General features: G+C 34.4%; 2 protein-coding genes and 2 long non-coding RNA genes across 55 annotated transcripts; 3 read left to right on the forward strand and 1 right to left on the reverse strand.

The window, feature by feature from the left end:
- Positions 1 to 12,127: 12,127 nt before the first annotated feature.
- LOC149987355 (uncharacterized) lies at positions 12,128 to 15,547 on the reverse strand. Of its 12 annotated transcripts, none has more exons than XR_016498736.1 (4): positions 15,339 to 15,546; positions 13,812 to 14,055; positions 13,105 to 13,226; positions 12,128 to 12,288 (listed from the first exon to the last, which is right to left on the reverse strand). It is a non-coding gene; the product is annotated as an uncharacterized LOC149987355 (long non-coding RNA). The 12 variants fall into 12 exon arrangements; XR_016498735.1 differs by having other exon boundaries at positions 14,547 to 15,546; XR_016498734.1 differs by having other exon boundaries at positions 14,250 to 15,546.
- Positions 15,548 to 16,827: 1,280 nt separating this feature from the next.
- On the forward strand, positions 16,828 to 22,042 carry LOC112272631 (uncharacterized). 4 transcript variants are annotated; one of them, XR_002966756.3, is made up of 7 exons: positions 16,846 to 17,070; positions 17,697 to 17,791; positions 18,258 to 18,977; positions 19,181 to 20,000; positions 20,206 to 20,813; positions 20,947 to 21,168; positions 21,452 to 22,042. XR_002966756.3 is itself a non-coding variant. In XM_024500582.3 (6 exons), the coding sequence occupies exons 2-6, from the start codon at positions 17,749 to 17,751 to the stop codon at positions 21,042 to 21,044; spliced, it is 2,289 nt and encodes a 762-aa protein (XP_024356350.1). In that variant the 5' UTR covers positions 16,828 to 17,179; positions 17,697 to 17,748; the 3' UTR covers positions 21,045 to 21,414. The 4 variants fall into 4 exon arrangements, 3 of the variants coding, with proteins under 3 accessions (XP_024356350.1, XP_024356349.1, XP_024356352.1); XM_024500582.3 differs by lacking the exon at positions 21,452 to 22,042 and having other exon boundaries at positions 16,828 to 17,179; positions 20,947 to 21,414; XM_024500581.3 differs by lacking the exon at positions 21,452 to 22,042 and having other exon boundaries at positions 16,828 to 17,070; positions 20,947 to 21,414.
- Positions 22,043 to 29,753: 7,711 nt separating this feature from the next.
- On the forward strand, positions 29,754 to 33,583 carry LOC141044491 (uncharacterized). 3 transcript variants are annotated; one of them, XR_016498693.1, is made up of 4 exons: positions 29,754 to 30,149; positions 30,664 to 31,712; positions 31,822 to 31,929; positions 32,142 to 33,571. It is a non-coding gene; the product is annotated as an uncharacterized LOC141044491 (long non-coding RNA). The 3 variants fall into 3 exon arrangements; XR_016498692.1 differs by lacking the exon at positions 29,754 to 30,149 and having other exon boundaries at positions 30,166 to 31,712; positions 32,134 to 33,583; XR_012216056.2 differs by lacking the exon at positions 29,754 to 30,149 and having other exon boundaries at positions 30,167 to 31,712; positions 32,142 to 33,583.
- A 238-nt stretch (positions 33,584 to 33,821) lies between these two features.
- Positions 33,822 to 43,391, forward strand: LOC112296135 (RNA-binding protein BRN1). 36 transcript variants are annotated; one of them, XR_016498467.1, is made up of 15 exons: positions 34,447 to 34,652; positions 35,562 to 35,735; positions 36,824 to 36,906; positions 37,071 to 37,122; positions 37,408 to 37,533; positions 37,986 to 38,065; positions 38,273 to 38,455; positions 38,648 to 38,924; positions 39,286 to 39,429; positions 39,832 to 40,092; positions 41,338 to 41,459; positions 41,797 to 42,102; positions 42,360 to 42,416; positions 42,676 to 42,842; positions 43,219 to 43,391. XR_016498467.1 is itself a non-coding variant. In XM_090244579.1 (11 exons), the coding sequence occupies exons 2-11, from the start codon at positions 35,691 to 35,693 to the stop codon at positions 39,957 to 39,959; spliced, it is 1,227 nt and encodes a 408-aa protein (XP_090100705.1). In that variant the 5' UTR covers positions 33,824 to 33,973; positions 35,562 to 35,690; the 3' UTR covers positions 39,960 to 40,215. The 36 variants fall into 36 exon arrangements, 6 of the variants coding, with proteins under 6 accessions (XP_090100703.1, XP_090100705.1, XP_090100701.1 ...); XR_016498481.1 differs by lacking the exon at positions 42,360 to 42,416 and having other exon boundaries at positions 41,797 to 41,892; positions 41,996 to 42,102; XR_016498484.1 differs by lacking the exon at positions 42,360 to 42,416 and having other exon boundaries at positions 41,797 to 41,849; positions 41,996 to 42,102.
- Positions 43,392 to 72,089: the final 28,698 nt, after the last annotated feature.

Raw genomic sequence — 72,089 nt, forward strand, 5'->3', positions numbered from 1 at the left:
TTGTGAAAAACCTATAGAAGAATATAAGATCTAAGTCTTCATTTACAAGCAAATTATTTATTATAGGTAAAAAAAAAAAATAAGGATGTCTATAATCTAAGCTACTTATATTCTATTGTGTTTGTCGTAGAAGTTAAATATGTAAAATTATAAGTGTTATATATTTAAACATCAAAAATTATGTTAATCTATACAAAGTACTAGATAGCTATTAATAAAAGATAGAACAACTATAAGATTATAATAGCAAAGAAATTTTATGCTGATATTTATTTAAAGTCCTAAAATCATTATATATTTTTATCGCATACAAGCTTTTTTTTTCAACAAAATTATTTATTCTATGGATCTATGTTTATAATTAATAATGGATTCACAAGCCTTAAATAACTTCAATGCTACAACTAACTCTACTTTGTTTATAGCATAAGACTTCTCAAGTTTTTCAGATACTTAATTATTTTCTTTTTAAAATTGGTTCTTTTTATAAAGAATTCTATTTTGGTTCTTCTAAGTATATTTTTTCTATTATTGGTTTAAATTCATATATCTTATTTGATTAGCTTTATATTATAAAAATTGATTATATTCTTTTAAAAATTGATTTTAAAAAATCTAACAAAAAAACTCGAATGTATTTTTTTATATAATATGAACAATATGGATAGAATTTTTTTTATTTGTATCCAAACTAGCTTAAATTTATATGTGTGTGTGTATATATGTATATATATATATATATATATATATATATATATATATATATTAAATATCATAAAATAACTCTTTTTTATTCTTTTAAATAAAATATCAATTATATGATTAAATAAATTTATAACTAAAATTTTCTTAAGTCTCTTATGCTTAAAGTTGCTACAGATAAATTGTGAGTTCCACAAATTGTAGGAAGAGAGGTGCATAATTCCCATATGGGTTGTAGCACATTGGATATAGATAGGAAGATAAGACTAAGGCCTCAAGGCCTCTTTAGACAACCATTATACACTACTTATGAGCCTTAGTGAGGCTTGAACTCTTGATTTCTTAAGCAAGTTATCCTTGAGGTAAAAATTATTCACTTAATTTTTTTATTACTTACATTCTATTTTTAATCTATCATAACTTATTCATAGTAATTTGGAATTATATGATTTTTATGTCATTAGAAAGATAAAAAAATTATCTATCTAAAAATATAATTTTTACTTTTTAATTTTAATTTTTTTTATATAAAAATCTAATAAATAGACTATGACTTAGTTTTAGATATTGTAATTACTTGATTTCATTTCTTTCACTTGTATTGTGGTTGTTCCTCTTGGTTTTTGTCAATTACTTACTTCACTTTATACCACCAATTACAAGCAACTCTTAATTGAGGCCATCTTGTAATTGGGATTGAGGAGTGAAATTTACACTCACATAAATATTAATAGAAACTAGCATCTTCTAAATCTTTTTATAATTCTTTTTATTGTTATTTTTTTTACGTAAAAAATCAAATAATTTTGATATTATACATATAATTTAATGAAGAAAAAATATCAAATATATCCCTAAAATATGTTGAAATATTAAGAATATTTCTATATTCTTGATAATAGCAAATTTATTCCTCGCTTTTGTGTTAATATTAATTCTACCCTTCAACCTAATAGGCTATCAAAATTATTCTTTTTAAGTACAATTGGGCCAAAACTTAGTGTCGCAAAGAATCCGATATATCATAGTCCAACTAAAACTCTCAATACTTATAATCAACACTATAAGAAGGACTTCATGAAAGCATCACTAATCCAATATAGAATGATCTTTTGATATATTATTACTAAACCTCATAGACTACTTTCAAGCTATAAAAAATCATGGAAATTTATCATCTGTATTATAAATTTTACTACTAAATTGTTAATATTTTTTAGAGTGAAAAGTTCAAAATATGTTGCATTATATTAATACTACAATAGAAATGCTAAAAATCTCTCAATTTAGATTGTTTTTTGATCAATACAGCATATATTTTTTATTTCTTTTTTGGTAAAATACATGTAGTCTACTTGTTGGAATTATAAATATATATTGATTAGTAACTTTAGTATTTTCACACTACCTACCCACTTCTAATGTACATGAAAGTTTTTAGAAATGAAAAAAATTAAAGCAAGATTATAGAACTTAATCCACTCTTATTCTCTTAGCATTGCATCTTCTACAATTGTAAAGATAGTGAGAGATTATAAGATAGTATAGATAGTGTAGAATTATAAAATTGGATGATTCTTAAAAAATTACATAAGCATAGTATGAAGTGGCTATAGGGCCTTTAGAGCAAGTATTATACTAAAAAAATAATTTGATGGATATTTAAAAAATAACTTACATTGAACAATCTTACAATTAAAAATTGTCACAATTGTACAAGATTAATATGATTTAAAATTGTGATCCTGAAGAACTCCAAGAGCCATAGATCATGATGCAAGCATTATTATAGGCTGAAACTAGAAGTTATGGCCATTGAAAGACCACTAAAATGACAAAGATGTATAATCTTGACATTATTCTTTTTAGTTTAATCAAATGGAGTTGCATAAAGAACTTTTATATCCAACTCATTTATTGTTGGATTTATAGAGAATCCAAGACTTCAAAATAAGATAGAATCATGATCTTCTTTAATTCTAAAATCATTACAGAGTTTCTCAAATTGTTAGCTGCAATAAGGGAGTGATTACTCCTAAGCAAGGTAATTGAATACTTGATGAATTCAATTGCAACGGCCTTATAAAACTCACCAAAATCACTTTGTCAACTTTTTGAATTGTTTCTAAACTTATTTAACTAGATGCTAAGAATTAGTCATGATCAAAGTCCACATAGTCAAAATTTCTAGTGGCATCAAGTCTACCATTGTAACTTTCAACTTTAGAGGCAATCAAAATGAAAGCATTATGATGGTACAATCCAAATGACTTGGGAGTTAGCTTTAGATTATTAACAAACTTAATATGAAATCCATAAACTCCAACTTTGAACAATGTTGTATTTTGTGAAGTGTATTTGAAAATGTATTAGACACTTGGCTATAGAAGATAAAATAAAATTTGCAACAAATAAGTCTTAAAAATTCTAATATAATCCTAAAAAAACTTTTATTAAATCTTAATAATTTTAATTAATCTTTAGTCAAATTAAAAAGAAATTAAAAAAGAAATATTAAAAAAATTATAAATTAACCTTAAAGAAATATATATAATAAAAAAATTCTAAAAAAATATTAAAAAATCTTTAAAAAAAATATTAAATATAGAAATCTTAAATAAATCTTAATAAAATCTTAATATAATCCTTAAAAATCCTAATATATTCCTAAATAAATCTTAATAAAATCCTAAATCAATCTTATCAAAATTTTAATCAAATCCTAATCAAATCTTAAATCAATTATAAAAAAAATCTTAAATCAATCTTAAGTAAATTCTAAACCAAATCTAAATCAATCCTAATTAAATCCTAAAAAAATCCTAATTAAATCCTAAAGAGATCCTAAACAAATTTTAAACAAACCTAAAAAAAACTCAAAGTAAATTCTAATGAATTCCTATACTTATTTAAAATTTTAATAAATACTAATCAAACAATTGATCTCAACTCAAATTTCATCCATGTTTCGATCTATAAGCAATAAATAAGCATACAAAATTTGAAAAAAATCAAACTCACCATTCAAAAAAAAATCATAAACCTCTCAAATGTAAGCCACCTTCCTTCTTCAACTTAGATGTTGATCTTTCAACAAAAATTTATCTTGTTGAATCATTCAATTGCTTCAAAAATTGTCTAGTGTGTAGTTATTTATGTCCAAATTTCTCTCGCCAATTTTTGCTTCAATTAAACTAGAATTTTTTTTAAGATTGTAAAAATCCTCACTAATCGTATATTTCAAATATCCAAGATCTTAATTCATTAAAACTCTCATATCCTTCAATTTGACTTTTTGATTGATATCAAATTTTTCAAATATAATGATAACAAGCATAATAAAAAACTTCCAAAATGTCACTTGTAAATGTGCTATGACACTTACACAATATTTAAAATTGTAATCCTCTTTTTATTTCTCAAAATCCAAAACCACTAAATACATCTCTTACTTTGAAAAGCCTTCAAAAAATCAATACGTCTCCAAATCACATGAAACTAACTCTCAAAAAACCTCTCATTAGTCTACTATCAAACCATGTTCTTTAATTAACTAAGGAATTTTGGAATCACCATAGGTGTGTAGTTTTAAGCCTCAGGGTCTGATATTGACCTTAGTTCACAATTGATCCTCTCTGAGTATTAATTCTTAGTATTTTGGAATAATTTTTGTTAAAATATATTTTTGACTTCCTATTAAAGATACCTATATAATTTATTTTCTTAATCTACTTTTTTTTGCCTTATTGGTGGTCTTACAAAGTAAGTAGAAGTCTCTTTAATAAAAAGACAGCATTAACACTTATTTATTTTTACTACCTCCTTGTCTATTATCTATATTTTAAAGATAATTTTCTAAAATATTTTCATTTAAGCTCCTCTATAATATAATATTTCATTTCCTCATTCACCTAATAGCCGTGTTACAATAAAATAGTAACTGGAAGTAGGTGGAGTGTAAGGATTTGATTACAAGGGCATCAACAAGGACAAGAATGTGCTAATTGGTGGAGTTTTTGATTTGAAGCTAGTATAGAAGATGGACAACATAGAGCAAAAGAATAAGAACAAAAATAGCGTCATCATTCAATTGGCTGTACAATAGTCTATACTGCATGAGGAGATCTACTATGTCAAAAAGGGTCCATAGATTTCTCCAATTGCACTTTAAAAAAAAAAAAAAAAAAAAAAAAAAAGATAGCTAATTAGGTTGAAGGATAGAATTGATATCCCTATTCTATCCTTCAACCTAATTAGCAAATAGCTATTATTTGCTATTATCAAGAATATATGGATATTCTTGATATTTCAACATATTTTAAGGGTACATTTGATATTTACTATTTAATGAATCCACTACTACTTTTGTAAAACATGCCATCAACTAATGTCAACTAAAAAAACTAATAATATTAGAAAAAGCTAGTATCACTAAAAGCTTTTTTAAAAAATAACATAGATACTAATAGAAAAGATATTTTTACAAAAAAATGGACAAAATTTTTGTAAAGTAACTTTTGATTAGTTGAAATTTCTACTTTGGTAGAAATAATGTCATCAACGACAACTGTACAAATTAATATGATTTAAATATACTCCACCACAGTCCCAAAAATTATCAAAGCTGAGAAATCCATAAGCGCAACAACGTTATCCCAACTTTTGTAGAGCTTGAGGAACTTGTGATACCATGAAAATCTTCATAAATGAACTCATTTTACTCGATGATGCTTTAATTGGTTAAAGTTAAAAGACTGCCAAAAGATCATTTTCTCATCAAATACAAAAAGAAAATAAAAGTGTAGCTATGAACGACATGAAAAACCATATTATCAAACCTCACATCTTTCAAGTTCTTAAGATTCATGTATCCCTCAAGTTCCTCAAAATGAACTTCTCAACATCTCGTATGATTAGAATCAACGGCTCCTTTGAACTTCCGTCGTCAGAACCTGTATCAAAATTTTAAGTAAGCAAGCATGGTTTCAGATCGAATAAATACCCACCATCGCTTTACCAGGACTTCAGAGCTACCATACCTCGATAAGGCACCACCAGCGAAGATTGCAATGAAGCTCCGAAAGCGCTCCGCCGTCAGTGTGTAGCTTTTTTGCAGCGGATCAAAGATCGGTTGCAACTAAATCTAGTATAGTTCTATTTCTCCTTTGCCATGAAACAGTGTCTGTGTGTTCAACTCTTCCAAAGTAGGTTAGTGTTCCAAAGGTGATTAGGGCGGCAAGAGACCCTCTTTGTTTTTTAAGGATTTAGGGTTTAACAAGTGATCATTCATGTTATCACAATAAGTCAGGCTACGTATGCGGAGTCATTGACAGCCAGAATGGGGCATGCCCCGGTCCAACCTTCCGATTCGGCAAGGTGCATGGAGAGAAAAACCTAATCGACCCCGAGTTAGTTGCGGCAGTGACTAGCATGGGGCAACATGCAAAATTCCATCCTACTGTCTCGTCGCCTGGAGAGAGCTTGCCCACTGGTTTTACAAGGAGTAGCACATGCTTTCTGCTGTGTACCACTGTGCCCTCAGTACAAGTGGATCATTGTGGCATACTTCGTTGGAGGGAAGCAATCGCACGTGGAATTACGACTGTGGATTGGGAAACTGAGGACGACGGTAAGGGTAGAAGTCGAGCTGGGCCGTAACCTAAGTACAGGTTTTTTTTCAAATCGTTTGCAACCGTATTGCAGAGACACAGAAGGTCATCACCCTTACCCTTCATCGATCCAGATGGGGCACGTGTATTCTGCAAACGTGGTCGGCAGGATTTGATTCCAACTACCTTGAGGATCATGCGATCCTACCGAGGGGACGCTCAAAGGGATCCTTCGCGAGTTCCTAAAAGTGGCTCCTCAGATTGCGGCTGGTTTAGGTGCTTTGCTTGGGAGTGACAACAGGAACTCAGTCGCCACCAACCAACGTTTTAGTGTAGCCTTACAAGCTGGTGAAGGTTGGCATATGCTCCTCTCGGTCACCAACACAAGCAACGATAAGGAAACTATCATTATCGTGGATTATCGCAACCTTTCGATTCGCTGTCGCTTTTGCCCTAGGAATACATGGACAACTCAAAAACATGGATTGAGCTCCCACAATGACGGAGAGCCCAATTAAAGAGCGAGCTGTCGTCAACATTGGGAGGGGGGGGGGGGGTCACCACTCCCTTCGAGCTGCTGGACAGTGCCCCAATGAGTCAACTCAAGGCCTCGAACGAAGTATTTCAGTCGAAGTCCAGCAAGAGAGTAATGCAAGGGAAAGTCAGCAGGCTCTCATACTGACCCCACCTTCGAGTATTGGTAGGACATGCGATGTGGTGGCAGACGACAGACACAACATACTTATGTCTGACAAAGAATTGATGCCTCCACCGACGCTGCCTAGGAGAGATTCGATAGCTGGGATGATTCTTGACCAACTTGTAGCCAACTGCCCTGACATTAATCTAAATGGTGACGCAACACAGTCTCAGTCTTTCCCGTCAGCGAGCCAAGGGGAATCGTCTTCGGGTTTTTGCCAAGAATCCGCACCTGTGTTGAAGGGAGCCCAAGAGAAGGCTCTTGCCCCGCCACCCCTTGGTCATCTACTGTTTCTGTCTAAGGTCCTCCAATGGACCTTCACGCACAATTTTATGAGTGGCTTCGGGAGCGGAATCTGATCGAGACTAATGGAGGGTTCCTAACGCCTCAACCTTGGAAGTTCACAGAATTCCAGTTGTCCCGAAGGCAAGATATCAACGAAATCGCCCGCAGACATAGGGTGTCGATATTACAAGGGCGCCGCACCCCTACCAAGGGGGGTCCGGCTGCAAGCCCTCATGTAGCTGAACTATTCCCCTCTCTCCCCCCCCCCCCCCCCCAACCCACCCGTATGAAGATTACAATCATCTCTCTTAATGTTCAGGGTTTGAACGATATCAACAAGATCGGCTTAGCAAGGAACTACATTCGGCCCCTTCTTGCGAACTCAGAGATTTTGTGTTTCTAAGAGCACAAGCTGCGTGGGACTTGGTTGCTCTCATTAAAAATACACAATTTGGTCCCAAGCGGAGTTTTTCTGCCGCGAGGTGGCAATTGGCTTTGATCACAGTATGTACGACGTAGGAGCGGGGTGCGGGGGCGTTTGTCTTTGGGTGTCTCCTAAGATCAATCACCTAATCGACTCGTCGGATCACTCTCGATGCGGTAGAGCATAGCCGGTGCGGCTGAAAGGCACCCCCAGGGGTGACCTGACTGTTATTAAACTATACGCATTCACGGCGTTTAAGGACCATTGTGAGCTATGAAAAGAGTTGCTCTTTATGCTTCTCCAAGACTGCTGATGGATGCCGGTTGGCGATTGAAATTTTGTCGAGCATCGAAAGGACAAATTGGCCTTAGGCGGCAAGTTGATCTCCAACAAAGGGAAACGCATCTCTCATTCCTTCAAGGCGGCACTGAGTATAGAAGAATCCTTCAAATCAATAAATGGAGTTCGTTTTACGAGGGACGATGAGAAGAAGGATTCAGCCAGGGTGCTTGCCTGGTTGGATTGGTGCTATGTGTTTTTGCAAGTAGGTGCCGGACCTTCACCAGTGACTGATTATCATATTCGTGGAGATTGTGTGCTGGCCGACAACTTGCCGGTGCAATGCTCCATCCCGTTGCAAGCGGCGAGACAGCGACCCTCAACTATTAAAATGACCGCCGCCTTCCTTTATAATGAGGAGGTCCGCATGCAGATAGAGCAAATTTGGGCATCGCATCCAAACCTCGGATTTACTGGGAAACTTAGAAGAGTAGTCAAATTTTACATGAGGTTCTACGTTCGTAAGGCAAAGGAGTACAACCATAAGGACACAGAGCTCCGGCAAACACTAGCTAGACTCATCGCTGCCCTCCATGGCGACCCACATGACCCTGGAATTTAAGGTGAGTTAACATTGTAGCGGATTGTCTCCAAGTCTTAGAGCAGCATAAAGCGGTCAGAAGGTTAGAAGCAGAGTGCGATGGAAGCGGGTGGGGGACTCTTGTTCCAAGGAGGTTTTCTGCGCGAGTAGAGCTCACTCAAGGGCTTCAGCAATAACAGAGCTCGAGGATGAAGCAGAGGTGGTCCAAACAGATGAGGGGAAATGAGAGGAAATATGTACCAAGTTTCATCAAAACTTATACGCGGCTTCCTCGTGCTCTGAAGCTAAGGCGAGGGCAGCCTTTCAGTCCCTGGAGACGGTGACTTCTAGACTCTCACCCAGCATGACATCCAGTCAGCAAAGTTCGATCAAGATGGCAGAACTAGACGAGGCCCTGGCAGACATGGCACTGGGCAAAGCACCAGGGCCGGACTGAGTATTAGCTGAATTTTATGTTAAATTTTGGTCCTTGATCAAAGAAGACTTTCTGGAAATAATCACGCCAGAAGTGGCGAGTAACCACCTCTCCCAGGGGTGACTAAAGGACGGATATCACTTCTGTACAAGGGGGATGGCAGGGGGCGCCTCACTTTTGAACGTCGCGTATAAACTGTTTGCCAAGGTGCTTCAGCTTGTCTTGATGGAGATTATCTCGTTTGATCAATGTGCTTTCTTCCCATTGAGGTTCATTCTTGATAATATTCTGTTAACCCACAAGATGTTGGAGTGGGCAGCCTACTCAAAACATCCATTGATCTTCCTTAAGCTTGAATTTTTAAAGGCTTACGACATGGTGGATTGGGGATTCCTATTTTCAACCATGGCAAAACTTGGTATTCCTCTTGAATTCATCGACATGACCAAATTGCTCTTCCATGATGCCACAGCTTCAGTAAAGGTTAATGGTGTACTCTGTGCTCCTTTTGGAATTACTAGGGGGTGCGACAAGGGCTCTCTAGTCCCCTATTTATTCCAGTTGATAGCAGAAGTTCTCAACAGCATGGTCAAAAAAGGGGTCGAAGAAGGTTGTGTTAAGGGCATCTGCCTTCCAATGGAGGGTAGGCAGCAAGTCATAGGACAGTATGCTGATGACACGTCCTTCACCCTCCTAAGAGAAGAAGAATCAACCTGTGAATTACTCTACATCTTAGAGACTTTCTGTCTTGGCTCAGGTTTGACACTAAATTGGAGGAAGAGCTGTGGTTATTGGCAGGACTCCTCCAGTAGGCCCTCATGGACGGACCACTTGGGTGTGACATGGGTGGAAGAAGGGGACGTTAGCAAACTGCTTGGAACTTCTTTTGGATTAGCTCTGACAGTAAGAGAAGTCAATGAATTTCTGCATGACATAATAGATAAAAAGCTGGAGTATTGGAGCACAGCTGAAACCAACATAATAAGGCGAGGAGTCATAGTAAATAGTGTGCTACTCTCGTCCATTCTGTGTCAATGGCAGCCCTGTCTTGGTCATTTTACCTCGGCACGTTGTCAAACAAAACGGGGTTCTAAAGTCTGGAATCAAGTCGGATCTGCGTGGCGAGGCATGGTGTCTGACCGTGATGCGGTTTCTCCTCGACTGCCAGAAGAGATCAGGAGTGAGTCGCTTTGGTGGTCGCCAACTCTTCCTTTTATAGGGCCTAGCTTTTCGAAACTTAGAGCCTCTCGTTTACATGGAGTCGGTCTAAAATTTATCAAAGATGCGAGGATCGGTACCCGATTTCTCACTGTAGCGGAAGCAAAAACTACGTATGGGTTGTAGTCCACCGAACATGGTGCATGGGCAGCTGCTATCCGTGATATGGAGGTCTTATGGAGCGCAATACTGGCTGCTTTGACGAACTATCTGGCTGGACCTAGAGACTGGGTGGGTTACTTCCCTCTGTGCCCGCCCGCACTCCCGAGTCGGGTCTAGCTTGTCTCCCCAGGGACCAGCAAATTTAGCCTCTGCAACAGTAGAGGTGCTGGGTTCCTCGTTTCGTCAGCGTCGTTTTCAGTCTTACACGCCTCTTGATGTTTACATCTGCTACTTCCATCTTCCTTAGAGAGAGCCACATTCCATGATCTGGAGGATCCTCCGCAGAGTAAGAATCGTATAAGTCGTGCGTAGCCTGAGACGTAAGCCCCTATGGTTGTTCTACGGGAGCCTGGACACATTGGAGTGGGACCCTAAAAAGTTTTAGTGGCCACAAACTAGTGGTCCGATGTCGTTCATGAGGTATACCACGCGCCTTGGCAGGAACCTCCTTCGTGCCAGGTAACAGATCCCCAATCCTTTCGTAGCAAAATGGCAAGGAGTACTCCCGCTAGATTACCGACTCAATTGGAATGCTGTTTGACTTAAAGAAAGAACGAGCCAAGAGTCCGGACTGCTTTGGCTTACATGGCACAGAGTAGTGGCGGTTAATGCTTAGAGAGGCATGATCAACAATGCGCTAGACATTAGGTGCTTGGTCTGCCCCCAAAGCGCTGACGAGTCGATGCTACACCGATTCTGGGAGTGCCTCTCGGTCCAGCGCGCGTGGCAATGGAGAATTCACGTACTTAACGCTTTGTGCATCGGCACCAACGCACAGGGGCCGTGGCGCCCCTTGTCATGACGCCAAGGCATCTTCTCCTAACGCCTTCCTCGCCGCTTCTCCCAATTCTATAATGTTTGGGTGCAGATCCGCATAGTTGTGTTGTGCACTCTTTGGATCGAGAAGAATAACGCCACTTTTAACACAATTCTATGGCAGGGTTCTAAGGTCATTCAACGCGTTTGGCAAAGCATATTGGATTACGGAAGAGTGGAGTGGTTCAAGGTGCAGGCGGCCCGGAAAAAGGACATAGCCCACGGTAACATGTTACAGAGGAGGTTTGAAAGGCGTTGGTGTCGACACGGACTTTTTGCGGTAATGCAAAGGAATCAGCCGTGCTGGACTCTCACCGGCCCTAAAGCCAACTTTGTGTTTCAACCCCCGTAGAAGTAGACCCGCTCCCCTGGTTGGTGGGTACGCCCAGGGTGGAAGTGGTAGAATCCAGAATAGGCTATCATTCATACTTACGGTCAAGGAAGCCAGCATCATAAATTGTGTCAGAGTACGTATTTTGTTTGCCGACTTTTTCATGTATTTTACTTTTCGGGTCAGTTCCTAGGCTGTATTCAGCTGGGAGTGGTCTTGTATACTATTTCTGGAAATGAAGTTTTTTCGTTTGTTTCAAACAAACAAACACACACACACACACAAAAAAAAAAAAAAAAAAAAAAAAAAAAAGAACCATCATAGTCCTACGCAGCTCTATTGCAGACAGGTCGAAGAGACCACTTCGTCATAAACACAATCAATACTTGATACTGACGTCGCTTTATAGACACTCAAAATATAACGTCATCAGCAAAGAGCACTGCGGAATCAAGAGGCGCTGCAAGCATACAAGTATATACAAACCAAGAACGTAAGGGGAGTGATTTGCATGAAGAAACTGTTCTTTATGTATTGGTAGTGCAAATGCATATACAACTGTTTATCTACTACGACATCAAAACATGTTAGAAGATGCACACTAATCAGTGCTGATAAATTAACGGTGGATAGAATAACGTAAAGAAGCTGACAGAAGGTACACTGTACCAGGTCATGCTTTCCCCGAGATCACGTAACTCAAAAAGCATCAGATTCTCTACATCTTCTCCGGGAGGCTCCGGCCACTGCATGACAGATATGTTGAGAGTTGTCAGGCGGGCACCATTTACAATCCTATAACTGCACTAAAATGCTCCTTATTACACTTGCATTCCCTCTACATTTCCCCAAAACACATCTACTAAGAAGTTTTCAGTTTGAGGCAGCGATCATAAGCTATGTTCTTAACTACGCTGGAATGAGTAAGTGGCTGTTGTAACACAGTATTCTAAAGCTGATAATGATAAAATAATCAGTAAACACAAGATCTTTAGAATTGTATGCAACAGTGTGCTTCCATGAGATCAGGGTTACCACTATAAGGGATAAAAATTACGGAGTGCCTGCTGCTTGTTTGAGATCACCATTTGCACCATCCAATATCTGAATTGCAGGAGCATCTTTAGAGTGGTGGTTTATAGCTGCGAAATCTTCGGATACCTTCTCCGAACTAGAAGAAATTGCTTCACTAACCTACGAGAATCAGAGGTGATAATCTGGAGTCCCCAAAACTGAATACGGTCTACACTTCAATCCCTAAAACATTCAATTCATCCAGCCCTGCAAACAGCCCTACTAACAAGACCTTTTCAAAGGAGCTAAAGGTTTCAGAAAGTATGAATCCTCTTCATTCCTTGCCTCAGCTAAGCCCTTGTTGCTTTCTTCTCTGTGACGTTTTGAGCTCCACAAATCAAGTCAGGACATTCGTAATAAATTCTGAAAACCAATCCATAAGATAGTCTGCACCAAAAATGTCTTAAAACCCTCCCTTCTTGCGGTTCTGCTCTACTCCGCTAGAACTTCTTTTGTTTTGAAATGGAAAGAGTGAAGAGTGTGCTTACACAGGGATCAGAGGGCGAGAATTGCACCTCCAAGGAGGCACGCGTACTGTCAAACACATGAAGGTTGAATTGCAAATGCTGTGCCAACCCCTCTACTAACTTCTCTCGGTAAATGTCTGAACCTGAAATCGTATCACACTGGCATGAAATTTTCTCTTTTCGTCACCACAAAAAGATGAGAAGATCAAAACTCACCATCAATTTGTTTGCTGCAGTTCGAAGATTTACTTAAGAGGAGTTCGAGCCAAAAGGATGGACCTTTTCAATCCATGAAAGAATGAACCACTCTAATGTCGTGAGAGAAAAGCAAGGCTCTGCAATGCTGTGAGTGATTAAGAATATGAGCAAACGGTTCTGTTCCTGTAGGAGCTTTCATTTCGAAGCTTTTCAAGGGAATGGAAAGTTCACCATTAACGAAGACAACTCACTTAGGGGACCAGTTAATAAGATTCGTGGGCTCACACTCCTAAATTCATTTGTGAACTTAGAGAATTCTGATCTCTTAAGAAAGAACTTTTTTCAGAAAAAGCGTATACATACAGGACGAGTAAGGGAAAGCGTTGCATTGAGGGCTTCCTTTCATATGCAAGAGCTTATTCATCCCGGACCAAGAGACATCTTAAAAGCTATGAAGATTTTTCAGTAACCCGCACCTTACGAGAAAAAACTCTGCAAGTCGGGATTTTAGAAAAGGACAGAGCGCTTACTTAAGAAAATAAGGGAAGTCATCAAGAGAAACATCTATGTCCCTCCAGTCCAAGAAGCACCGTCGTATAGAATCCCTGTAAGCCTCATCTTCCTTAGATTTACTTAACAGTCTCTTGAGGTTATCAGAGTTAAAGCGATTACGATGATCCCATGGATCCTTCTTCCTCTTGCACCTCAAAGCAGTGAAAGCCGAATCAAATGCATATGGAAAAGCACTGGCTGGTACTGTGGTCGCTGTTCCAGCTGCAACACCAGCGGCAACGATCAGTGCAACCCATACTATCCGATGAAATTACTACTACCCTCCATGCTTTAGTCCTGCACCACTTGTACTGAGATAATCATCGACAACAAAGCGATTTTATCAACACAAGTTAATTGCGAGGTAGGTTACTTTTGGACTGCTTATGAGATGAAGAAATATATAGTTATATTACCTGAAAATAGAATATACAGGAAAAGCTAAGTCAATAAAGCATGTTCGTCTCAACGCTCATGCCTGAAGTCTTTGCTTATAATCTTCGCTCTACTTCACTCAACATCATCTTCTTCATGCGAGAGATATGACAGATATGTGATTGCAACTCTTAGACACCTTGGTATCATACTGAATTCCGATAGGTAGACCTTTATTGCATACTTCAGTCTAACATTAAACGTCACAAAATCTTGTAAAGGCTGATAACTGCAATTAAGACTTTATCCGACAGCTTGGAGTTGGTGTTCCCACTTACGATCCTACTCCATTCTCTGGACGATCCTGCCCTTGGGTTAAAAGAGAGTAAGCGTACAAATCCAACATCTAATGACAACCAAACAGGGTCACTGTTGATGTTTTGGTCAGTGCACAAAGAAGTCTATTAAATGGCTCAACTTGTTTATTTCAAAAAGCTCTAATTGACTGAAGCTGGGACAATTAGAGAAAGCTCGTCGGATTTCTTCAACAAGGAGCTCAACCATAATCATCTCAGCACTTCTGCAAATAATTTACAAACTAGAAAGATAAAAATAACAATGAGATTTTATAACACTGATATCATACACTTTAAATAGCACCCGGAACAACATCATCCCCAGTTGCTACACAGGCAGCAAGGCCGCCAGGGTTGGAAACGAACACTGAAATGCCAATTAATGACACATGGGGCCATAAGCTGAGGCATACCAGTGAAAGTGAAAAAGCAAAGAATAGAACAAAGACACAGCAACAGAGACACTCTTTCTAAAACTCAACACTGTCCCAGTAACCAACCCACTCCAACAAATTGCGATCGTAAGGAAACCTAACAAAGAGTCCGCTAAATCAAAGCCCTCAGTCAAACCAATCAATGCTCCAAATCAGAGCAAGACTGGCCCACAATCACCTACTCAACCAATCCAATTCTGACCAGCAATGCCTGCATTGATCCAGCAACTTGCTTCGACGCAGCAATTTCATGAATCGAGAACCGTCCGACACAAAAATCCTTCACGGAGACTCGCCGAAACATAGCCAAAAGCAACTATACTAAGACCGAATTGTTCACCTCGTTCTGTAAACAGAGCAACCAACAACTGCTCTTCTGCTTTTCATACGAGAGCAGATCAGCATCCCTTCTCCCACCCGCTGCCACTGTAGGAAATCTCCATTTCAAACTAGTGCAAGAGGAATCCCCCTCGCGTGCATGTGCTGTGCAACGCAGAGCCGGTCCCCGAAACCTTCAGAAATCGTTTGCAGACATGACGCAAATGCCGTGGACATATCTGCGACGTCGGCGGAGTTGCAGACCGAACGTCGATTCCGACGAAACCGGTGACGAAAAACGTCCAAACGACGTTGACCAATCTCTCGACGAACTTCGTCGACGAAATATCGAGTTTCTGCTATTCTTCGTCGCTATGGACGTCGTTCTACTGATGGGATTATTGGGCGGGTGAGAGCAACAATAGTTAAAGAAATAAATAAATAAAACATACGACGCTGATTGCCTTTAGGCACCCTTGAGATCTTTTCGTAGCATAGAAATATGTGTAAACCTTCATCGGGGGCATAAATTCATTTGAAGTGAGATTTTTATTCATCGCTTGTTTGTTGAGATAGGTTTTAAGTGGACATCACAACCAGTCTTCTTGATGTCGTTTTGTGAATGTGAGTCTTTACAATTTCGTTGGCCACTCTAACATTTTTCTATGTGTATATATATATATATATATATGAAGAATGTTAAATAGACCCAGACTTTTACTAAATCAACCCACTCATGATGAAGAATATGATAATCATGATGAATGTGATTGATTTTCATTGGTTGTGAATATAGTAGTGGAGAGATGAATCTAAAGGTCATTTATGCTTTTCATGACAACTAAGTCAATTTTTTAAAAACCCAAGTCTATTTAACATTCTCCACATGTATAAGTATATATACTTATGTATTTCAAAAATCTAGATTTTGCGAATTATTTTCAGATCAAAGTTTAAAGAAATTTAACTTAGTGAGAAATGCAAATATTACACATGTTTGCAATGACATTGTTGATCAAAGCCCGTAAATATAAAATTTAAAAATCATGATTTGAAAAAACTTTTATACACACTCACATATACATATATGCACACACATTTTGGGCTTTGCTGTAAATTCTCAAAAAAAAACCAAATATCCTCATTGTTATTGGTAATTTAACAAAGATCTTTGTAAATACAACAAAAAAAAGGGGCAGTTTTGTTATGCATGGAATATATTTTTTTTTCAACACCATGTAAATAATAATAATAATAATAATAATAATAATAAAAACATAATAAAACTAATGGCCACGGTAGATTTATTTCAAATAAAGCGCAATAAAATAACAAATAATCGAGAATGAAGGCGAAATCTAACCTTGAAGGCCGTTTAAAAAGTGGAGCAGCGAGAGAGAATCGGTTCCCATGGGATGGGGAACAAAGGTCCTGTTCACACGAGCATGCGGCGAGGAAGCAAGGCCTGGTCGCGGGAAGGGGCGAGAAGAGGGCGAAGTGAGGCAACCGCGGAGCGAGGCAGCGACGGAGACGACGACGAGGACGAGAAGGCGATGGTGGGATCTGCAGCAGCAGCAGCAGCAGCAGAACGCCGCAGTAGCGCCATCTCTGGACTCGTGACATCAATTCTGATAGTCCAGGTTCCACTCCTCGTCTCGGTTCTCACCAATCTTCGATGCCATCATCTTCACGCACCCGAATTCCGCCAGCATCTCACGCCCGTCCCCTCGCTCCATTCTCCACGCCATCGTTACGTGAGTCTTTTACTTCTTCTTCGTCATCGTCGTCGTCTTCGCCACACCCGTGTCTCGTTTCCCAATCGTCTTCCCTATGCGTCATGGATTATATGTGGTCGCTGGCTCGGTGCGTAACACAGTTCCTTGCTTGCACGATTGCTGCTTACCCATTTGCGTGCTTTTTGGTCACGACGCGATGGATGGTGTCGGTGGGGTGCTGTTAAATTGTTTGGATTCTGGGTTGTGCGTGTTTTGTGTGGTAATGGTCTCTGTCGTTCTTGTGATTTTGGGTTCCAGCTGACCTGCAGGGTTTGAGAGTGTTGGGAGTGGGGAAGGAAGCTGCGCCGGCTTGGTTTCCCCGGGTTAGGTCAACGGACTACGGAAGTTCCGCCATGTTTGTGTGGAAATGTCCGTCTTTATGTGGAGATACTTTAGGGTGTGCTGGTTTGTGGACTGGAATGGATGATTCTTGTTGATCAATTCTGTATTGGTCTATTGCCTGTTTGTTTGTTGACATGAGGACTTCTTGTGGGGTTTTCTTGCGGACTTGTGGGTTTCTTTTTTGTGGTGTGTGTGTGTGTGTGTGGATGGTGATTTGGAATTGCTGTAAGGGAGCTGAGCAGGGAGTGACACCAAGTTTGCAGGAAATGGTGGCGTCAGTGTGGGGAGGTGGATCGTTAAGCAGAGAGGTCCTTCATGAATCTCTGCAAGCGAATAAGAGGCCTTCCTTCCCGACTTGGTATATTTCTGTCTCCATCTGTCACTAGGTTATTTGCATCGTTTATTGTGAATAATTTCGAGGTATGCATGCATGCATTTAAAAATGATGCTATGAATTTGGCTAACGATAGCAACATGTGTCAGTGCGGTCTCTGCAGATTTTGTGATCCTTAAGTTAATGTAAGGGTGGCCGTTGTGTCAGGTTGCGCAGCGTAGGAGAGTTTGTTAATCGTGATGTAGCGTTCTTTGTTGTATTGATGCTGCTTAACTTCTTTAAGCATCAAAGTTCTTCTATGGTAACACCTGAGAGTAATGAAGTCGGGAGTACAGTTTGCTTCTGTGTAGTGAACGCTGGATGAAAAGGGATGAGTGTGTACATGGTCTTCGTATAATGTGACCTTTTAGAATTGAATGTTTGTATTTTTTAAATACAACCGTAGCAGCCATGAATGAGATTAATGCTGATGGCTAAATCTTGTGTACAGATTATGATTGCCGGCGGGGTGGAAGTTTTTGTGGGATAAACAATGAAACCTGTGTGCACAATTTATTAATATATTTGCCGATCTATAAGCAGTTTGATACGGATACGCATCTTTGGGACAGTGTTCCTGGTATGCGTGGAGAGGACAAAGCAACTGATCCGCTGCCAATGTCGGCGGCTAGGAGAAAGAGGCAAATTTTGGAGAGCGGTGGAGGCGCACGGAAGAAGGTCGCGAGCAGTCCCAACCGCGAGAAGCCTTACAGTTTAAGGAGCTTCTTGAAACCAATGGGCAGAGGTACAGAGGCGGATATATCCCCCGAGTTCGATTCTGGAGATGAAGTTGCAACACAACTTGTCGAGGTAAAATGCAGTGAAAAGACGGGCACTCTCGTACTGGATGATACTGCTGATGAATACGATCCCGCTTGCCCGAAGCGCAAGAGGTCTATACGATTGAGGGTTCAAAACCAAGTTAATCCTACAAAAGAGCAGTCAATCAAGGCAAATATGGGGAGCTGCAGCAAAAGAAGGAGAGCCGATGAACTGAATAATACTGGGCAGGCCGACAGAGAGCCATCAGTTATTCTTGCATGGAAGCACTGGTGCATGTATGAAGATGATGGTGAAGAAGTCGACGTATTGGTTAACAAGCGGGATGAGCGCCGGAGATTGGAAAGACAAAATGAACTTCCACGTCAGGTGCACACGCTGGATGACGCAGGTAATAGCATGTTGCAGCCTTAAGATACAGTGTTCTGTGCTTTCTCTTTCATTTGTTTACCTTATTATATTTAGTGTTGAATCTAAGGAGGGAAATGATCACCAGAGACTCCAGCTAAAATGTTCAATTTTTATTACATGGTTATTTTAAGGTTTTTTTCAGTTTCTTTTAAGCTTACAGTGTTTTTCGTGTTTTTGCAACAGCTGACAGCATTAAAATTGAAGCTCTAGATAATGTGATGTCTTCAAATAACGACGCTGTAATTGCGGCAGGGCGTGCTAGAGAAGTAAAAGATGTGACTCAAACGTCTTCGGAGCTACCTTTAGTCACGGAAAGTGGTGCCTCGCACGTGGACAAGAGGGAGGCGGTTCCGGGAGACCTTCGATCTTTGACCGGAAGTGAAGACCGACCTGTGCAGACCAGAAGTGGAGAGGGACCAGAAGGAAGTAACACGCCCGCTGGAATAGATAGCAAGCTTAGGATGTCGCCTGGCAGAAAAGGAACTAGTGACAGCGACATTGAAATTGCAAGTAGATCCTTTCCTACTAGTGTCAATCTGGATGTGAGTGACAGGCATGTTGGCAATACGAGGATCCACTCCAGGGCTGGAAGCACTCAAGCTCTCACAATCGGAGACCAAACAGACCCGTCTTTCTTTTCTGCTCAAGAAGACTCCATGGTCCTGGACACTATTGCTGAAGGTGTTACCACAAATTCTGTCGCTGAAAGAACATCTCATGAATCGATTTCTCAATCGACCCTCAATGATATTTGCATGAAACCAAAGGCGCACGGAGTAGACAAAAAGAAAGGCATTCATCAAAGCGGTACATCACATTGTGGCAGATATGCAGATGACGTGGTAGTAGACCTTGATGAGCAAGAAGACGGAACAGATGGCGTGGAACCTGTAGTTAAGCAGCTTGGTGTTGGTGATTCAGCAGGATTTAGGGTCCCTGACAGTGTTCCAGAGAGCTCTAATCAACCGCGCGGCAGTTATCCAACGGTTCAATACCGTGACACGTATGTTTTCCTGACCAACATACTTCAGTAATGAGTTCCTGTTATTCATTAAATGCATGTTAGCTTCTTTCTTGTTGTTTCGGTGCATTATTGTCAACTCTTGAGACAGAAGGTTAGGATCTCAACCTGCCATTCGTCTCTTTTTCATGTTGAGTTTCTGGTGTATTCTGTTGACATGTAGTTGTATGTGGGCTGGCTTTTGCAGAAGTGAGCAGGATTGGGGTCAGTCAAGTGGATCAGCAGTGCCTGTTGTTGCAATCTTCCTAGATCATGAAGTGTTTGAGGAGCAGGGTGAAAGTATAGGTGAGCTGAATGAACTTGCTCACAGGAGAGGAAAGCAGAAAGTGATCGAATTGAGTGACGAAGAAGAAGACAGTAATAGAGTGAGTATCGAGCGACGGGTGTTTTCTGGACAACACAGTTATCATGGACTTGAAGGCCGGGCTAGATCTAACGGAGATGGTGGTGCCACGACTAGTGGAGCAGAGATAAGCAGTGTTGATGTAGCAGGGAGATTTGCAGGTGCTGGACGCCAATTCCCGTTGCCAGAGCATCCCAGACTTGTGGATTATGATGACATCGATGGGGGTACTGTGGAAAGTAATGCTCCATTCCAAGCCAGCGTTGGGTTAAACGCTGATTTTGAGGGGCAAGCGAAAACCTACTACAGACGCCGAGGCCGTAATCAAGGCAAAGCCATTGCAGGAGAAGACAGCGGTGAAGAAGTTCGGAGGCCAACCACAAGGCGAGATGGGGAATCCAGTGATGTGGACAGTCATGAAGGACAGTTGGGTGGAGAAGTGCGACGTGAAGGTATTACTTAACCAACCTTGTTTGTGATCCTTTGAAATTTTGAATTCACCAATCGCCTTGCATGTTCGTAGTTTTGCATATCTTCAAAAGCAGATTTCTTACCCTTGTGTGTGGCTCTGTGATGCAATTGCAGCATCCCTCTATTGCCCTGTCTGCTATGAAGAGCTTGAACCAGATATTTCAAATGAAGGAATCAACGATCACATCGACAAATGCCTTAGCCGGTTTTAGACTATATATTGTGCTTTCGTTCCACGCTTGGTCGCATAGGCTTTCTGACAGAAGATACTACTCATCGAGTCTCCTGAAGTTGAAGCACTCGATTTTATATCAGCGGCATTGGCTGGAGGAAAAGGTTTGCATATTGGCCCATGTACATGTCCAGTTCTTGTGAATGCATCACCCTCCTCAGCCATGTCCCTCTTTTCTGCGCAACTTCTGTAGAGTGCTTTTAGATATTACGATCCTTGATCTGACGGGTGGTTTGTGCGAATACCCGTCATTGTAGTGTTTCGGCTTCTGCTTTTGTCCAACTACTTGACGCAACCATTAAACATTCCATGGATTTGTTCAAATGACTGATTTTCAGAATTTTGCAAGACTTCGCTGCTCACTTTTGGGTCTTCACTGTTGAACAGGTCATTTTGCATATTCATATATGCAAATGCTTGCACCTGCAAAACCCCAATTCAATTATCCAAACCTACAGGAGTCTATTGATTCACATAAAGAAGGATTTAGTGGGCGGAACTCATGTTAGTCTCTGCAGTTGAGCCTTCTTGATGGATAATTTGTAGGAACCTGTGACAAGTAGTTTGAAAGGCTGTTTTCACTGACCACAACGATGTCTGCATCAACTCATCTCTACGTCAGTGTAAGAAGCTTGTGTTCTAGACTTGCTGCAACTTTTCAGCAACTCAAAAGTTGCCATCTAGGGTTCAAAACCACTTTTAAGGTAATGAGTGGGTTCCAGGTGGAGGGAGAGCAAGAGAGAATATAAAGAGCTCCCCAAAATCAGGTTTTCTGATCCAGTTTTTCCCTTTTCTTTTGATAACACACGGCTTGCTTCCAAAATAAGTGCAATCAGCATTTAAACGGATGTGCATTGGAAAAGAAAGGAAATTGTGTAGTCCGATACCAATAGACGAAAAAGCACTACTGTACATTAAATTGGTGTTACGTCAACTACAATTATTAAAGTATTCATAGAATTATATTACTTCAAGAAATATTACCTATTCTTTAGTTGAAACGTGTAAGCTTTTCTTCTGATTATGACTATTTAAGCTCTAAAATTATATTATTTATAAAATATCATAGAGCTTGTTTGAATGAATTTAGTAAGTTGGTCACCTATTATAAGCTTAAAAGATTTCTAATCTAGGTTCCATATATTATTATAATTTTCTTTAAAAAAATTAATAATAATTTAGATTCTAAATAATATCTGTTTTTTTTATTTAAGTTAAAAATTTTGTAATTTGATCTAAAACCTCCCTTGTAAAAGTATGTAAAAATAGACTTCAACTAAAACAAACATTGTATTTATTTTTAAATTAATTATAAACAGTGAACTCCAATAAAATAAAATAAAATAATATTTTAATTATATACTAATTACACTATGTTCTATATTGTTATTTGACTAAAGTAAAAACTTTTTTATATATATATTGGGCATATTATGTGAATTTAGGACATACTTCTTAAAAGATAGTATTCAATTTTTAATTCCTACTTTAGTCATACAATTATGTTGCTTTGCTACAATTTAAAACATAATGGAGAGTGTTGGGCAACAAGTATCATGGATCAAATATGTCAAGTGGGTGTTTCAAACACAACATATAGTTTAGCATGGTCTACAAATTATAGATTGCAAAGAAAAGGGCAAAGTTAACACACTCCACCGTTTGTCATGCATCTTCTTTCTATAAGGTCAACATAATCTAATGTTTATATTGTATCTTTTTTAGACAAGTTCTTGTAGATGAGGAAAATAAGTCAATATACAAGTATTATTGAACAAAGAATATAATGATGTGGTTGCCACCATGTAGAGCCAAAATGTACTATAAACATTCCCTAGGGCAAGTCATAGTTTTATTGTACATTATCAATTCGAAGCAAAAAAATGTTCTTTGAAGAGAAGAAAAAATTATCTTTAAATGTGTTTTTTGTATTCAAGTAAGTAAGTAAAAGTAAAATAAGTTACATAGTAAAAGGTATTATCTTAAATAAGTTGCTAATGGTCAAAAGATTGACTCTTGATATATGGAAATGGCATCCTATGGATATAGGATAAGATTAAGAAGCAAGAGTCAAAATCAAAAGGATAAAGTATGAACTAGGAAATATCCAAAGATTAGGTAAAAGTAATTAGTATTTGGCATAAGATACCCTTGTGGTTAGTAAGATGCCAAAGGATCCAAAGACCATAGGATACCTTCAAGGTATGTTAAATCCCAAAGATCCTACGACCTAGGATCATGTGCATAAAAGTCAAAGAATAGAAGTTGTCTTGTAGGGCAGCAACTACAACCTATAAGTATTGGGTGTTGGAAGTGAGAGACATCTTATTCCATACTTTGTTTATGTGCAACCTTGTTGATGCTAAATATTGTGACTTTAAATTTCTATTTCTTTAATAGGTTATAAGCCCACTCATCTTTAGTTGTGAGTATTGAAGTTCTTTGAAGTCTTTGTTTTTATGACGAGTAGATCTTATGGTTTTTCTTGATGTTAGGATTTGATATCTTCTAAATCTCTTTTTATATCTAGTTGTTGATGTAATTGTGCTCTTACTTGTTGTTAAGTGCATTCATGGTCTTAGAGATTGTTATATACTTTAAGATGTTATTTTAGAATACTATTGGTGTGTTTCTTTGCTAATCTACCTTATTAATATACTAATATTGAACTTTCATGTGCTCAAGTTCTTAATAGATCTTCTTAAAGTGAAAAGATTTATTATGAGATATTAGAGATGATAAAAGAGTGGTAAAACTTCTACCATTGGAAGAAAAAAATTGAGCTTTTATTAGCTTCATTGGACCTTTGGGACATTATTGATGAAAGTGAAGAGCCTTCTAGTGATGATATTGATGTCAACGTGAAAAGAGTACAAATGACATGAAAGGAAGGCTTTTGGTATGATTGTAACAAATATTGATATCAATTTTTCACATGTAATTGCTTGCAATGGATTAGTGGAAGCATGAAAGATTCTTTGCAATATCTATGAGAGTAGAAACCTTACTAATATTCTATGGACAAGAAAGAAGTTCTTAACGAAAAAGATGGAAGAAGGAGATGACCTCATGGCTCATGTCAACAACATAAAAGCACTTGCAAACCAACTAGCAGTTGTGACACATCAGTTGATGGTAGAAAAATTGTGTTGATATTGCTTATGAGTCTTTTTGAGTCCTACAACTATCTCATTATGGCATTGGAGTCTATCAACATGAAGGAGCTTATCATGAATTATCTCATATCAAGACTTATACATGAAATAATCAAGAAGAAAGAAAAGGAGTTTGAAAGTAATGATTTGGCTCTATTCTCAAGAGAAGGCAAAGGTAGTTTTCTATGCCAAAATAATAATTCAAAAAACAACATAAAGAATTACTATATTTGTTAAAAAATCATCTCATTTTGCTAAAAATTACTACAAGGCTAAGAGAGGAGATAAAAAAAATACAAATAATGCTAGTAATAGTTTTGGTAGAGATGATTATGCTCTCTTGGCAAGTGAAAGAGCCTCCATGGCTGCCATATCTAAGTGGATTATAGATTTCAGTGCTACTAAGCACATGACACTATACAAATATTCATTTGACACTTATAAAGCAATTCTAGCAACAAAAATATAGTTGAGAGATAATGGCATGGTGCAAGCCATTGGAATTGGCTTCATTGTCGTGGAATTGTAATAAAGGATGAAATCAAGAAGATCAGATTGAAGGAAGTCTTAGATGTGCCAAAGATGAAAAAGAACCTTCTTTCTGTAAGCAAACTTGTATCATATAATTGTAAAGTTCAATTTGACATAAATGGATGTTTTGTAAAGACATTGAGTGGACAATATATTGCCAAAGGCCTTAGAGATGGTAAACTTTACTTCATCAATTATAATAAGATGAATGGAATAGAAGTGGTGGCATATACTGATTTTCCACAAAATCAAGAAAAATTTGACATTTGGCATCAATGACTTAGTCATTTGAATGCCAAAAACATAAAAGAGCTCGTATCTATGGTATGTGGCTTAGATCTTGGTCAATTCAACCACAATGCTATGATACTTACTTGTGAAGGTTAAATCCAAGGCAAACAACAAAGTACTTCATTTTCAAGTCGAATTGCGATACATGCAAGCAAATTAATGGAGATGGTTCATTCTGATGTTTGTGGACCAATGAAAATACCATCAATTAGAGGAGCAAGGTAATTTTTTATATTTATTGATGATTTCTCAAGAAAGGTATAGATATACAATATTAAAGCCAAGAGTGAATGTTTTTCAAGATTTAAAGAATTCAAGGCACTTGTGGAGAAGCAATGTGAGTGCAAGATAAAAACTTTATCCACGGACAATGGAAGTGAATACAAATCAAAGTATTTTGATGAATTTTTGAGAAATCAAGGCATTACAAGATAAACCTCTACTCCTTACACTCTACAACAAAATTAAGTTGCTGAAAGAGTAAATCGCACCATTGTGGAAATTGCAAGGAGTATGCTTCATGCACAAAATCTTGAGCATGAATATTAGATAGAAGCAATGGTAAATACAATGTATACAAGGAACAGATGTCCAATAAGTACACTCATATCAATGACTCCATAAAAAGCTTGGAGTGCCAAGAAACCTTGTATTTCACACATTAGGATCTTTGGATGCATTACTTATGTAAAGAAACCAGATTGTATGAGGTCCAAACTTGATACAAAAGGAAAAAAATGTATATTTGTTGGGTATTGTGAATATATCAAAGCATATGGACTTATGTGTTTAGAAACCAAGAAAATCATTAAAAGTCATGATGTAGAGTTTTTGGAGTACAAGAGTGCTTGTGAGCACTTGGAGATGTGTCCAAGTAGAAGTACTTGTGTGTTTGTAGATACATCTTTAAATCCAATAATGAAAGAAGAAAAATATGATGATAATGAAGATGGTAGAATCTCAAATCAAGATGAAGAATCAAAGAAGGTAGATCATGAGCTACCTACAATTACTAAAATCAGCAATGAAGACAATCAAGTTGTTAAAGATAATGATAGTAATGAGGAGTATCAACTTTTAAGTATGAAGAGACAAGTTTTAATAGAAAAGAAGATTGTAAGAGCTATTGGAGTACATGAAGATGAATCTTCATCAAGTGAAAGGAGATATCCTTTAAGAGATCAAAAACAACTTGGTTCACGGTGGAAGAACCACATCTTTTCTCAAGTAAGTGAAGAATATGTCAATGTTGCACTTCTTGCTGATCCATTGACTTTGTAAAATGCAATGAAGTCCACAGATGCTATGAAGTGGGAGAATGCTATGGAAGAAGAGTATAAATCACTCATGAAAAATGGAACATGAGAATTGACTCTCAACTTCCACCAAATCGATCTTCAATTGGTTATAAGTGGGTGTTTAAAATCAAAAAGGATATAATAGATAATGTTATGAGATACAAGGCTAGATTGGTTGTGAAATGATACTTACAAGTTGTTGGAGTTGATTTCAATGAGACATTTATTCCCTTGGCCAAATTCACTACTATTAGAACCATTTTGGTAATTGGGGTAGCAATGGACTTGGAGATACATCAAATGGATGTGAAGGCGGCTTTCTTGAATAAAAAGTTGAGAGAAGAAGACATCTACATAGATCAACCTCAAGGATTTGTTGAAGATGGCAAACAAGACGTTATTTATAAGTTGAAGAAATCTTTGTATGGAGTCAAGTAATCTCCAAAGGCATGGTACCAACATATTGATACATTTTTTGTAAATGAAGGGTTTATAAGGAGTGAAGCTGATTATTCTTTGTATGTGATACAATCAAATCAATTCATAATGATTTTTATCATCTATGTTGATGATTTGATCATCTCAACTAATGTTATGAAGATGATGGATTGGTTCAAGGCAAAATTAGAAAAAGAGTATGAAATGAGTAATTTGAAAGAGCTTCTCTATTCTTTAGGAGTGGAGTTTGTGAGAGATCATGCTAAGAAGACCATTACAATGAGTCAAAGTAAGTACATTGAAGAAGTGTTGAAACGATTCAACATGGAGGAGTGTAAGCCTATTGGAACACCTTTGAAAGTCAATTTGAAGTTGATGAAACTCACGGAAGAAGAGTTTGTTGAAGTTGAAGGACAAATGCAAGATATTCCATATAAGATAACAGTGGACTGACTAATATATGCAATGGTTGATACAAGGGTGGATCTTGTATATACAGTGAGTATTGTGAGCTAATACATATTAAAGGCTGGACCAATCTATTAGACAACCATTAAAAGGATCATGAGGTACTTAAAAGGTACTTTGAACTTCAAATTATGTCTTGGAGGTGATAACATTACTATGCATGGTTATTGTAATGCGGATTGGGTTGGAGATGCAAATGATAGAAGATCAACGATGGAATATGTATTCTTTGTTGGATTGGGAGCAATTTCATAGAATTACAAAAAACAATCAACAATTGGAAAGTCAACAATGGAGGTGGAGTACATGACAGCAAGCCATGGTGCAATGGAGGTAATATAGTTAAGACAACTTTTCGAGGACATTAGAGCAGTACAAATGGAAGCAACTCCAATGAAGTGTGATAATTAAAGATGTCTTGTTTTTGCAAAGAATCCAAAGCATCATTCGAGAACCAAGAACATTGACATTCAACATCACTTTATACGAGAGAAGATTGAAATGAAAGTAATTGACAAAAAGTATCGTGCAATAAAAGACATGCTTGCCGATTTGTTGACAAAGGCATTAGTAAAGGATAGACATCACATATTGACAAAGGCTTTAGAATTAAAAGTCCCTTGATCAATAGCAAAGTAAGAGTGTTCAAGTAAGTAAGTAAAAATAGAACAAGTTATGTAATAAAAGATATTACCTTAAGTAAGTTGATAATGGTCAAAAGATTGACTCTTGATATATGGAAACAACATCCTTTGGATATAGGACGAGGTTAAGGACAAAGAGTCAAAATCAAGAGGATAAAGTATGAACTAGAGAATATCCAAAGATTAGGTAAGAGTAACTAAGTATTTGGCATAGGATATCCTTGTAGTTGGTAACATGCCAAAGGATCCAAGGACCATAAGATACCTTCGAGATACATTAAATGCCAAAGAATCCTACGACCTAGGATCATGTGCATAAAAATCAAAGAATAGAAGTTGTCTTGTAAGGTAGTAACCACAACCTATAAATATTGGGTTTTGGAAGTGAGAGACATCTTTTTCCATACTTTATTTGTATGCAACCTTGTTGATGCTATGTGTTGTGACTTCAAAGTTCTATCTCTTCAATATTTTGTGCATACACTAAGTTTCACTTTATTACTGATACTCTAATTATCAACATTATAATTGTAGATTTGTCTATCATTCCAAATACAATATTGAAGATGATGACTTTGAGCCAATTTTAAAAAAAAATGCCTTGAAGTTGTTCAAGTTGGATGACTTTGTCTTAAAGTATTTAATTAGAATTGATAAACTTCTTTTCTTTTAGTTGTACATTGATCATATATCAATTGGCTTATTATTTTGTTATATGGTTGCAATAATCAACCATCATTGCAATTGTACAAAGAATGTTAAGTTGATTGGATTAAGAAATCATATGACCATATTGTTTGTGTGAATTCTAGTTGCTAGAAATCTTCAATTCATTGCCAACATTCTACCAAATCCATTGGTCTAGACATTTTTTTATTGCAGATGATGGCACAAAGCACCACAATGTGTCTTTCTCTAATATTTACATTTGTATTATTGACAATAGCATACAACACAATGTGTTGAAAACTTGAATATACTATATTAAATTTTAGGATGATATATTTTATTTTTTTTTACTTAAAGAATTTCTTACAAAAGAAAATAAAGTCTAACCAAAGAGGCTATTTTTTTTTATTTTTATTTTTTCATAATTTTTTAAAGTATTCCAATATCATTATAATTTTTGTAAAATCTTCTTGAAACCTCTCTTTCAAAAACTTTGATAAGAATTACTTGAAATTCTAGATTATAAATAGTTAGAATTCTAATTTTTATTTTAAATAAAGCTAAAACTAAATCTTTTGTAAATTTTATAAAAAAAAAATTAAAGCTATATATATATATATATATATATATATATATATATATATTGGATTAATTTTTTTTGTAACTTAACATAGCTCCACAAAGTTTTTAATTTAATGGAAATTTATTTTTTTATTTGTAGATGTTTTCTATTGTAAATTTTAAGCTTTAAAATAATTCTTTCAATATTTCCTATTAAAAAAATAATTTTTTCATTGAAAATAATATAAATGTGCATTCTCCTTTAATAAATTTCAAAAGACTTAAAGATTCTAGATGGTTTTAAGAAATTCATATCATAATGGGATATATATATATATATATATATATATATATATATAATCAAACATATTCAAGAAACTAATTGAATTTTTTAAATGCATATATATATATATATATATATATATATGTCCATACATCATTTTATGAGATATCTAGGTTTTATTTTCAGTAATAATAGTAATAAAAATAACCATCAAAAAATTAATTTAAGGACAAAATTCTGCTACTCTGAATAATTTTTAAATTTTTTTACAAAGTACAACTTATAATCTGACTGAATTTTGTCAAATCGAAAAAAACATAGTAAAAAAACACTACATACTGAATACTGAACTTCATCAGAAATCACTCACTGTGATGTGAAGAAATTTACAGGAGAAAAGCAGAAATTATACTCACAACGTGTAGAGACATAAACTGATGTTGATTCCGGTTGCTCTTGTTTGTTTGTGTCATGCTGGTGATGGTGAAGAATCCTTCACCGCCATTAAGCTTTGCTGAGCTTGATCAGCAGTGCTTTCTCTTCTCTTCAAGTGTTTTTGCCCCTTTGAGTGTTTTCAGCTCATCATTTCACATGCTAATTCTAACTGTGGGTGGCTTGTTGCGGGGATGGTATGCAGTGCCATGGAGGTCACGAGATGTTGTTTGCAGTCGTGACTCATGGATGTTTCGCTCTATATGTACCGCTCTTGTGATCACCACATGAGATGAAGAATTTGCAGAGTGGCGTGTAAGTTGTTTTCTTTATTCTTTTTATGTTTATTGCAATCCAAATTGTGTGGTGAATGAATGGTGGTGGGTATCAGTTGCTGAACCATGAGAGAGATTCAGCGCCGTTGTGTTGTTAGCATGGATGATGGTAACATCGGGGGTCTGAGACTGGACTTCGACTGCGAACAATCACGCTTTGTAGGTCTACGGTCCCTAAGCAACGGAAAAGAGCGAGATTCTGACATGAGGGTGACATACTTTCTGGGTCCAGGATCAAAAGCGAATTGGAAGCTGTAGGAATGTTTGCAGTTTTTGTACGAACGTTGCTTTTTAACAATATCTTCCAGTAGATGAGTTCATAGAAGTTTCGACCTTATTTGTTGGTATACTTGCCGTTGGGAGATCTGGAATGGTAGGATTGGCACTTGGGTCACTCAAAAGTGAAGAGCACTTCTTAGGGATGGCTTTTTGTGAATCACCTTTCGATGAGTCAGTAAACACGTGAGGGTTTCTGTGTGTACTCTCTCTTTCAGAAGGTTTCGTCATCGCCGAGCTCTTGAGCGGTACAGTACCCCATCCGCTGAGTCAGTGTGTCACCATCATCATCTTATATCCGGGCGTGAACATTCTTCTGTCAAGATTGCTGTAGTTATTGATGGTACAATGAGGGTGTACTGTTCAACTCGATTCAACCTGCAAGTGAGGTGAAGTCGGACGATCTTAGGGCTCGCCTGCGAGTGCGGATTGTACTGTTGTTCCGAAGACGAAATTAAGGATAGAGGATGCGCTGCACTTTACGAACACCTAATACTTGTTTCTGATGATTGCATCTGCACAGCGCGGGCGTAGCCTGAATTTAGGGTTAGTACAAAACCCAAGGGAGCTCTGCATGGGGAAGCTTCGGAATCTATTCGCAATGTTTTGTTCTACGTGTTTCTGCCTACGTCAGCCCTGTGCTTGTGAACCAAGTCACTGTTAAATTGCGGTGCAGTGGGATTGCCAACTCGTCCGATACCCAAGCCATATTCATCGTCTACTTACGGTGCACTTCTCTCTAGCAGAGGCTATACTTTGACGTAATATATTATTCGATTTCACTCTTGTTAGCTCTTGCCAGATCCTCACAACTTTCATGAACATAATCTCCAGTTCATCCACAAGGTACTGTTCTCTTCTGAATTAGTATATTTAGACCAGGTCCGTAGACTATGTCGAATATAGAACTGTTACTCTCTTGACATTGCCCTGTCTTCTGATAAGTGTGATGTGTATGTTGTATTTTGGTTGGGTATATGCTCGTAAAATTGGGTTGAGCTCACTGCTGGAATATATCAAATTGGGGCCCTGATTGCTTTGACATAGAATCATTTGTTAACGGACGCCCTATTGTGCCATGCCCAAGGCAACTCTTGGGAACTGCTGTAAAAATTTTGTCGGCCCTTTTTGAGTTTTACCGAAACAACAGATAAAACTCTACTATTATCTTTATTTATTTTCATCAAGTCCAACTCCAAGTGACTTATTCAGAGATGTTGTGCTTGATGAGAACACGAGTTAACCACCTCTCACCTCGTTTGTCCAAGTATGAGTCTATCCTCATGTTTTCTTTACTCCTTACTAAGTTCAACTCCACTTGCTGATCGCTTGTGTTATTTTCTAACCGACTGGTTTACATCGTCTGAATTGACAAGATGGATTTCAATTCTTTTGAGCTGCTTTCAAGTCCACTTTTCAAGTTCAAACAATGAAATAGAAGAAAATAAGAAGTCTTCAAACAAAGATTCGCTGTTTTCAGTTGTGTGAGTGATAACCGCACTCCTACAATTTTTCCTTCATGTGCCCTGGCAATTGGACCTATCTGTGAATCTGGTGTACAGGATTCAATCCTGTCACTGACTATGTAGCGTTTCCTGGTGCCATTATGGGAGCATTGTGGTGCCCACCACAGAGTTGCACTGAACTCTCAAACCATCTAATGACGTGCATTGACTCACACCATGTAGTCCTGCAGACAAGGTGCAGGAATCTAGTCTCCCCTGCAAGTATCGTAATTCAACACATCAGACAAACTTCGGTGAAGCTGGGGCATGCTGGTATCGAATCAAGCTTGTGGAATAGTGTGGCAAAAGCACGGCAGGACTGTTTGAAACTTTGTAATATATATATATATATATATATATAAACTTTTTTTTCTTCTCTTTACTGAATAAAATAAAATATTGAATGTGTATATAAAGAATTATAAACACAAGTAAGGTTAATTCAGACATGTGTTTTGGTTTGTTTGTTTGTTTTTTTGTTTTTTTGTTTTTTTGTTTTCCTTAAATCAACTTTTCTCTATTAGAAGTAGAACCAAATGGCCAATATTGTATACTTGCTTATTTGTTGTTGTGTATTTATTAATTTATTTGTCTCATCATTAAAAGTATTCTTGAAAATACTAAAAGAAACACCATTTTTAGTAAGTATCCTCTGATGTATGATTATTTTCTAATAGTTTGTAGAATATGAGGGCATTTGAAGTATATATCAAATACGTTTCTTTAGAAAGATAAAAATTTTTAAGCTCTTGAGAGTCAGATGATGAGTTGTTGTATTATATCAGCTGTGTATGTATTTTACTAAATCTTTTTTTGCACGTAATCGGAGTTTTTTTTTATAGCATGTTTGCTCAAGGTCAGAACAAAAGTAATCTGTATTTGAAATTCTAATTTCTTTTGTGGTCTTTATTCGATTGTTTTTGTTCTGATTAGTGAGTGATGAAGGTGGATTGTAAACCAAATGTCATTATTTTATTTTATTTGACAACTCTTACATTTTCTTTGGTGGTGAAAAGTATTGTATTTTTCCTTAATTCTAAAACGTATGAGATATGAATAATGTGCTATTTTAGAAACATAAATACATACTATATATATTATTTTCATTAATTTATTTGTTGCTTCTTCACTTTAATATTGAAAAAATAAAATTGATAAAATGTACTATAAAACGGCTCAAGTTTTTTATATCACTTAAACATTTGTGTTAAATTTTGCTAATGCATTGGACCATACACTCAATTTTGAAACAAAACAAACGGCATTATTCATAATTTGAATACATAATGTAGTTGCTTAACAGTTTGGGAGGTTTCTCAAATTTAGTCCTATTAAAGAAATAAATAGTATTAACCTTTTAATGTTTTGATTAAAAATACATTTACTTTTTGTTGTTTACATTTTTATTATTCATCTATTTACGTATGTTTCTTCTTTCCTGGAGCTTATTTACGTACAAATACATACATACACACGTACAAATTAGCTAAAATGTATTATTTTTTGTGCTCAAAGACACTTGTTTTCAACAACGGCATAAATAATCAATTTTTTGATTTGTGCTTAGATAATTATTCGTTGAGGGAAAAAAATAAAAGAAAATAAAAGAAAAGAAAAAACTCATTCGCCCCGACATAGCATACGAAGTGCAAAATATGTTGATATGGAAAAACACAGCTTTATAAATTCGGGCAAGGGGGGGGGGTAGTGGGAGCACAGAGGGGAAGGGGGGATGCGGTGATAAGTGCTACGGGGGAGCCCTAAGGCCGCGGGGCCAGGCCCCATGTAGTAGCCTGACAAGTCCAGCTGGGCAGCATCGGCTTAGCTGTCCCCTCCTCCGCTGGCTCACCAACCGCACAAACCCATCGCGTTCCCCAGATCCACTCTCCGCGTTCCGGGGAATGTCGCGGTGCGGAGGAGCGCGAGACGGAGTCAGCGAAGCCCTAAATCCTGTCGGGCTTGTTCGACACTATTTCCAGTTGCCGTAGAGCTCGAAGGATCGGAGGAGGAGGAGCGAGAGGGAGTGAGCTCCGCCCTTTCCTCATCTCGTTCTCGCGGGCCCACCTTAAGTGGCACTGCACGTAGTGCTCCCGATTGGTTCTCATTCATAACTGCTGCGTTAGCTTTACTGTTGCCGATTCTGCCTTTTTCTTTGTCATTTTTTTCTTCGCCTTCTTTGCTTCCCTCCTTCGGCTGGCTTCCAGTTTGCCTCATTGCGCCTTCTCGTGGGAGAGGCTTTCATCTTCTTCCAGGCATGTCTCTCTGTCGCCCTCGCTTATACTCATGCAGGTGGAATCTAGGCGCTCCGACATTGCTTTGGCTAGGCACAAGGATCTGATCAACTCTTCGTCGTGTTGAGACTTGTTGATGATAGGTTAACAGCTGAGAGAAAAATATTTCGTAGTGTCAGATAAACCAAACGAGCTTCACCAGTTTTAATTTGGTTTCTAAGACACCATATGGAAGGTCTGGCTCTTTGCTAGCTTTTTTAATCGGGCAATGAAAAATGGCGATAGACACACCATCTGAAATTTGATAATCTTAGCAGAGGAGAAAGTATTTGCGCACGCGCGTGTGTTTTTGTTTTTGTTTTGTTTTTTGTTTTTGTTTTTCTGTATTTTATATTTTCCGAAGTGAGCATTCATCGTTCTCCCATTATCCTTGAATGATTTCCATGTATACAGCTGCTCCTGGAGTAGAAGGTACGAATCTCTTTTTTCTCTGTTTTATGCATGGTATGATTAGCGGCTGAAGGTCAGTTAGGTAATCGCAAAAGAACAAATATTTTTGTGTTGTATCTGGGTGATATATGTGTCTAGAGGCTGAAATTCTACCACGAAAACTCAAGTGCATATTGCCTTTGGGAGTTAAAGGGAGTGCGTTAGTGTTTTTCGAGAATCTTGCTGAAGTCGCCTTAGTGGCATTTAGCTCATGTCGCGAATACGTGGAATGTGCATAGAAATAGAGGTGGATGAGGGGAGGAGAGAGAGAGAGAGAGAGAGAGAGAGAGAGATGGAGAGAGAGAGAGAGAGAGATGGAGAGAGAGAGAGAGAGAGAGATGGAGAGAGAGATGGAGAGAGAGATAGAGAGAAGGAGAAGTGAATCGAATCATCTTTTATTCTCCAATGACTTGTAGGTGACTTGGTTTGGTTTCGACAATCTGGTGGATGGAAGCATGATAGAATTGTGTACCGGTTTGTTTGTATTTATGTTGGTAAACTTTGTTATTTTTTATTTGGTTTTTAGAAAGATATTATATTTATTTGCCTTCTCCTCTCCTTGCTTCACTTCGCCTATCAAGTTTGATGAGCCCGAGATGATTGCCTCTTCTCACATACATATTCTACAACCACAGGCTACTATCTCTAGCTCTGCAATAAACTGTTTCACCGTTTTGTAATACTCGAGTGTACCTATTGCCAAGCTTTGTGCACCTAGAGTTATGGCTGCGATTTGAAGTAATAGCAAAAATATAATCGTTCTGAGGCTGTAGGATTTTATTTCTGTCAAGAACTGAACTCATTTCTGGCGCCGTGTAATTAGGAAAACTTTTCTGGTGTATGTATGTTATCTGATCTTTCTGTTGGCATGTCTTGTGTTGATGATTGCAGCCATGGAGGGCGTGATTGAAAATGGGGTGAATCGGGCAGTGGATTCTGTAAAGCTTTTTGTGGGGCAGTTGCCTAAACAGATGTCTGAGCAGCAGCTAGTGGAGATCTTCTCAGAAGCCGGAACTGTTAATGAAATTAATATCATTAAAGACAAGCTTACTAAACTGTCCCGAGGTGAGTGATTTTTCTGCCTAATTGAAGTAATATTTTATTTTGTTTATTTTTCTTGCCTTTTCACTTTTTCTTTCTAACCGTGCTTGTCAATTCATAGAGATTAGTTACTTGTGCATGTACTTTGCGAATTGGGGATGTGCCGGTTCTGTGGGAAGCTCTTTATAATTGTTTCTCGATTGTAATGTTAAGTATTAGTATCAGTGTCGTTGTGCCTAGAACTAGTTTTTTGCACCAGGCGAATACCAAAATTATGGAAATGAAACGTGGCGCACGTGGCAGCTGTCTAATTGCTTAAATTGGTTTTCGTTGAGGTGTAGACATTGACTGATATAACAAACAACTTCTTTTTAATACCTAGGACATTCAACTATCTGTATTAGATCAGTGATTATTCTGTTCACTAGTAGCTTTCTTAATTTCTCAACCTGTCTGGTTATTGTAACCCCTCCCCCTTCCACACACACATATTGCACATATTTGAAATTGCACCCGGTTTTCATTCACGTTCTTCTGAGGTCCTAGTATCACGCATTTTCTTCAAGGTCCAATGAGGGAGAAGCAGTATGGTTACGAGATCTGCACCTCTTTCGGTGTGAATGTATATCTGTACCTTCTTGTCTGGTGCTGTATCACTTAGCCAGTGTAAGAGTGGCGTTTTAGGAACTAGTGAATTGGTCCTGCACAATTGCTTTGGGAGCTATCCTGAATGATGAACGAATTTCTGGGAGCTGTACAACTTGTGAGGAGCATGGCTTTTCCTTGGTGGAAGGTGATTGCCTACTCCATGTACGAATAGTCATGAGGTGGCATTCTTGTCAATCTGATCAATATTCTGCGAAACATGACGCACTGTAATTTGGGTTCTGTTCGTGGTTTTATGTTTTCGGCATTTGCACCTCCGCAGGATCTGTGTCTCCATTTTCCGATTCAGCTTCCTATTGGAAAATTGTAATGTGAGAGTTCAGCACTTCGACGGTTGCGCGCGCGCGCGCGCGCGGTTTTTTTTTTTCTCCTTTGTTAATTTGCTAGTAATGTTTATTTTTGTGAAATGCTTGTGCACTTCATAATCCTATGTGCTGCTGATACAGGGTGTTGTTTTCTTACTTACACAACAAGGCAGGAGGCTGATAAAGCTATTGAGATCTTCCACAATAAGCGCACTCTCCAACCAGTTAAGTACCTTGTTCGCTTATAAATTCTGAGGCTTTGTTCAAGTTCGTTTGGTTCATTGCTGGTTTGAGTTCTTTCCTTTTAATTGGCTGTAGAATAACTGGATTATGTTTGTCCCTTGAAGAGCCTTAGTAGTTTTTCTTTAATGACACGTCTCTGGAGCAGGTAGCCAGCCCCCTGCAAGTGAAATATGCAGATGGTGAGATGGAACGATTAGGTATGCTACGCTTCTTTTAGCTTATGCCCTTAACGTTCAACATCATTCCACCTTGCTGATGATTATTGATGGGGTTATTAGTGAGATTCTACGGAAATAATCTTCTCTGTGCGGCATATTCTCATCCCTGCCGGTGTTTCAGGCTGATTGGTTTTTATACCAAATCAACGCTGATGTGGTGTGTTCTTTCTGGTACTTTTGGCATCTGAAAGAAATGTGTTTGCAATTATCACCTAGACTGAATCGGGTGTGTTCTATACTATTGTCTTCGGTTAAAATTGGCAGAGCACAAGCTTTTTATTGGTATGCTGCCTAAAGCAGCATCGAAAGCAGACGTGACTGCAGTTTTTTCGCAGTATGGCACTATCAAAGAGCTCTCTGTAATTAAAGGCTCACAACCTACTAGCAAAGGTTAATTTCACCTCCTTCTGCTCCGTGGATTGGTCGATTATGTCTCGCAATTTGCCTCCTGAGTTTTCTGCATGTAAGCACTCTGTGTTTACGTTTTCTTTTGCAATACTATCAAGACAGATCTGTTACTCTTCTGCGTGGTTGTTCTCTTATCCTTTCCTGGAATACTTAACTCTATGGTTTGTAACTTGGTAGTCTCTTATTTTACAAACTGACCAGATCTAACTACAAGCGTAACTATTTTAGGTTTAGATATTATCGTTCTGCGACTTTTGATGCATTGGAATGGCCTTTACAGCGAGAAGACTGGGATTTTTTTTTAGATATGTTTATTTGCCTACACTTACATCTACGTCGATTTTAGATCTTTTCCATCAGGAAGTAGTGGCATTTATTCTAGCTTTTATTTATTCTCTTTAAATGTTGATCGAACTACTAACTTGTTTGTACAGGATGCGCTTTTTTAAAATATGAAACTAAAGAACAAGCCGTTGCTGCTATTGAAGCTTTGAATGGAGTACACAAAATGGAGGTATACATTTGTTCTATATCTGATACTTTGTATGCACAAGAGTTGGTACTACGTAGGTTTTATACTTGCATTCGTCGACTTAATTTACCCTCTTGGTAAGAAGTACTGCGTTTTGTATGATTACTGTGTTCTTCTGGTTCATGTGCAAATAATTAAATGAACAATCGCAGCGGTCCATAATAAGCACTGACGATGATCGCTATTCAGGGTTCTCCGTCTGCGTTGGTGGTCAAATGGGCTGACACTGAGAAAGAAAGGCAGGCGCGTAAAGTGCAGAAGGCTCAGTCGGTTTCTTCTCCCCCCATTCCCGGACACCAACCATCAATATTTGGTGCTGTACCGATGGGGTATGTAACAACCCCACCTCCGTACAACGGATATTCATATCAGGTGGGAATTTCACCCAGCACTTTCAGATTGTGGCTTAGAGATGCAAGTTGATTGACTGCATTCGAAGTTATGTGTTCTCAACTTTCATAGTATGTGTTGTTAATCTCCTCCTAAATATTTTAAGTGTTTCTGGTTGAAAGCTTTCTAAGGACTGCATGGCTGCTTAATGACATGTATGTGGCTTTGGTGCAGCCGATGAGCAACTATGCAATGGCATATCCGCAACAACCTGGCATGGTCGGATTACCTACTGCTATTCCTGGAACTCAATCAGATATGACAGCCTACGCACCTATGCAACCCACAACGTTTCCTTTTGGTGCGCAGCAATACCCAAATCCTTATCAAGGCCAGATGATGGGACATCAAGGCCAGTCGTATCCCTCTCCAATAGCTCCTTTAATTGGGATGAATAATGCGCAAGCAGCTGCTGCAGCTGTGAGAACTAGTGTGGGCCCCCAAACCGAAGGTATAAGATCTTCAGCTAAATATTATTTCTTGCAGTTTTTCCAGGCGCAGTATATTCTCTGCAAATTCTTTTCAGTATTTGTACACTTTGCAATCATTCAAAAGGAACTTATAATTTCTCTTTGTGGGATGAATCTTCGTTGTACCATTATTATCGTCTACATTTTTACATCTGCAAATGATTGAAGTGTAATTGTACAGCCTGATTTGCTGGTTCATGGCCCAAGCTTGCCTCATCTTTGAAATGCTTATGACGAGCGAGTTTTATTTTTATTAAAGTTTTTTTATTTGCAACAACTTTACTTAATTTAAATTCTGAAGTTGTCTTAATTTATAATCTTGGTGATTCTGGTTTTATGCAGGTCCAGCGGGTGCTAACTTATTTATTTACCACATACCACCTGAATTTGGTGATGATGAGCTATCTACTGCCTTTTCATCTTTTGGAAATGTCATTAGTGCCAAAGTTTTTGTAGACAAGACAACTGGAGCCAGCAAGTGCTTTGGTACGTTGCCCAATAGTTATTTATTTATTTATTTCGTTAATAATTTTTAATGTTTTTCTAAATGTCTTTTATACATGCTTCAAAACATTCAAATGATGATCGTTACTTTACTTAGTATCCGTGGCCTAATTTCATATACTTCTCGGATTTTTTTTCCTGACACTGCACATGTTTCATTACTATATATAGATTACAATAGAACTCTGTTTTGAATCGTTTTCATTAAATTACCTTCATTTCATAGACACAATTTGGTACCTTTGTTATGGTAATTGTCGCGTTTCTTAGACCTTCCGCAAATGCAATTTTTATTTTTATCTTTTTCCTTTTAAAAAAAACAATCCTGTAAAACTCGAGTCCTGTTCTCGAGTAGAAATGACATATTGTTGGTGCGTGGTGCAGGTTTTGTAAGTTACGACACTCCGGATGCAGCCCAAGCAGCTATAAATGTAATGAATGGGTTCCAGTTGAGTGGGAAAAGGTTAAAGGTTCAGCTCAAACGAGATACTAAACAAAGTAAACCCTATTGAAAAATATTGGGAAACAGGGGTTCGCTGCCGCAAAGATTAGGGATGCACATTAGACATTGCATGCGGGGAAAATAGTAGGACTGGCGCTCTAATTGAACCGCTGAGCGGACGCCAACACAAATCATACTTGCAGGTGGGGAAAACTGCTTTTCCCAAGTCAAGCAAGCTTGTTTGCTTTATTTTACTTTGTGGTGCAAGCTAGTACCCCTGTGAAATGTACCATTTATGGCCAACTTAGGAAGTTCAATTTTGAGTATCCATTTTGCAGTTTCTAAGATATCATTTCGTGCGAATGTTCGAGTCAGATTTTTCTTTTTTCTTTTTTCTTTTTGTGACAGGCGTGCCCATAATCGTGTTTGTCTTTGTCCGAATGTGGACTTCGTGCCGGCCTGCTTGTCAGCTGTGTTCCTTGATAGCCGTCTATTCACATATTTTCTTCTTAGTGTAAGATGTTAAGATTATAGATGTTCCCTTGATGTTACATTAAAGCTGGTTTACGCAAGCGGGGCAGACGGAGTGTATCAGTTATTTTAACAAGACGGGTATGTCTGTTAGACTAACCACAGTTTTGCGAAGGTGTCGTAGTTGCTTCCCTAACTACCTTCGCCGTATTAACAGCGTTATGCTGTTGAGCTATTTGATGGTCTTTTGCGTACAATGGTGCATCCATCAATATGGAGTTTCTGTCTTATGTACTTGTACAGTCTGCTTATCATTCACTCTAGCCATCCAATGATGAGGGTTTGTGTTGTACTAAGTGGTATGCATTTCTGTTCGCGCCCAACGTTTTTTTTTTTTTTTTTTTTTTTTTTTTTTTTTTTTTCTTTTTTCTTTTTTCTTTTTCAATTTCAACTTCAAAGTTGCTTCCTGATCGTACACATACTGTAGATACATTGTTGTACCAGGTTGTTTGGACGTGTAAAGTCTCGTTGCCTGTGGGAATTGGTAGTGGTCTGTGATGTGTGTGTGTGTGTGTGTTTTGTGGTTTCCCAGCGAAAATGTTACAGGGTTTGTTCAGCTGTAATGATGTCCACGTATCATTCCGTTTGTCCCTTTGTTGGGAGACTCGTATTTGGTGGCCGTTCCGGATTTTACCATGGCTTGCCAGGTACTGAGTGTTTTGTACAGACATTGGGGTCGGAGAATCATCCAAATTGTTAATTTCGTGCATTTCATAATCTGTAGTGTATTTTGTTTATTTGGGCACGAGTTGGTGTTTTGGCACTTTTGTCGTGTACGTAGTTTCTAACAATGTACTGCTGAAATTAGTAATTTTTGTGGCAACAGAATTTGCTGGATCTAATGGTTTAAGGGGTAGTAAAAATTTGTCGTAATTGAAGAGTTGCATTTATGGGGTGATATTTTGTCTGTGTTGTAGGACGGCGCCTGCTCCTGTGTACGGAATGTACCGTCAGCCCTGTCCGTCTGAGAGGCTTTTTGTGGAATTACAGTCTGATATGTGCCTGAATGCACAATCCATTACTGATTCTTTTTTACCAGGTATGTTTTTGTTTGAATCTTTATTGTACAGTTTGAGGTGATCAGAGGGCTGTAATTCTCTAAGGTGTACGGAGTCGATGTAGTTATTGTTCGTTCAACACTTCTCGAACACTCTCGTTGTACAAATGGAAGTTATAAAAACCATCTTCCATATGTTGCTAGTGTAAGTTGATATAGTCCATTTTGATTAATCAGTAACTCACTTCTACCACTCATCGAATTTGAGTTTTATTAAGCTGTTCATTTGATTCTTTGTGCTTGCTGGAGGTATTTACATCATGTCGTGCATTGCATCTTTTTCTTCTACCGTTTGGTGACCTCGTGTAAACTGTAGCAGGAAAGTTCACGCAGGCACATGGTCTCTGCACTTGAAGATTGGGACGAAAGACGGTATTGCTGACGCTTAAAAGTTGTCCTATGGTCTAAGACCAAGGTTCGAGATTTGTTTCTAGGGATTTATTTATTTTTGATGTTCATATTATTGTGTGTGAAAACTACCACAATAATCATGTTACACGTGTGCTCTGAAAAGTCAGGTAGTTGCGTAGGATTGGGTACACAGTTTTCACACCTGGCAAAATTGTTCCACATACATCAATGGGCCTACTGAAGAACAATTTGAGGTGCCAGCGACGTGGTCAAGGTGAGTCATTTCAATCAATTCCGTAAGGGATGGTCTGTTTGTTGGAGAAAAGAGGAGCGTTTAATTAGTTGTTTTTAAGTTAGGTTACTATCTCATGTTTTCATTTTCCATTTTCATTTTTCCATCGTTGCATGCTGCATTTGTTGTAATATATGCATTTCAGTGCGAGGTTAATTACCGCTGTTTGATCATTCCGAATTCGAAGGTGGTATTCACTTGTATGAAAAAACCTTATCGAAGAATTGGTTCTATATTAGGGGCTATTTACAAGTTTTCATTTCATGGGAAGAGATTTCCTGACTTTTAAAGATCAAGTATGTATTCTCTCAAGAATGTTCACGCCTCTTTTTTACCTCTTTCTCTGGGTCAGTTTTTAGGTCAGTTTTTAGTTCCAGGAGGTCAATCTGACCATTATAGCTAACAAATATGTTAAGAAAGATATTTTGCAATTCTGTGGCCGAGGTTGCACAATCAGCCTCTTCAATGCCAGTTCTGTTATTGACTCGAGGCACATTCTTTTCTGTGCTGTATTCTGTTATTAAACATTTAAGGATTGTAAGGATTTTGTGTTAGGTTCTACATGAAGGACGCTGTAATGAACTTGTTGGATTTAAACGCCACCATGCCCACCATGCGATGCAATCTGTTCTCCTTTGGCCTCGTTTCTCACATGAATGGTGTGTCAGAATTGCACACAAGCCTCAAGTTTGTTCCTGTGCTCCCAGATCTAGGCAAAATGGGTGATTCATCATCTAAACTTATTACTTTAGTCCCTAATTGAAAGTTTCGAAAATGGACTGGAGAAGGTCAATCATATCAGCTTTTCTAATGTCCGTTCGACACTGATCATATCTGTGTCCCCATTGGCTCTATGACTTTCAACACCTGGCACAATTTTGTGGCTGCGTGCCAGACGCCAGAAGTGATTATACTGTCAGAACGTTACAATTTAGAGTTTGAGTGTACTGCATGGTAAACCTGATCGAAATCCACCGACAGCAAACGTTTGTGTGTCACAGGAGAACCTAACCGTCTGCGATGTAATATTGTACAGAGGTTGGTACAAGCGCCATTTTGTGCTCACTTAGACTGAGTCTGAAGGAGGTTGGGATGCAGGAACCTGACTGTTCGGGAAGGCTAATAAGTTCAGTAGTTGGTGGGCATTGAAAGGGGTGAGGTGCTTCTTCTCTGCCGACTTGTTAAACAAAATGTGGATGGTTGCCATGTGGTTTGTTGGACAAGCCTTAACGAGATATATTATAATCAATACATGTGCATCTTTGTTTTCACATTGGGTGTATGTCTAGTCCAGACAATGTAGTGCTGAGTTCTTGTCAAATTGATCGAACTCATTCCAATGCAAATTTTATTGATGTAGATCTTTTAGTTTGAGATAGTAATTCTAGATTGTAATTTAGAGCTTGTCAACAGTTCACTCCTATTTTCGTAATATTAGTATGGTCTACTTTTTTGTAGTTATAACAATCTTGATTGATAAAATAAAGACTTTGATAAATAACCAAAGATTAGTGTCCTTGGCATCATTATTATTTTACAAAGATTGGAAAGATGCATTTCAACTAATACAATCTACTTTAAATTTTTTGAATAGAAGACAAACAATTTTATATTACAGTTGTATTAATTTTTTTGTATTTGAAGAAAAAATGTTAAATCAAATTATAATGATAATTTTTGTAATAAATAGCTAATATGAATTTTTGTGTAAATGTAAAAATATTAAATCAGATTTAAAAATAAGTACCAAATCACATTTTGCTACACATAAGTTTAAATTATAAAATTTTCTATAGTTTTGTTATAAAATCAGTATGAAATATCCATCATAATATGAAAAGCATATTTATTATGATTAACTCATTTATATATATATAGATTTTATAGAAAAAAATTAAATAATTAATCTACATATATATATATATATATATATATATATTTATTTTAAATGAAACTACTCATTATATTAACTTTCAATTTTTATTTGACAACATATTATTTCTTTAAATATTATATTTTGTTTATGTATATATTGCAACTGATTTCAAAGAATCTTTTATTTTATAAAATTTCTATTTTTATATTTAAAACTATTATGTGCTTTTCATTTATTTTTTTTTCATTCTTATCTATAATTGATGTACAATTTTATCAATAATTTTTATTTTTTATTTTTTATTAATTAATTATTATTATTATTATTATTAATTATTTTTAAAATCATAAAAGAACTTGATTTAATGAAATAAATTAGTGTTGCTCATTTCATCTAATTAGAAGAAATAATTTAAAATATAATAGGAGCTACTTAAATAATTTTATTTAATTATTGGTCAGTTAAAACTAAAATGCACTAATAAATAATCAAAGGAAAATCTTGTATTTTACGTAAGTCAAATACCAAAAAAATAAAAATATTCTGTTTTAAAAATTATTCGATTTATTGTACAAATTAATTTGAATTTTATTTATAAGCTACATCTGATCTTTAATGCAAATTTAATTCCCCAAATTCTTTATAATTGTTCCACCTTTTAATATATAAAAACAAATATGATACTAAGAGGGTCTTTATATTTAGAAAAGAAGGTGAGAGGTTACAATTTTTAAATCTTTTGATTGGTTGAAATCAAGAAGCTCCACTTAATTGGCTTTATACTTAGAATAATCATTCTAAAAAATTTTCTACATAGTATTAAAAATTTTATCTTCTAAAATTTGTAATAAATTTATTTCAAAAAGTGACTTTATTATAATTCAAGTAGTTCTATAAAAAAATTACTAAACATAACAAATGAAAGATAAAAATTTATTTTTTAATGATTTTTTTAATAATTAATAGAATTGAGAAATGAGCCAACTATTATATTACTATACTAAACATATATATATATATATATATATATATATATATATTTGATACAATTGGGATGTATCCATTGCAATGATAAAAAATAAAAATAAAAAAACAACATGATTGCTTAAGCCTTAATACTTTTTGGAGAATAGGTGTATGAGTGTAAACTATGATATAAGATTATTTGATCTCAAATTTTTTAGTTTTCAGCATTTGAGTGGATAATAAAGTCATCGGAAAAATTTGGTATTTTAGAGAATTTACATTTCTTTTTGTATATCTATAGTTTTTTTAGCCATCTAAGTCTTATGGTATTTTTATTTATTTAAAATTTAAAATTTTATAGGATTGCTTTCTTCCATATGAAGACTTTTTAAGGTATATATTTTTCTAGATAGGATTTTTTTATAGAAAGAAGGTTGCTTAATACTATACTCTTTGTGCTTGTTTGTACTCCCAAATTTTGTATAAAATAGTCTCATGTGTTTTAAGGGAGCAAAGTATAAAGTAAAGAAAATTGTCATTGCTTGCTTGAACAAGCCATATGTTGACTACCACTTCCTTGAGCTATATGAGCCATATTTGCAAATTTTCTTCTTGAGCCATAAGTTTAAATCACATGCCTTGTCAATGAAATTTGTTTTTTGATTTTAGTAAGTTTTGTCATTTTGTTGTTATAAGATCCTATAAAAGTTGGATTTTTTAAGGAGTTGTTCGCCAATTTTTAAAAGTAGATCATTAAATTAGAACTTGTGTCTTATATAGAAGAAAGTGGATTAAGATCTTATTGACCAACTTGAAAAATAATTTTCTTGTCTCTTTTTTTTTTTTTTTTTTTTTTTTTTTTTTTTTTTTTCTACTTTAGAATATGAGATTTTAGCAACCTTTACTACTTTGGTAAATCCTTCAATTATTGTGTTAGAGGCTTCTTTGAGATTTTTTAATCTTTAAGTAAGGATTTAAGAGAGTTTGTCATTAAAATATAAGATTCTTGAAGTATCTAATCAAAATTAATATCTTATAAAAAACTTATTATTATTTATGAATATAAATTTATTTTTATATATTATTTTAATTTTAATTTTTCATCCATTTAAAATTTTTAATGCTAGACAAAACTTAAGACTTATTAAATTTTTAATATCTTGATTGGCCTTTAATTTTTTTTAAAAAATTAATTGCCGCATATGAATAAATTTTTAAAATTTTATTCTATAGACATCTAAATGTAATATATATAAAAAATTATAATTGTACCTAGTTCTTTTGTCATGTCAAAGTGTCGTGGTGTTAAGGATATACATTAGGAAGTTGTAGAAGATTCTAGAAGGTTCTAGAGAAGCTTTGTGGTTTGTAGAAGCTACTTGAGAAGTTTTCAAGCTCATGAAAGCTGCTTGAGAAGCTTCCTAACTCGTAGAAGCTGCTTAAGAAGCTTCGTAGTTTGTGGAAGCTACTTGAGAAGCTTCCTAGCTTGTAGTATATATAGGAGCCGAGACTGAGGAGATTCTTAGTCTTGACAACACACCTCTTGGAGCTCTAGCTCACCTCTCTAGTATTGTTCTTGCACTCATCTAATTAATCTAGTTCTTGCCGATTCTTCTTGACGTTCTCCTTTAGATTTCCAGTCAATATTCTAAATTCATGACAATTTGTCAAGACTGCACTCATCTTTCATATCAGAGCTAATTCCTTCTTGTTAGAGTGTGGATTATCCCTCTGCTTGAAGGTACTGGTAGTTTAGAGGTTGTGGATTACCCTCTTCTAAACTGATATTTCTTCTATTATAATATTGAAGTCTTATCTTTCTTGGAGAGAGTGGATTATCCCTCTTCTTTAAGGTGTTTTAGAGGTTGTGGAGTACCCTCCTCTAAACCAATAATGCCTTCTTGTAGAGACATTTCTTTCTTTCTCCTAAATCAAGATATTAGTATGACTGAAAGTTCGGAGTTCAAGTTGGATGCCATTATGAATGTTCTTGCTACGTTATCACAGAGAACTATAGAGATTGAAGGAATCATTGTAAGACTTCATAATAATGGAGCATCCGAGATTGCATAATCGAGGATTCACCAGTCTCAAGCTTTAGCACCAAGAGAAGCAGCTTTGCCTCTAGTTCAATAAGGACCGTTGATCTTACAATGAAATGAGTCCCGAATTAGCCTTTCAGACAAGTTTGATGGTATGCATTCTAAGTTTTGAGGTTTTATCGATCAAATTAGATTGATAACAAATTTACAACCCGATTGCTAATCGACAAAGGAATTGCGTGTTGGACTGGTTGGAACTTTGCTCATGGGGCAAGCTCTATCATGGTTTGTTCCTTTGTTTGAAAAAGGATCGTCAATTTTGAACAAATTCAAAACTTTTTTGGAGGCATTTGCAGAAGCATTTGGCAAATATGACAAGGCACGATGGGGTACAACAAAGATCTAGTCGCTATGAGAAGAGGTATGCTCTGCATCAATCTACGCATCAGATTTTAGATAATTAGCGTACGACATAAATTAGGACAAGGAAGTATTGATGAGTCAATTTTATTGGGACTTGAGGGACGACTTGAAGGATTTGTTATAATCTCTTTCCAATCCGTGAACGCTTAATGAAGCCATTAGCCAAGCTGTAAAGTATGATAATTGCTTATTCCAACATCGCCAAGATCAATGCTCAAGATAATAGATAGCTCGTCACACTCCAACTATGTCAGCAAGTAGCTTGAATTCACATTCAAAGGTGGAAGACATGCAAATTGACGTGGTACGTGTCAAATCCCTAACTCTAGAAGAAAAAAAACGGCATAAGGAAGAAGGACTATGCTTGTATTGCGATGAAGAAGGCCACAAAGCTAGAAACTACCCCAAGTAGCAAAATCGATGTATTGTCAGGACCAAAGGCGTATTTATTCAGGAAAACGAAGATGCCTAGCCACAATAGGGACCGTGCAGCTGGACGATTCAATACCACAACAACAATCAGGTTCCTCTCTTTTCGCTCAGCTTGCCCATTGCTTTATCATTCCTCTATCTTTTGGCCCTCAAAAACTAAAAACCTTAGCTTTATTAGACTCAAGAGGATCTGTTTACTTTTTAGATGAAGAATTTACTAAGCATCACGAGATTCTTCTAGTACAAAAATCTAAACCCATTCATATAGAAGTAATAGATGGACGACCTTTATTGTTTGGTAGTGTCATCCATGAATCAGAACCTATAGAGGTGACGTTTAAAGACCATAGTAGTTATATTATTTTCAATATTATTAGAACCTCTTCAAACCCTATTATTCTTGGTCTTTCTTGATTAGAAATGCATAACCCATCCATAGATTGGAGGTTACAAAGGATGACATTTCCTATAGAACATTCCAAGAGTAAGCCTCTTAGAAGATCTCGAATAAAAAAACCCTTATTTATCGGAGCAAGAATATTTATAACATCGTCCAAGGAAGGCACATTGTTTGTCATTTATGCGACTCCAACTAGTAGAGAGAAAATTTTGATAGCAAATATAACAATTTTCAAGACATGATTCAAAAGAAGAATGGCGACATGCTATTAGAGCATCGACCATACGATTGTGCCATAGACTTATAGGAAGGAGCACAACCACCTTTTGGCCTAATCTACAATTTGTTGCAGACGGAGTTAGCGGAGTTACAAAAGTACATTGACGAGAATCTAGCCAAAAACTTCATTCATCATTTGAAGTTGTCAGTTGAGGCACCAATCTTATTTGTGAAGAAGAAAGATAGCTTGGTGTGGATATGCGTGGATTATCGAGGTGTCAACAAGGTAACAAAAAAGAATCGTTATCCATTACCCTTGATATCAGGTCTTTTAGAGCAACTTGGATGTGCAAGGATCTTTATAAAGATTGATCTAAGGGTTGCTTACAACCTCGTGCGAAACAAGGAAAGAGATGAATGAAAGACAGTTTTTCATACAAGATATGGCCATTTTGAATATAATGTCATACCTTTTGGTCTTACCAATGCTCCGGCGATCTTTCAATACATGATGAATGACATCTTTCGAGAGCACCTTGAAGATTTTGTTGTCATCTATCTAGATGATATTTTGATGTTTTTCAAGAACGTAGAAGAACATGAAAAATACGTTCGTTTGGTCTTTAAAAAGCTCAACGAGCGAGGACTTTATGCCAAGTTGGAGAAGTACTTTTTTAACCAAATTGAGATGGAATTTTTGGGATTCATTGTAACTATAGAAGGCGTGAAGATGGATCCTAAAAAGGTGGAAGCAATTGTATCATGGGAAGTTCCAAAGATGATTAGAGATGTACAATGCTTTCTTGGCTTTGCTAACTTCTATTGGATCTTCATTAAGAATTATTCTAAAGTTGCTGCTCCGCTCACTCAGTTGACATGTAAACACAAGCTTGAATGGAGACTTCTAGCGGAAAAAATATTTCAAGATCTTAAGATAGCATTTACTACTACTCTAATCTTGATACATCCGGACTTGCAAAGGCCTTCTATTTGGAGACTGATGCTTCAGATTTTGCTATAGGAGCTGTACTTTTGCAGATAGGTGCAGACAAGAAGCTTCATCTTGTTGCGTTTTATTCTTGAAAGTTTTTTGGTGCTGAGATCAACTATGAGATCCACGATAAAGAACTTCTTACAATAGTAGATTCTTTCCAAGAGTGGCGTTACTTTCTTGAAAGAGCTATGCATTTGGTGACCGTATACACGGATCACAAGAATTTGGAGAACTTCATGTCGGCTCGGGTTTTGAATTGTCGTCAAGCTCGATGAAATATTGCTATCTAGATTTGACTTTGTTATTACTTATTGACTTGGGAAGCAACAAAGACTATCCAATGCATTATCAAGGAGATTGTATCTAGCACCAAAGGTTGGAGAAGCAACATTTGATCAACAGTGTATAACATTGTTGAAATCGGAATAATTTCGGCTTTGCTCTGCTATAGTGCCAATTGATGCTGACTTCTTCAATCAAGTACGTTGTCGTGTTGTAACACAACTATATGGTAAAAATAAAAAATGAAAAAGATATTACTAATATTTAGTCATCTTGGATGTTAGAAATAGTGTCCAATTCCAGTGCCAATATTTAGGGTCAGTTAATGTCACCCCACTGGTGTCGTAATACGTGAAGTTTTCGTTGAGAAAGCTCTGGGCACCTGGCTATGGAAGGAAGAATAGAAATTACAATAACAAAATCTTAATTCTAATAGAATACTAAAAATTCTCTAATTAGACCATAATAATGCTAAGCAAGCTTAATCAAATTCAAAAAAAACTTCAAAGAAATTTGAAACCAACAATAAGAATTCTTAAAGAAATATTAGAATGAACACAAATATCACTCAAATACATCTCAATTCAATCTTTATTTAATTCTATTCAAAATCCTATTGAACTTCATTCTAACTTTAGGCCAAAACTAATTAAATCTTAAATCCTTATAAAATCCTAAACCCTAAATCAAACCCTAAACAAACCTTAAACCAAACCCCAATCAAATCGTAAACCAAATTATAACCAAACCCTAAACCAAATCCTAAATCCTAAATAAAATCCTAACCAAATCTTAAACCATAACCTTGAACGAAATCCTAACCCTAAATCAAACCCTAATCCAAATCCTAAACCCTAATCTTAATCCAAATCCTAATCCAAATTCTAAATCCTAACCCTAAAGCAAACCCTAATCCTAAATCAAATCCTAATCTAAATCCTAAATCCTAATCCTAAACCAAATCCTAATCCAAACCCTAAATCCTAAACCCTAAATCAAACCCTAATCAAACCTTAAACCAAACCCTAAACCAAACCCTAACCAAATCCTAAACCAAACCTTAGTAATTCCTATAACAAATTTAAACCTCAATAACTAATGAATAAACCGTCGATCTTAACTCAAAATTTGTACACTTCTTAAAAAATAAGTTAAAAAAAAGCACAAAAAAATTAAAAAGGATCGGAGTTACCAAATTGACGATAACCTCAAAAATGTGCTCGGGTATTGGTCAGCCTCCCTCTCCAATCTTGATGCCAATCTTCCAGAGCCAATATCTCTTCTTTGCACCATTCGATTGATCTCAAAATTCTTGTATGCATAGAAAAACAAGTCTAATATCCTCTCACATAAGTTTCACACCAATCCAACTAGTAAATTGCAAGAAATCTTAAAAACTTTCACTAGACCTAAAATTCTACTTTCTAAGACCTTGACCCACTTAAACCTCAATATCCTTCAATTCAACTGTTATATCAAGCTCAAATTCACAACACATATTGAACACAACTATAACCATAAACCCACAAAATTTCACGCATAGATCTACTACAAAACTCTCAAAATCATCCAAATCATAAACCTTATTTTATTTCATAAAATCCAAGTCATCCAAAACAAACCTTGACTTTGCAAAGCTCGTACAAAGTCCTAACAATTTTAAATCACCCAAAATCAATACCCATAGAAACCTTATTCAATCTTCTATCAAACCTCAATCTCCGATCTACCAAAGAATCCTTGAGTCGCCGTTAGAGTACGGTTTTGTGCCTCGGGGTCTGATTTCGACCCAGGTTCATAACCGGTCCTCTTCAGGTATCAACTTTCGTCTTCTTGAGGTAATTTTTACTAATTTGTACTCCTAACTCCTCTTTACATATGCCTATATCCTTTAGTTTTCTAATCTACCTTGTTTTGCCTTATTTATGGCCTTATAAAGTAAATAGAAGCATAATTTGTAAAAAGGCAGCATTAGCAGCTTTAATTTTTCTACCCTTTGATTAATATTTATTTTTCCAAGATAATTTGCTATAATATTTTTGAAGTGAGATCCTCAAAAAATGATATTTTCTTCACCCTTTACTTGTTATTCATGTTACATCATGACACCAGTTTCATCGAACCAAGTACCCTCCATACCAATGGGGCAACCAGGATTATTTTCCAACCCTACATGGAACAAGCCTAGTAGATATATACTAGTGTAGACATCCAATATGCATGATGGAGGTGTAAGAAGACCACTTTGTCTTTTTTATTGCAGACAGGTTGGTCATTATGTCAGTGAATGTTCCAATCTCAAAGCCAGTAATGAGTACGCACTAGTGTGAAGGAATTGCAAGCAGTTGAGGCATACTTATGAGCAATGTAATGCTCCGTCCAATTTTAATAAATGGAATCAGCAGATCCAAAGCCAAGAAAAAATTGAAGAGAAAAATGAAGGTCCTCAAGATTCTCCAATAAATTGGATAGAATGAGTCTGAGTCATTCTTACCAGGAGTCGAAAAAAGGAAAAAGAATCAATTCAATATTCGGGTGACTTTGATGTGAAGGGCCAATTTGATCCAATGATGGGGACATCCAATCTAGGTCCTGGTATAAGCATCTTACCTAGTATGAGACCTGACTTGATTGGACAATCCAATGAGGTCTCAAATATGGAGGCCTCGGTTCCATTTCAAGTTGTTCCGTTCTCTATACTGTTTTGGAGGAAACATCCTTTCTGTGGAAAGATCTTCTTAGAAATACGAATTTCAGGGAGGCCCCATTGGCTGTTCCAATTTGGAGTCCAGGGCGGGAGAAAAGGGGGACCACATGGAGATAAAAGGGAGGAGAGGATAAGGAAAGGGGCATTCAAAGATCAATTTTTTGGAGTCGGAGAGCTAGCTTCAAGCTCCTTCGAAAGGTGTAGAATTGGATTTCATAGGATTTGGGAGAACTTTGGCAATTATTGCTGAAAGTCAGTGTTTGTATTGGTGATTGGATTTGTTTTGCAATAAAGTAAATGGCTGGTACTCTTGAATGTTTTGTGAAATTGGAGAAACTTTTGCGATTGAAATTTAGGAGTGTCTAGAGGGTTGAATATGCCGAGTGCATGCAAAAGTTGTGTTAATCTGACAAAACAGATAGAGGATATTTGACCATTAGTGTAAAGAGGTATCGAAAGTTAGCATATAGTAGTAGAAATTTATAACAATCGGACAGTCAGATTGAAAATTACAACTTGTTGAAGCTCGCTGTCTAGAATTAGGATTAAAAATAAAATAAAATAAAATAAAATAAAAATAAAATAATAAAATAAAATATATAAAATATAAAAATAAAACTAACAAATAAAAAAAGACTTTGTGCTTATAATATCTTGAAATTATTAAAAATAGTGTTTCTAAGCACTTTGTATTGAGATTAAGCTTTTACATTGAAATCCGAAATAGTTTGTATTTAGATGGTTGAAATCCACTAGCCTACCTGGATACTTGCAAAATATTATTTTATCTTCTACAGTCAGATGCCCAGTGCATTCTCAAGCAAGATAGCACGTAATACGATAACGTATTACGACTATTAGAGATTCTATAGTCCTTGATATCATGCAATATGTCAATAATGACAAGTTCAAGGTGGAAGGAGATCTTTTGTACTTTGAAGAATGATTGTGTATTCCAAAGGGATGTGAATGGCTCCAAATTCTCCAATCGAGACATGACTTTCTAGCTGGGGGACATTTTGGATTCAATAAGACCTTGGAACTTATTTCTCGAGATTTCTGGTGGTCCCAAATGTAGAAGGATGTCAAGGATGTCAAGGATTTCGTCGTCTCTTATGACATTTGTTCAAGATCTAAGAACCCTCGACATTGTCTTTATGATCTTCTTCAGCCATTGCCTATTCTATGTTAGCCATGGTCTTCAGTTTCCATGGACTTTATTACGGACCTGCTGCTATTGAATTCATTTGACAATATCTTTATTGTGGTAGATCGGCTTACAAAGATGGCACACTTTGTCCCTTGTAAGAAAACATCGTCAAGAACAGATACAACAAGGTTCTTTCTTGATAGTGTGTATCGATATCATGGTTTACCAAATGATATCGTATCGGATCGAGGAATCCAATTTATATCAAAGTTTTAGAGATCTCTCTTTGAGATATTGAAAGTAGATATCAAGCTTTCTTTGGCTTTCCATCTTCAAACTGACGATGAAACGGAATGGATGAATCAAATTTTGGAGCAGTATTTACGATGCAACATCAACTATCAATAAGATGATTTGATTGCATATCTATCGTTAGGCAAGTTTGCATATAACAACACCCTTCAAGCATCGATTCAACAAACACCATTCTTTTTCAACTATGGGTATCATCTGAAGCTTGATTTGTTGAGTCTGTCAACGAATAGTAATTTTGCAGCTGATGGATTTGTGAAACAACTATCAAAGCTTCAAACTACATTGAAGCTTCAATTGCAAACCGCCTAAGAAGCATCTACAGACAAATTTCAGAACCAAGCATCTACTTTCAAAATTAGAGATAAAATATGGCTGCTTCGACGGAATATCAAAACCAAGTGGCCATGTGATAAGTTGGACTACCGGAGATTGGGACCATTTGTCATCCAGAAGCAAATCAATCCAGTGGCATACTATCTAAGGTTACCAACTGCTATGAAAGTATACCCATTCTTTTATGTTTCTTTGTTGAAAACTTATCGAGAGTCATCTTTTCTTGGAAGAGTGCAATGTCTGCTACCTAGTATTGAAATTGAAAACCACGAGGAATATGAGGTAGAAAAGGTACTAGATTTGTGACATGAGTGGAGGAAATTGAAGTACCTAGTGCATTGGAGTGGCTATGATATCAATGAGTGCACATGGAAACCAGCAAAAAATCTTATCAATGCATCGCAAAAGGTACAGGAATTTCATCGACACTATCCTTAGAAACCTAAATCCTTTTGATGAAAGTTTTTCAGTGAAGTTCCTTCTTCTTAAAGCCTCTTAATCCTTGGCCTTACAAAGAAGGGGGAGAAGGAACCTCTAAAACACATAGTTAGAGACTATAAATCTGTAACTTGAGCCCATTCTTCCATCTTTAGTGCTTATTTTTTTGATTTGATATGGATAGATAAGAGATAGATACCATATCAATCATGTCCTTTCGATCAAGTATCCCATGAAGACAATCGCAAGATGAAGAACTGCATGTACCACAAAGACAATGGAAGATATGTAGTAACAGATCGCTAGTAATTGTGTTTGAAGTAGAACCTGTCGATGGTGATCTTCTTGAAGGAGTGTTTGTAGGGTATTTTCACAATGAAGACACGAAAGTTTATGCCTGGTTGGAAATCGAAGGCATAGGATATTATCGTTGGTTACAAAGACTAATGAACTACTTGTCGTGCAAATAACAATTGGAGTATATTGCAGATAATATGCGACAAATTTTCAACTTCTTACGTTGGTACTGACTTGCAATAGGAGTACTTCTCAGAGACCTCAAAGCTAAAGGGGGGGGAGATGATGTCAAGGACATACACTAGGAAGTTGTAAAAGATTCTAGAAGGTTCTAGAGAAGCTTTGTAGTTTGTAGAAGCTACTTGAGAAGTTTTCAAGCTTGTAGAAGCTGCTTGAGAAGCTTCTTAGTTTGTGGAAGCTACTTGAGAAGCTTCCTAGCTTGTAGTATATATAGGAGCCGAGACTCAAGGGATCCTTAATCTCAACAACACACCTCTTAAAGCTCTAGCTCACCTCTCTAGTATTGTTCTTGTACTCATCTGATTAATCTAGTTCTTACTGATTCTTCTTGAGCTTCTTGTTTAGATTTCCAGTCAATATTATAAATTCGTGACATATGGACATACATATTTATTTTAATATTTACGTATGTGATTAAGTAGAAGTAGGTTCAAATAAATTTATTTCATAATATTTTTTAAATTAGCTTCTTAAAAGCTTCATAGACCTTGTTTTGACTTTATATATGTTTGTAGTTGATTGATAGTTTAAAAACTTAGCCAAAAAATTAACGACTTGTTGTTAATTTACAAAACAAGCTAATTATATGGTACACATATATAAAAACTTGCCTTGCAAGTTAACATACGTATCTTATAAAGTCAACATGTTTTGGAGGTTCTATAGGACATTGCTATATAGCTCTTAATTAAGAGTATATATGGAGGCAAGAATGAAGCCTTCTTCACTCTTGTCAATGCCTTTCTATTCCTTAGTCTTGTTGTCAAGACTTTCTAGTGTTCTTTTCTTTGGTAATAGCCATTCTAGTATAATATTATATCATCTTTGAATAATTATCTAGTCTTTTCAAGTGACATAAAAGTGTCATGATCTTTCAGTTCTTCAAAACTCATGTCCTTGATAATTTGATAATAGTGCTAATTCATTGTTCTTGTCTTGTTTTAGAAGTGAGTGGATTATTCTACTTCTATTGTTGTGTTTTGAAGGTTGCAAATTATCCACTTTTAAAAAAACTGTTTGATTCTTTAATATTGATATTTTTCTTAAAGAAATTAGATTATTCCTCTTTATAAAAAAATTCATTTGATATTAGAGGTTGAAGATTATCTTCCTCTAATTTGACTTATAGATTTGATAAGTTTTTTGAAATAGAAAGAAAAATCATGGATGCTATACTTGGTAGAAGTGAGAATAGATATGCAACTATTGTTAATCTTCACAAACTTATTAATATTTTTAGAATAGAAATTTCATATATCACAAGTGCCAACTATGAAAATACTAATCCTATACCTATTAAAGAAGTTCAAAGTCTATGTTGTCATATTACGTGTTGTCTTGTTTGGAAATACATTGGAAATTTGGCTATAGAATGTGGAGTTGTGTTTTACATGTATCTAAGAATCTTAATATATTTCACCTTTATAAGAAGAACGTAATTTTAATTTTAATTCAAAAGTACTTAAATCCAATACAAAGAGCTCAAAAATACTCTTCTTAGTAATTTCAACCATACATAAACTCCAATTGCCTTATTACTTTCATAATTAGATAATTTTGATTTTTCTTTGAAAGCCCTAATCCTAATGAGTAAGCTTTAGCAAGCTATAGCTCTTAATTTAACCATCTAGTTAAAAAAAAAAATTGTACACAAATGCCACTATAAGTCTTCTATGTCCTTAGAAGCATTCATTTCAATCCAACATACAAATCGTGAGAAAACACCCAAAAACCACATTGATGTTACATGGCTGCCAATTTGAAAGTTGATAGAAATATTCCAGTAGTGATTTCTTCTTCTTCACCAATTAACTTCAACTCAAAATTGGTATGTAGCTTGATCTTCAAGTCTTCTAAGATCATGCCAAATTTTACTTTGATCCGATTGGTAGATCTTCAGATATCATAGAAATCCTACTGAATTCCAAACTGCCAACTTCTGATATCTTATACTAAAATCCAAATATCTCCCAACCGCAATATTAAATTATCACAAAATTTCACATACATTTAACACATCCAATTAACTAAGTATTGTCAAATTTTAAGCTATAGATGTGACACTAATGTTTTGAACTAGATGAAAGTACTAGCTCTAATTATATTGCATAAATTCCAGGTCACTAATTCAAATCTTGATTTTGAAAAATAAATGCAAAGTCAAACCAAATCCTACAAAAATAAGCCTTATTTATCTAAAATAAGCTCTAAGCTAGCTTTCCAATCCTAATCACTGATCTTTAAATAAATCCCTACTTTATCCTAGGCAATCATTTTGGTTTCTAGAGGTCTGATTTTGATCCTATCTCACAAATGATCAATGCTTAAGTATCAATCTAATCTATCCTAGGGATTTTTTAACTCAATCTTATCCTTAATTTAATCCTAGTATCAATCATATTATTTATTTATTTATTTATTTATTTTATTTTTATTAATTAATGGCCTTTTGTAAGTAATAAAAGATTATTTATTGTATAGAAGGTAAAATTATTAACCAAAATTTAATCTACTAGCTATTAAGACAAGAAAATAAAATAAGAGAATTTTTTAAAAGCCAAGTTTAAATGTCTTGAATTATTATTAAACCAAGATGATTAGATATTTATTAGAAATTTAATTTTGATTACATTTCACTATATAGTCATATTATATCATAACAATATCAAGAAGTTGTGCAGTTGAAAGAAGCGAGTAAATTAATCTCACAACTAAATTCAAGAAGTTTTGCTTCTACAAGTACAACATGGAAAAGGATTAATATGCAAAGAAGTTTGATAGAATAAGATCAAAATTTCAAGGATTTCTATGAGAAGTCAAGTTCTATCTAATGTTGCATCCCTTCCAATATCCTAATAGATTTACTTAAGTTAAATTTATAGGCGCACTTCTATCTAGAAGTGCTCTCTTTTGGTTTGTATCTTTGATAGAAAAAGATTCATGACTCTTTTATGATTTGAATTCATTTCTAAAAGTATTTATGGCCTTATTTAGAAAAAAAGATCAAATAAGAGTAGCAAAGATCAAGCTCTTAATTTTACAACAAGAATCATAATTAGCCACTATATATGCTCCTAAATTCCAAAACCTTACTTACAATGTGGATTGGAATAACAAAGCCTTTATCAATCAATTTTGATATGGATTGAATAATAAAGTCGAAGATGTGTTATTGGCAATGCCAAAAGCAAAATCTTCAAAATAATTTATCATTCAAACCATTACATAAGATAATTGATTCTTTCAAAGATGTCAAGAATAAAGACTTGGCTAATGAGAAACAAGTCAAGTTATGATGGCAGCTTTCAAGTTTTTAGAAACTTATTCATCAAAGCCAAAATCAATGCAAATTGATATAATATGTTTTAAATTTCTCAAGAAGTAAGAAAAGAGTTGATATTGTCAAGAAGGCTTGTGCTTATATTATGGAGAAGCTAAATTCACTAATCAACATTGTTCAAAAAAACAATGCAGTTACAAAATGAAGAATATGGTTGCCAAAAAAAATAATGTGTCAAAAAATAAGTTTCTCTAGCTATAATAAGGACCATGTAGTTGGAATCTTATGTAACTTCTAGTAAAGGTCATATTTTCTAGTCAGATCTTTTGCCTTGTTCTATAATAGAATATTATTTAGAACCAAAAAATCACAAAGACTTAGCCTTTGTGTCTATCAAAGACACAAACTGGAAGAAGATACATAAGCTTGTGGAATTTGTATCAAAAGAAAAGTGACAAAATAGAAGAAAGTATGTATATTCAAAGAAGAGTTGGAATGACTATTGCCAAAGATTAGAAAATATAAGACTCTTGAAACTAGACTAAAAATAAAAAAAATTGAGAAGAGTGAGGAAGGCCTCACTCTTGCTTCTATATATACTACTTAATTAAGAACTATGTAGCAACATGCTATAGGGCCTTTAATACTTATCCAACTTATAGGACACATGTCTAATTTGTAAAACAAGTTTCATAGGTGTGTGCCATATGTCCAACTTGTACTATAAGTAGTCAACATGTTGACATGTGGCCTCCTTGTTGGTGAAGTTTTCAAACTATCAATCACCTATAGACATGTATAAAAGTAAAACAACATCCATGAAGCTTCTATAAAGCTTTGGACAAGATATGATCATATTTATTTACTTTGATTTACTTCTATCTATTCTTATTATTTAGATAATTATCAGGGTATATATGTATGTCCATGATATTACTCTCTCTTCTACGAATGAGTTCCACTAGGAGCGGTGATTACATATTGATGAAGTCCAAAATGTGCCAAATTGTATTTGCCACGTATTTTGAACTTTATTCCCTTTGAAGTAGTTGATAGATTCTTTCAACCATTGATAATATCCCATACTAGGACAAGAAGATCACCCTGATATTTGATCATTATTGAGGCCTTTATAACTTCCTTCAAACAAAACATTAGTAATACTATGAAGAATGGTTCTTACCTACAAAAGTATTACTAAATACTAAGAGTCCTTTCTAAGGTCGTGGTACCAAACATCTTGTACCTTACCATCTATTTGAGGAAGAACATATCATTCTTGAGGATCTTCCTTTCAATTTTGCTGTTTCAAAGGTTGTAATAGTCGCAATGCCTCGTCTCGTAGCTTAACAAATGATAGTTCTTGAGTTGAATCTGCTGGTTGTTGGTTCTCCATCTTTTAAGTACTAAAAAATCCAAAGAAATAATGATACAAGATATAATGAAATCTCTATTGGGCTTGTTTTATTTTATAGCAAAGAAATTCTTTACTCTTTATCTTAGTTTTGATGGATGTCATTGATTAAAAGCTTTAATTTTTGCTAATGCATTTACTAGATTCCTAAATGGCTCCTATATGTATTCATTAATGTCATATCCATGCTAATATATCAGATATTCTAACCTATTTTGGTGCCACCTTGAATCTAAGACTTCTTCCATCTCAAATTATTGTCAATTTCTGTAGGAGGTAGTAGCATTTTTCTCCTTTCTTCTATATCCATTGTCTTGTATAGCTCAAATAAAGACATATAAAACACATGATGGATTTTTATAGACTTCAATAGGTGTAATCAATAAGAAATTGGATTGATCTGTTTACAAATAAAAAATAGTCTGAATCTATGATAATTTAGCTTGTCATAATGACGAATAGTTTTAATATTACAACAAAGTAATCATACCTTATCTCTCATATGGAATTGAGGTTGTTCCTTATGATAGACATCTACGTTGGCTTTTTGTCCTTCTTCAGCTTCTTTCAATTGTGCCTTTATTGTTGTATATAACTCTGACAATTGATTTATCACATCTTCCACCAGAAGATTATCAACTTTTGAAAAGTCTAAAGTTTCAAATTGTGGATGATAATTAAAATTGACAAAGAAATATATTTGTTGAGTAGAAGAATGTATTAAATTATTTTAAGCAAACTCTGTCAATGGCAAAAGATTTATCCAATCATCTTGTTGATAATTGATGATACACCTCAAATATCGCTATAAAACTTGATTTATTCATTCTATTTGTTCATCAATTTGATGGTAGAAAGTCAAAGATAGTTTTATATCCACCTTCAATATCTTGAAAAGAGTTTTCTAAAATCTCGATAAAAACTATGTTCCTCTATTTGATATAATATCCCTTAGTAATCTATGATAGAAATAGATGTTGTCAAGGAAGAGTTTAGCTATTCGGTCATTTGTGATAGATTTTATACATCGTACAAAATGTGCCATCTTGGTAAAATGATCTACAATCACAAATATGGAATCATATGAACTTAAAATTGAAAGTTCTCTGATAAAATCCATAGAGATAGAAGACCATGGTTGTTCTGGTATAGGTAATAGTTGGAAGAGTCTATAAAGTCGAAGATGAGGAATTTTTTATCTTGAATAAACATCATATATCTGCAAAAAAATTTTAACAACCTTCCACATTTGAGGCCACCAAAAATTTCTAGATATAAGCTTCAAAGTCTTATTATATCCAAAATATCTTGTAGTAGAAAAATTGTGACAAGCTTTAAGAGTATGTAATCATACTTCTTCTATAACATATAAGTATCCTTTCAAAATAAAGTAGGTTTTTTTTAATCTCAAACTTAGAAGTATCTTGAGACTTAGAAGAATTGTTTTTAATATCATGAACAAGAAGGTTCAAGAACATACTTGCTTGAATCTGCTTGAAAACAGTCAAATCAACAATCAATGTTGATTTCATTACTTGGAGATGAAATAGTTTTGGCTTTAGTAAAATTATCTTTTGTTAATCAAAAATTAGTTTTTTTTCTTTTAGTGTAAGATAAGAATGTCTAGAAAGGATATCAGACAAATCTTGTTGTTTTCTTGGCCAATAAGTAATATTGAACTCGAATCTTGACAAAAACATGCTCCAATGAGCCTAGAAATAATTAAAAATACTTACTAATATGAAATATTTGAGGTTATTGTGATTCATATATACAATGACTAGACTTGAAGTACCTTCTAAATAATGATGCCATTCTTGAAAAGAATCCATGATTATAAGAAGTTCTTTGTCATGGATTTCATAATTAATCTTGGTTGCTGAAAATTTTCTTGAATAAAAATCTACTAGATGAAGTTTTTCATTTGCTCCTATTTATGGAAAGACTATACTCCAAGCAAAGTCACATGCACTTGTCTCCATAAAAAATGCTTTGAAAAAGTTGACACAATGCAAGATTGGTACACAAGTAAAAGCTTTCTTTAAAGCTTCAAATGATACTTTTGCTTCTTTACTCCACTCGAGCTTGTCTTTACAAGTTAGGTGTGTAAGTAGCATTGCGACTTGAAAAAATTTCTTGATGAAGATTCAATAGTAATTGACAAATCTGAAAAAGTATTATACATCTCTTATTATTTTTAAAATCTTCCAGTCCATGATTATTTGAATTTTTTTAAGATTTATTATTAGACCATTGTTTGAAATAATGTATCCTAAGAAATTAATTTGAGTAGTATAGAATATACACTTTTTCATCTTGGCATACAATCCTGCATCTCTAAATTTTTGTAATACATGATGAATATGAACTTCATGTTCTTTTGTATTCTTAGAATAGATTCAAATATCATCTAAGTAACAGATAAAAAAATCATCTAGAAACTCATAAAAAACATCATTCATAAGATGTTGAAAAGTAGCTAGTGCATTTGTGACTCCAAAAGACATGACATTATATTCAAAGTGTCCATATCTTATTTAAAATGTAGTCTTCTATTCATCTCCTTCTTTAATGTAGACCAAATTGTATGTTCCTTGTAGATCTATTTTTCTATAGGTCTTAGCTTAATCTAATTGATCAAGAAGTCCAAATATCAAAGACAGAGGATATCTATTCTTGATGGTAATCTTATAGAATCTTCAATAATTCACACACATTTGCAATGATCTATCTTTTTTCTTCACAAATAAGATAGAAGCTCCTACAAGAGATTTTGAATGGCATATAAAATTCTTGGCCAAGTTTTCATCAATGTACTTTTTGAATTCAGCCAACTCATTTTGTGATAAACTATAGATTGGACCAAATGGTGATTGAGTTCTTTCTTTAAGATCAATTGAGCAATCATATGGATGATGCTCCAAAAAAATATCTGCGTTCTTCTTTTCAAAAACATCTTAAAAATCTTGATATTTTTTTTGGAATTTTACTTGAAATCTTATCATCATTTAAAATAAGTGTGGCATAAATAATAAAAGTCGATCTTCTTTTTGCAACATGTAAAAAAACTTTTGCACCTATAAGTACAGGTTTGACTATATTAGACTCATGGCTTTCTACTAAATTAGAAAAACTCTTAATGATATTTGAAAAAAATTCAAATTTATGAGAAATCCAATCTATCACAGGATTAGATTTTTTTAACCACGATAAACCTAAAATGACTAGATCAAAAAGAGATCTAATTATATTAAAAATTACATGACTATGATGACCATTTATTACTACATCTATAGGAAGTATTTGATAAATAACATCTCCAGAAGATAACGGACGACCATCTATGCCTTCTACGTATACGAATTTAATTTTTCTTACTAATTATATATTATGACTTTTAACAAATTCTTCATCTAAAAAATAAGCTGAGGTTCCTGAATCTATTAAGGCAGAGGCTTTATGATTATTAGATCCTAAATGTACATCTATTGTAAAATAAAGAGTGGATTTTGAGGAGAAAATAGGACCTTCATTAAGAAATATACAAGATTTCAGCTGCATGGTTCCTATTGTAGCTAGACAAATTCATTTTTTGACATGTTTTCTTCTTTGACAACAATACTCTTCATTTTGTAGTTACGTCATTTTTTTGGACAATATTGAGCAGTGTATTTAGCTTTTCTATAATATAAATATAGTCTTTTTTGACGACGAAAAGTCTTTTCTTGTTTAATAAGAGGTTTAAAATATACTGCATCAATTTGCATGTCTTCTACTTTCAAATATATAGATTGAGAAGTTATTGGTGTTGATATTGAATTGTAATAATATTGAGGTTTCTTTGTACGATTCTCATATTAAAACTCAAAAAGTCGATCAGCAAATTTCACAGCAAAGTCAATTACTTGACTTAATGTTTGAAGATCAATTAAATTGAGTATTAATTTTTTTACTTCATATTATAATTTGTAGAAAAATTGGCTAATGAGTGTTGCATCATTTTATTTAATATCTGTCATAAATTATCAAAATTATAAAGCGTATAATATCATTGATTGATTGTCTTATTGCAAGATACAAATCTTGTTAGTTACAACACAGATTGCATCATGTTCACTATACATGGATCAAAACTCCACTAAAAATATTTCTAAATTATCCAATATTAGATCACATCATTCAAGAAATGATAAAAACCATGATAAAGCAAAATTTGAAAGTAGTTTTTTAATAAACCTGACTTATGATCTTTGAGTTGAATAACTTTGAGGTTGTAGTTCAATTACTAGTTGTACTTGATTGATGAATCTTCAAAATTTAGATCATATGTCATCAAACTTCTCAATCAATCCAATTTTTGGTTCCTTAAAACTTGAACAATATTCCATTGTAGGAGCAGTAGTATGGCTTAGTATAGATGTTGAAGCAACTCTAATCATCTCTACATCTTCATTGCTTGATAATCTTGTTGCTCCTTGTGGTGGTAGACTAAGTTGATACATTGTAAGTATTAACTTCTTCATTTTTTCTTGCATTTTAGCCATTGCACTCTTCATTTTAGCAAGCTTTGTCATATAAGTACAATTAAAAAAAAGGTCTTTATTCTCACATAATACAATACTCAAGAATCAAAAAAAAAAAAAATTCTAAAAATAATATTAGTTTAAAAGAGGATAATCTACAACTTCTAATGTACTTATATCTTATCAAGAAAAAGAGGTAATCTACTCTTAATCAAGATAGAATAAAACTCTGATATTATATGTGTACTCTTGTCAATTTATCAAAGACACAAACTTAAAGAAGATACATAAACTTGTAGAATCTATATCAAAAGAAAAATGACAAAATAGAAGAAAATATGTATATTCAAAGAAGAATTAGAATGGCTATTTTAAAATATTAAAAAATATAAGACTCTTGAAACTAGACTAAAAGTAAGAAAGGAATTGACAAGAGTGACAAAGGCCTCACTCTTGCCTCTATATATACTACTTAACTAAGAACTATGTGGCAACATGCTATAAGACCTCTAATACGAGTCTAACTTATAGGACACATGTCTAATTTGCAAGGCAAGTTTCTTAGGTGTATGCCATATGTCCAACTTGTACTACAAGTGATCAACATGTCGACTTATGGCCTCCTTGTTGACCAATTTTTTAACCTACCAATCACCTATAGATATGTATAAAGGCAAAGCAGTGCCCATGAAGCTTCTAGGAAGCTTTCGACAAGATATTATCATATTTATCTACTTTGACTTACTTCTATCTATTCTTATTATCTAAATAATTATGAGGATAAATATGTATGACCATGATACCTTATTAGATTCAAGAACCTCAATATATTTTATAAACAAAGACTTTGTCAAAAAATAAGAGATATCATTAATCAAAAAAATTAAATCTATATAAATAGAAGTCATAGATGGTTATTTATTATCTTCTTGAGATGTTTTCCATGAGATTATTCCTTTAGATATAGCAAATAAAGATTATAATAAGATAATAATATTTAATATAATAAAATCTTTGTCCAATCTAATTATTTTAGGATTATCTTAGTTTAAAAAATATAATCTTTAAATAGATTAGATTTCTTATAATCTTAACTTTTCTTATAGTTTGATGCAAAATTTTCTTAGCCAAAAAAAAATATATAAGCCTAATACATCCAAATCCTTATTGCCAGGTACAAATGCTTTTATTATTGGGGCAAAAGAAGAATCATCTTTTATTATATATGCTATATCTATTTTTGATGGTGGAAAGATGTCAAGTTGTATTTTTAATTAATATCAATATTTTAAAGATTTTTTTGAAAAAAAATATTGATATTCTCCCAATACATTGATCCTATGATTATTTAATTGATTTGCAAGAAGAAGCTCAATCACTACTTGGACTAATCTATAACTTATCATAAAATGAATTAGGTACACTAAAAGAGTATATTAACAAAAACTTCGCTAAAAACTTCATAGGCTATTTGAAATCTCTAATATGAACTCCTATCTTATTTATGAAGAAAAAAGATAAATCTCTACAGATATGCATAGACTATTGATGACTTAATAAGATCAATATTAAGAATAGGTATCTCCTATCATTGATTTTAGGATTTCTTCACCAATTCAATCGACGAAAGATGTATACAAAAATAGATCTAGAAAGAATATACAATCTAGTTTGCATCAAAAATGGAGATGAATAAAAGACTGCTTTTCAAACTAGATATGGACATTTAGAATATAATGTCATATCTTTTGGACTCACAAGTAGACCAACTACATTTCAATATCTCATGAATGATTTTTTTTATGAGTTCCTTGATGATTTTGTTGTTTGTTATTTAGATAGCATTCTTATCTATTCTAAGAACATAGTAGAGTACGAATTTCATATTCATTATGTGTTACAAAAACTTAGAAATACAAGATTATATGCCAAGATTGAAAAGTCTGTATTCTACATTATTCACGTTGATTTTTTAGAGTACATCATTTTTAACAAAGGATTAATGATGGATCCTAAGAATGTCCTGAGTAGCATGGATTGGAAGGTTTCAAAAATAATAAAAGATATGTAATATTTTTTGAGATTTTCCAATTATTATCAAATCTTCATCAAGAATTTTTCATAAGTTGTGGCTTCTCTTACATACTTGACATGTAAAGATAAAATTGAATAGAGCAAAGAAGCTGAAGCATCTTTTGAAGCCTTTAAGATAATATTTATTTATGCATCAATTTTGCAATGCATTGATTTTACCAAGGTATTTTTTTATGGAAATAGATGCATCAGATTTTGCTATAAGTATTATTTTGTTATAAATGAGAACAAATAACAAGCTCCATTCAATAGCTTTTTATTCCAAGAAATTTTCAATAACTGATATTAATTATAAGATCCACAATAAAGAACTTTTTGAAATTGTGGATTTATTTTAAGAATGACATCATTATTTAGAAGGCACTTTTACTCTAGTCACCATATACACAGATTACAAGAATCTCAAGTACTTCATATTTGTATATATTTTGAATCTTTGTCAAGTCCATTGGATCAAATCTTGATAAAAATATTTTCAAAACAATCATGGTCTTTTGTTTCTATGGATTTTATTACAAACCTTCATGTCTTAGGTTCATATAGTTCTATATTTGTGGTAGTAGATTGGTTTATCAAGATAGCATATTTTGTACCATATATAAAATCTATTACATGTGAAGAAAAGACTAAACTTTTTTTTGACAACATCTATTGCTATCATGGATTGTTCAAAAATATCATATTAAATAAGAAGTTTTAATTTATATCAAGGTTTTAGAAAATCTTTTTCAAGATTTTAAAGGTGTATATAAAGCTTTCTTTGGCTTTTCATCTTTAAACTGATGGACAAATGGGATAGATAAATTAAGTTTTAGAGTAATATTTGAAGTGTATCATCAACTATCGTCAAGATGATTGAACAACTCTTTTTCTATTAGTTGAGTTTGTATACAATAATTTGGTATATTCTTCTATTTAATAAATATCTTTTTTTACCTATTATAATTATCATTTATAACTTAATATTTTTGAATTTTCAAAAGTTGATAATTCTATGCCAAAAGATTTAACAAATTGATTATCAAGGCTACATACAATAATAAAGGCACAATGAAAGGAAGTTCAAGAATCACAAAAGATCAATATGGATGCCTATTATAATAAATAACCACAATTCATCTTATATGATAAGATATGGCTATTTTATTGTAATATAAAGATTACTTGTCCTTGTGATAAGTTGGACTATTATAGACTTTAATCTTTTCTTATTTGTAAATAAATCAATCATGTTATTTATTGATTATAACTATCAAAGTTTTTGAAGATCCATCCCATATTCTATGGATCTTTTTTTGAGCCATATAAGATAGTGAATATCTCAAGAAGAAGCCTAATGCCACCTCTTCTTATAGAAGTAGATAATAATCAAGTGTTCAAGGTGGAAGAAGTCATAGATTCAATGCAGTACTGAAATAGACTAGAATATCATATTCATTAGGATGGATATCTTGTAAGTCAATATATGTATCTTGCAAAATCAACACGTTTTGGAGATTCTTTAGAAAATTGTCACATTGCTTTTAGTTAAGAGTATATATAGAAGTAAGAGTGAAGTCTTTTTCACTCTTATCAATGCCTTTCTTATCCTTAATCTTATTTTAAAGACTTTCTAGTATTCTTATCTTTGGCAATAGCTATTCTAGTTTAATATGATATCATTTTTGAGCGATTATTTAGTCTTTTTAAGTATCATAAGAGTGTCTTGATGTTTTAGTTCTTCAAGATTCATGTCCTTGATACTAAGTTTTAAATTAATTTAAGGTCAAAATTTGAATGTCATACTTAAAAAATACATATTATTAGAAGAATATGATATGGTGATAATAAAAAAATATTCTTAATTGTATCTTTTGAATCTAATTTTAAATAGAAATAATTTATTTTAATTAATTAATTAATCTTTAATTTATCACTTATTAATTAAAATAATTTTTAATCAAATATATATTTTTGAATTTTTCTACTAATAAAATATATAATTATTATAAAAAATTATTAAATCAATGCATTTATTATTATAAACTAATACATAGATTTTTTAGTCCCTCATTATTAGCATAACTATCATTAGAAGTTGGATTGGTATAATCATGGCTATTAAGATTTGAAAATTATACAATCATAGAGATATGACCACTTATAACATTGTAGACTACTTTGAGCTTCTTTAATCCTTTGTTTACTTGCTTTGCTCTAAAAATATTATAATCTTACAATTATTTGATGCCTTGTTTACATTCTATAGATGAAAGGAGAGAACAATGTCTACTTTGGAATATATCTATTTTGAAATAGAAAACTTAGCGAACATGCACTATCTACCTAACAAAATATTTGATACATTCAAAGCTATGGAATAAAACATAGATAGCTTTATCTATACTTAAGAATATGTAGTTTGCAAATGCCACTTTAACGGACGCTTCATAGTCTTCAAATGTCATAAGAGCTACACCTATAGTGGACCAATTACAAACTTAATTTGTTAATACAATACAATAATATTTTTCTAATATTTACAAGTTAATAGACATTAATAATTGATAGTTTGAAATGTAGTATATGATTATAGACCTTTAATATTTTTGACACGCTATCTGATAGCTTGTTGATTTCAACATGTATGAAAAGAAATTATTCCTAAGATATTTATTATAGAAGTAGCACCAAAAAATGTAGTGATTATATTACACCAATGAGATCCTTCAAGTCATGTAATTGCTTGTATCATCTATAATAAGTACCAATGTCTTTGTAAAATTTATGTTAATGGTTATTAATTATTCTTTATTTATATAGAGAGTTTTTGTGATACTAGATATTTGAATTCTTATAAGTAAAATAAAAAAAATAATATAATTTTTTTATTTTTTTGCTCATCTTGGATGTATTTAACTTACAAAGAGATATTTATATAATATTATTATAGATTATATATATCAAACTAAGAAGTTTAGAATATTCATGTTATAGGAGTTACAAGCTTGAATACATCTTTTATTATTAGCATTGCATTTTTTCAAGAAAAAACTTAATCATTTTGTTATTGATCATTAATATAATTTCTTTAGTTTTACAAAACCTTTGATCATTTATCATTGGTGTTGATAGAGATTTGGCACTAAAAAATGCCACTAAAGATTTATTTTTTATATTGGTTGCATTACTTTATATTTGATATATTCAAAAGAATGTGCTAGCAAACTACAAAAATTACTTTTCATTTAAGGAAGAAACTAGGTTGGTTTGATTTTCTTATAGATTAGATTAATGAAATAAATTTGACTTTAAATAAGGCTTTTAATATAGAGTGGATGAATTTTTGCATCAAGTTTATTCCTACACTTGCTAATAAGGTTAATGAATATCTACAAAAAACTCAAATACCATTCAAAGAAAAATTTATAAAAGTTTAGACAAATACTATTCTCTACTTTCAATGTATGACTATGTTGTATGTAGATAGTCACATTATGTATTGAAGTTTTATATTAAGGTCTCTACTAAAGATCTTTGAGATGTGCAAATTTTTTTCTTTTATTTTTTTGATAATATAACTAAAAATATTATAGTGCAACACATCTTTGAATGCACATTTATATACCACCATCATAACATTGTTTTTTTCAAAAGTATTGTAGAGTGTCAATGCATGCTCTGGTCCTAATATGTGATCAATTTTAATGTATTATAGTTTTCTTAAACACCAATAGTATGTCATAGTCAAGTGCATTTACAACCAAAATAGATCTTCTATATAAAAATTAAATTTAAAACGTGCTACATAATGATAAAATTTTGATTATCAATGGTTTTTACTATTAGTATTATTTAATCAATATGCTTCTTTTAATAGCCAAATTAATACCACAAGATAAGTTTATTACTTCAATTGATGTAAATCATGTCTTTAAAGAATTTAGAAATTTATATGAATTTTTTACACTTTACCAACAAAAAAAGCTATGGAAACATCTCTTAGAGTTGGCATCAATAACTATGGCTTCAAAAAATCTAGTAATAAATTATACAAAAGGTCATTCAAGCAACATAATAAATCATTTAAGTCAATCTTGTGCTTAAGCAAAAGGTTCTATACAATATTTTTCTTCCAAATTTGAATTTTTTTGTAGCTATAATTATAAATATATATATTTTTGTAGAAAATGAAAAGGAATTAGATACAATATTTGTACTTGTCCTTCTCATGCTATTTCTACCTTACAATCATTTTTTTTGAACTGAAAATTGATTTTAATTTATAGAATAAATATTACAAGATATTATAAATATAATTTGGATTTATAATGGTTAATTGGTAAATTTATTTGAATATATTTTGGATTTGAAGTGTTTATCTAATTATACTTTAGATTTATTATGCTAATCTAATAATCTAATTTAAAATTATTTTAGCACTATAACTTATTTATTCTATTAATTATTATTGACAATGCATCAAAAACAAAGGTTTACAAGAAAATATGAAATAATCATATGTCAATTTATAATATATTCTATAAACAAGGAAAAAAAATAAAGATGAAAATAATATAAATCAAAGAATTATATTAATTCTAAGATATGTAGATTAAAAAATCTAAAACTATTGGAATATAGTAGCAATAACTTCAATTTTATTATAAAAAACATCATCAATATAGTTTATTAATAATAAAAAGAAGCTTTATCTATTAATTGCAATTACATTAAAAATATAGATGATTTTTTTAAGCCTCTATCATTAATATCTAGACAAAAAATATTTATTATATCATTATACTACATTTTTTTGCTTAATCCATTTAGTTTTTTATATCAAAGTTTTTGTAAATAGAAAAACAGAACAAAACAAAAAAAAAAAAACAAAAAAATTAAACATATAAAAAAAATCTTAGTTCTTCAAAAAATATACTAGAACTTAACACCTTTAGACACTAAACTCAATAGTAGCTGGCCATTATAGCCACAACATGGCCATTACAAGCATTGATATTGCAAATGGAGCAAACTATATCTACAATCTACTCAAGCTATTCTATATGTCAACTTTGTAAGATTGATGGAAGCAATCACCATCAACTTGAAATTGCAAAACACAATCTCAACTACAAATTCTTTATACATATTTACAAATCAATTGAAAATTCTTAAAGCAAAATAATGCAATTTTAATAAACTCCAACAAAAATCTTTGATGAGATCCAAAAACTTACCCTTAATAAAAAATCAGCCATAAAATTGATCTCTAGCTTTTATATGCACATGTCTACTATAATACACAATCAAAAAAAATGTAAGCAATTTTTAGATGCAATCTTGGATTATTTATAGAGCTAATAATTATGCACATTAGAAAGATATTTAGAACTATATCTCTTGTTCTATCTTATACCTAAAATCTTCTCAAAAGAAGGTGAGAGTAACAAGAAGAAAAAAAAGATTTTTAATTCACATCCATAGATCTTCTTTCTTCTCATCTATTTAAATATTAAATCTTGCAACTATAGTAAATGAAGTCCTCTAATTCCAAACTAACAA

This window comes from Physcomitrium patens, chromosome 19 (assembly GCF_059467195.1).
Source record: "Physcomitrium patens ecotype Gransden chromosome 19, ASM5946719v1, whole genome shotgun sequence".
Lineage (NCBI taxonomy): Eukaryota > Viridiplantae > Streptophyta > Bryopsida > Funariales > Funariaceae > Physcomitrium > Physcomitrium patens.

Coding starts and splice junctions, on each gene's coding strand:
- LOC112272631 (XM_024500582.3), top strand. CDS start 17,749: ATGAATCTCTGCAAGCGAATAAGAGGCCTTCCTTCCCGACTTG. Junction 18,978..19,180: donor GCACACGCTGGATGACGCAG/GTAATAGCATGT, acceptor TTTTTGCAACAG/CTGACAGCATTAAAATTGAA. Junction 20,814..20,946: donor TGGAGAAGTGCGACGTGAAG/GTATTACTTAAC, acceptor ATGCAATTGCAG/CATCCCTCTATTGCCCTGTC.
- LOC112296135 (XM_024548365.3), top strand. CDS start 34,616: ATGATTTCCATGTATACAGCTGCTCCTGGAGTAGAAG. Junction 34,653..35,561: donor AGCTGCTCCTGGAGTAGAAG/GTACGAATCTCT, acceptor TGATGATTGCAG/CCATGGAGGGCGTGATTGAA. Junction 38,456..38,647: donor ACAACGGATATTCATATCAG/GTGGGAATTTCA, acceptor GCTTTGGTGCAG/CCGATGAGCAACTATGCAAT.